The sequence below is a fragment of the Dermacentor andersoni genome, chromosome 4, assembly GCF_023375885.2.
Source record: "Dermacentor andersoni chromosome 4, qqDerAnde1_hic_scaffold, whole genome shotgun sequence".
Lineage (NCBI taxonomy): Eukaryota > Metazoa > Arthropoda > Arachnida > Ixodida > Ixodidae > Dermacentor > Dermacentor andersoni.
Window position 1 is genome coordinate 150,101,437 of NC_092817.1, and position 72,089 is coordinate 150,173,525.

The following is a 72,089-nucleotide window of genomic DNA, read 5'->3' on the forward strand; positions in this document are numbered from 1 at the left end:
CTGAGCTAGTCAGTGCGGCTCTCCACTGCGCCTCTAGTTCATCCGGGGGGACTGCAATTCCCCTCTGAACTATTTCACAATCCCAGAGTATATGCTCTAGGGTGGCTCCTCTATTATCATATAATTTACATTTGGCATCAGGGTATAATTTCGGAAACATGGTAAAGATGTACCGGGTTCGTGTAAGTTCTGGTTTGGAGGCGCCTCCTGTCAAACACCCGAGACCTGTCCAATTTTGGGCTAGCAGGTGGATATATACACCTCGACTTTATATAGAATTGGGTAATGCCACTGAATGAGAAGGGTTTATCCCTATCCTTTCGTTCCATCTCTTCCTCAGAGAGAGCGCCCCCCCCCCCCCCCCTCAATTGAGCGCGGTTAAAGAGTCCTCGCGCAACACGATGGGCAGACACATTAAGGTTGGGGATGGTGGTGGAATCACACTCTGCATAGGCTGGGAACCAGATGATTTCTTTGTTGTTAAATTCCTCAGATGGTATGACTTTGGCTTTACTGTTTATAATTCTTGCAGCCTCAACTGATATCCGTCCTCTGACGTAATTTTGTATAGCCAATTGAGAGTCGCTAATAATATATCTATACTTGGGAGAAACGATAGCCAGAGCTGTGGCAACCTCCGCCGTAACCTCAGATACCCTGGTTTTGATTGAATACGCGTGCACGCTTTCTTGCTTTGTATTAATTGCTACTGCTGTAAACGCTTGGTGACGAATAATCCGCGACGTCCACGAATAGCACTTTCTCGTAATTGCCATAGTGTATGAGTAGAGCTTTAGCTCTGCTCATTCTCCTGCCCTGATTGAATTCCGCGTGCATATTTTTGGGTAAATTTGGGATTTGAATCCTGCTCCTAATCTCTCTGGGCAACGCAACCTCGGGTCCATGCTGGTTATGGTAATTTATTCACAATTTATCAAGTATACTTCTGCCAGTCCAGGTGTCGGCTAGTCTTTCCAACGGAACTATGTGCTGAGTTTCCTTCAGTTCTTCTAAGGTGTTATCCATGCCCAGCTGCAATAATCTCTCTGCACTTGTGCCTTCGGGCAAGCCTATGGCCTGCTTAGAAGCTTTCCTTATGAGTGTATTGTCTTTTTCTGCCTTGTGTAATGAAGCAGACGCGCCTCGTGTTTCCGACACATCTCGCCCATCTGCATGACATTCCCACCTGTCTCACTTCAGCTGGCCTACAGCTCAACCTCAAGAAGTGCCGTTTCGCTGCCCAAAAATGAACTGTCTTGGGCCACGTTGTCTCGAAAGGCGGCATCCTTCCTGAACCCGACAAGCTTCGCGCAGTCGCTGAGTTTCCGAGGCCCACATCAAGGCCCTGCGAAGTTTCATAGACCTGTGCTCTTATTTTCGACGCTTCATGCGGAACTTCGCCTTTATTATTGCACCCTTGACGAAGTTGCTTACCGCAAGCAAAGGCATCTCCGCGTGGTCATCAGCATGCGATGAAGCCTTTAACAAGGTACACTAGTTGCTGACTTACCGCCGATTCTTCGCCATTACGACCCAACTGTGCCAACAGAGATTCACACCGACGTCGGTGGTGTCGGCCTTGGTGCAGTCTTGGCCCAACGAAAAGCCACGAATGAAGAATACGTCGTGGCTTATGCCAGCCGAACCCTTCAAAAAGCTGACATGAATTACACCATTACAGAGAAGGAATGCTTAGCCATCATTTGGGCATTGGGCAAGTTTCGTCCTTATCTCTACAGCCATCCTTTCAGCATCATCCCTGACCATCACGCCCTTTGTTGGCTCTCCTGCCAACCAGTTAAGGTACCAGTTAAGATACGCAGCTACATGAATGATGTGGCTTATAGGAAAAGAGTGAATGAGCCTAACAATGCTAGCCTCCTTCATTCCCTGATACTTCTTCATGATTCTCCTGATCAACCTAATGGCGTTAGTGCTCTTGGTAACGAGCTTTCTTAGAGTTTCGCTGTTGGTTCCCTTCGACTCAATGTTGAGTTCCAGGACCCTATTATGTTTGACGATGGGGATGGGGCCGCCATTCTTTGTACCGAATCTGTATCTACTCGTACTCTCTCTCCTTGATGTACCCCTTGGGAGCAGGGGCGTAGCGGGGGGTACTGAAAAAGTTCTGAAAAATTTGGATTTACTGAAAAATTGAATTTCTCAATAATGTGGAAAGTTGGGCGAGTTGGTGATTAACCATCATACCTTGGTGGTGAAGCAGTGCACTGACAAGGACAAGGCGAAGACACAGAAGTGTCGTGCAGCGAGTGTCGTGTATTGGTGTGTATCTTCACCTTGTCCTTGTCAGTGCGCTGCTTCCCCACCAAGGTATGATGCATTTCTCAAATTAAAACACGTGGAAGAATTGTAAACTACGACTTACAAGTAACCTCGAGAGATGATAGCTCACGGATTGTAATTTGACTAAATGAGAAAACATAAGTCTCTTACACGAAAACTTAAAGAAACCCCTTTTTTAGCTTTTCTACAATTCACAGACGGGCCACGGCGTTTGCCATTTCCATGCGCCGGCGTGCGGGTGTCTTAGCTGTCTTGGAGGTCATGAAGCGGTGCGCCGGGTTCCTTGCAGTACCTCCAACAGGCGTTCGCCTCCGCCGTATCGCGGTGCACGCAAGAAGCCGCGTTTCTATCACAAAGCCCGCCTTCGTGCATAGCGGTCGCAGCCAGCGTTTCCCAGTAAACATTACGGTCACATACGCTCCAGTTGCTGGTAAGTGTGAGAACCTGGCAGGGATCTTTGGATGCTATTGCGTTGCACTCTTAAAAGCAAAACTTAAGCGTCCTCCAAAATTTTTCTCGGGTTGCCCCGACCACCGCGCGATGTACTTCAGTGCGGGTTCGTTTTTCTCTGACCTAGTGGGTTTTCGCCTGGCAGTTTTGGACACTTTCCGGCTAGCAGACAAGAAAAAGAAACAATGGTTGCTTGCCACCATCATTGTGGGGACTCGACGAATGGCGACGCTTTCGCTTGAGCGCAGCCTCTCTGGAAAGTCTTGTCTCGCCGGTGTAGGATACCGAGCAGTATGCATATGGTTCTCTGTGGACCAAGTGTCTCACGTTTTCTCCCATATTCCTTCAGTAGCCACATTAGGTGCCCAAAGTAGGCATTCGATTGTGGCCAACATGCTTTCATTTAAGTCTTTTTTTTCATTTCGATGCCCCCAACCCACAAAAGAAAGACATTGTTGCGGTGCAGAGAATTGTCAGATGGTGAAAGTTCGATTTTGTTACTTCTTTTGCGAAAAGTAATGGGCCATGGGATGCTTCAGTTATCGGATACTATTGTATTATTCCGGAAGCAATTACTTCTGCGAAAAGTAATGGGCCATGGGATGCTTCAGTTATCGGATACTATTGTATTATTCCGGAAGCAATTATATGTACACTCCAGGCGCATTCCTGCCGTCACCCTCATGTTCCATATAAAGTCCAAGGGCGATAACATCGTGACCGTGCGCCGCATGCTGTATGCGCGAGTGAAAGCGCAGGGTGGGGAGGGCGGGTGGCATGGGTGAGCCGATGATGGTAGCTCAGTCTTGTGTGCGTAAGGGAGAAAAGCGGGGAGAAAGCGCGCCACCTTTCGTCGCGCACGATACGTACATCAAGGGAATGTAAGGAGGAAGGCGGGCCTTGGGATTCTGTGGTCTGTGAACATGTGATTGCGTAATACATTTATTTGCCTTGTTTCGCGCACAATATACCTGACTTTTTCTTAGATACGTAGATTTATTGGAGACTTATACCTATATTGAAATATCTTGTTGCGATTTTTTTGCGTATACGTACACTGAAATTTGTTTCCAGTTACCCTTTTTTGCCCTTTATCAAGCTTTTAATATTCCATTGTATCTTCGCATTTCTAATGTACCAGGGCGAGTCAAATGAAAGTTAGCCAACCCACCCCGCGCAATAACGGTTCGGGTCATTATCTGCGAGGCATGCGCGTAGCACACAGACATTTCTCATTTACAAAAGTGATATGCAGGTGTGAGGCTAAATGTTCTTTAATGCTCTCATACACTGGGTTGAACATGGTTACGTGACAAAATGGACGCTGCAAAAGTTGAACAGCGTAGTGTCGTGAGGGTTCTGACAGCTGAAGGTGTTTCCCAAAAAGAAATTAGTCGCCGTATGGCTGCCATGTATGTTGAACATTGTGTTTCATTGGCCACTGTGAAGCGTTGGAGCAAATTGTTCAGAGAAGGATGTGATAGCTGCAAAGACGATCCAAAACCCGGCCAAAGGCACCGTGCAATCATCCCCAACGCAATTGCAATGGTTGATGAGCTGACTAGACAAGAACGGAGGATAAGCATCGACGAACTGAGAGAGCGTGTGAAGATGAGTCATGGTTCGGTTCACACCATAATCATGAACATCTCGTTTATTGGCTCGTGTGTGCAATGGCTGACCAAGATTTTGAACCACCGCCAGAAGACGGAGATGTCCGGTGCTGCCTTTACTTATCTGATGCGGTACCACAATGAGGGCGAGAACTTCCTGTCTGCAGTTGTGACCGGGGACGAGTCACAGTGCCGCTACTACGAGCCTGAAATACGACGGCAAAGCTCACAGCGGAACCATTCGAATTCACCGCCACCTAATAAAGCAGAAGCTGTCATTTCCACCGCAAAGGTGTTATTGACTTTTTTTTTCGATCGTAAGGTGCCATTACTTATCGAATTTGCTAAACCTGGAGAGACTATCAATCGTTTCCGATACTGTGAAACGCTGGATCGGTTGCATTTCGCAATAAGGAACAAACGACATGGAAAATTGATGAATGGGGTCATCTTGCTCCACGACAATGCCAGTCTCCACGTCGCTGATGTGGCTAACACAAAACTGGCAAAGTTTAAGTGGGAAATGCTGCAACATCCGCCATAAGGCCCAGACCTGTTGCCCTGCGACTTCCACATTTTTGAGGCAATTGAAAAAAACAGCTCAAGGCAACCAGATTCTTGTTGGGCGATGACGTGAGAGTCTGTTACAGATTTTCTGAAGCAGCAACCCAAGGAGTTTTATGAAAAGGGAATCAGGTGACTCGTTAGTCAGTGGGGCAAATATCTATATATATGCTCATGGAGACTACCTTTAAATAAAGTACCACAATTGTCATACAGTATTCGTACTGGCTCAATTTCATTTGACTTGCCCTCATATATTTTGCAGAACTCCTTCTCTATATACGTGCTCTCTGTTGAGACTATAATTTCGGTGCAGTTACAACACACGACCGGCCGTAGCTGCTCATGCGCAATACGTTGGAACAAAGGACAGCATCATTGAGTTTTTTCCCTGGCCGTTGCATATGTACAAAAATGTCAACAAGGTTCTTGAATGACAAAGCTTCTATAAAATATTTGTCCTCAATTTGTTCATTTCAGGGCCTTTGCATTTTTCATATCAGCGGCATGTATTGCTTTGCTGGTTTCGAACTGATATAGTTCTAAAGTCCGTGTGATATTTTCCTTACTTATTAAATCAAGAAAAAACATGGAAATTTTGATATCAGTTATGTAGGGCACAATTTTTGGGGCATACGAGTATATTCTTTTATGAAAAAAATACATATTTGACTTGTCTTGGCAGTGTGTAGCGCTCAAAAATTCGTTTTCAGCATCTTTGGCAATGGCTATGCAGTTATTATTCATGTATTTGATTTCTTGACAGATTCCATAAGGAGGAGGCTGATCTATAATTCTATGATCGCTGCCAAGGTCTTCGAAGGTGTTTCTCCATTTGACCTTTGCGACCTTGTTTACAATTGCAAGATTCAGTGTGGTATCTCTGTTGAGCTCGGCCCCTATACGTCTAGGGGAGTCTGGCTTATTTAGGAGCATTAGCTCTATATCTTGAACGTCATGCCATAGCATTTTTCCCTTCACTCACGAATAACCATACCCCCGGGCACTATACCGAGCCTTGAAGGCTCTTCCTATGATTACAGGACTAGTAGCTGCCATCACCACAGCCTTTCTAAAGAGAGCTATGAAGCACTGCCTTTTGAGGGTTGGATTACTATATAAGTTTAGAATAAATATACATGAGGATTTCCTCCATCTGGGGAAGAGCTCTATAAGCACGTGCTCAATATCAGATTTGGGTATTGTGACGAATCACCACCAGTAGAATGCTGCACCCAAAGCTTCTTGCCAACGCGTTTGCGAAACAATTTGACTGCATAACCATTGTTATGCCGCATTTGACACAAGGAGTACCTGCGTGCAATTACGAATAAAGATAAGCATTTTTTATTCAGCCATGCATAGAAAAAAACTTTCACAAGAGACGTCTGCTTCCTCGCAATATTTTCTCAATTTAAGAATACTGCAAATATCTTCTGAAACACTGACATGCTGTGCCATATATAACAATGACAAATGCTTTGCACAGAGTAGTTTCTTACTTCACATGACAAAAAAAAATGACAGAACACTTTTCCTACAAGCTATTCAACCCAAGGCACTCATCTTTGCAGTTACGCACACATTGAAACGGCTTTCTTTGAATTTTGGTGAATTCAAGAAACCGTCAAACCAAGGACGAACTACCTTAATGTGTCACTTACCCGGACGTCACACTCAAGCTTTTATTTTCGTCGAAGGATCAAGCCACCCGCCAAAGCGGTTCTCGATTTCCCTGGCGACTGCCAGGCATAGCCTGTCGTTTCCCCTCTTCGCCACCACCTGCACGCACAGGGGCAATCCCTGCGTAGACAGCATTACGGGGCACACTGTGGCGGGCACCTTGAACTGATTGAAAAGAGCCAACAGGCAAGACAAACCGAACAACAACAAGTCCTGGTTCTGGAATGGGGCAGCACTCACTGCCGCGGGCAGAATGAGCACTCCATCATCCCCTAGTGTCTCCTCGAGCCTGTCGCGGGCGCTGTCTAAGGAGGCCATGTAGGCGTAAGCCTGCTGTTTCGTACGGAAGCGGAAAAGTTTCGTAATGGTGCATGCGGCCAATGCTGCCAGGGTGTGCCGGCCAGCTCCCACCAGGTAGCGAAGCAGTTCGACTAGCGCATTGAAGCCACCGGGTCTGAACATTTCGGCCAGCGGCTTGTCCTCCAACCCGCCGTTCACTTTGTACCACATGTATAGGTTGAACTGCAGTTCGGGCAAGTGTAGTTGCTGCGCTTCGAGTCCATGCGCCGCCTTGAGGCACTGGGTGACCTGTGCGTGTAGATTGTAGGGATGAGAAATGTCGTAAAATGTAGTTTTGTCTATTTCCATAAGTACAGAAACAAAATTGATGAGGCAACAAGAGACAGAAAAAAATTTATATAGGCAAAATTTTAAAATGTGGGCAAATCTCACAGACTGAGGGGAATATGCAAAGCACTTTGTAGGTTGCTGGTTACGTAGCATCGTCTGTTGGTTCCCCATAGTGTTGCAAGATGCCTGTTTAAATCGAACAATTGCGGGTGTATGTGCATGTGCATGCCTGTGTGACAACAATAAGGCAGAGGCCTTATTATTATTATGGCACTGGTGCAGACGACTGTATGACGACTGATTCGTCTTATACTTTGGCAATAAATCATTAGATTCTCTTCCGTTACGACCTGGACCGGTACCTAATGTAGTGCATTTGCTAATTGTCCGTAAAGGTCCTCACTGAAATAAATATACGCATTCACGAGCATGATTCCTCGATTTAGGCCAGTTATTCTTAGCCTTCCTTGCCGTAGGCTGGCTCGTCTGCTCAGGTTGCTTTCTCAAGTTAGCTGAGCCTATTCCGCCGACGGTATGATACTAAACTAGGCCAATACCGGAAATGGTGTAATGAAAACGGGGCCAATCCCGGATATCTTCACTCGAAGAGCACACGGTACGGCATACCTTGGCTACTGGGCGTAATGGTTACAAGACTACTCGTCTTACATACTAATCAGGCAGTACACATTCCAACTGTATGTCCCGTCAACCGACTTACCAGCCTGATCCTATCAACAACAGCACCAATTTCGGCATACGGTCCATTACGGACTTTCTGCACGTCCCCGTTGAACAGCGTTACGATTCATCTTTAAGGTCTATCATCAATAGCCTCACCACTCCACACCCAGATCCTACATTCCGTCTGTTCATTTTGTTACAAAATCTGTTGTACTGGCACAACTTGCACCCTGATGCGCCGAACTTCTTGACGTCATTCCCGACATATACACCCTGAGGTGCCCCTACAGCATCAGGACACCCCCCATGCTCTCCACTTCGACGTCGCTCGCACTCGCCATCGCGTCCGTCGACTCTTCTTCTGATCTGGCTTTCACCGTTCTGCTTTTCAACGATACGTTGCAACCTGTTACCACTGCCGACACCACAAGAAACTTTCGTTGCTTCCAGCTGGATTACTGCCGCTTACCCACATTTCCAACGACCCATTTTTCCGCATGGGGCTGTACCTTCATGTGCCTCTCCCTACGTTAACTTTAGGCAACTATTGGATTTCCGTCGTCACTGATTATGCGACTCACTTCGCTATCACGCGGTCGCTTCTGCCACGAGCTGCACCACCGATGTAACAGTTGTTCTTCGCGACTTTATCCTCTCATCACGATGCTCCTCGTCAGCTCCTCACAGATCACGGCCACCGCTTTGTCGCAAAGGTCATTGCCATTCTCCTCCGTTCCTCCTCCAATCATCACAAGTTCATGACAGCTTATCATTTACAAAGAAACGGACTTCTTCTGGTATCTAAATCTAACCAAAAAACACTTTATGATCGCTATCCCCGAAACGCCCACGTCAACCCTGGATCCCAGGTCCTTTTTTGACCCACCCCCCTTTCTCGAATAGGTGGGTCTCTGAGAAAAAGCTGATGTCTCGTTATGTTGGCCTCTATCGTGTCGTGCGCCATTGGTTGCCCCATATGTGTATACATCTGCCAGAGTTACTGAACTTGTACGCATCTCCAGGCTCAAGCCCTATCACTCGAACTCGCACGCTGTGCTTCACAGCACCGGCACGGCGGTCTTACAGCGGGGGGCTTGTGTCCCGGTGTGCTATCTGCCGGGACGCCGAAGCGAAGAAAACGCCGACCAAAAGGGCTATGAATCGTGCACTCCTTGCTGTGGACCTTCTGCCGCAGTGTTTATTTATATGCCAGCATAGCTTGCATACACTCTAATATTATCACTGCGATTTTTGCAACGTGACCTTTGGACGTCAGCCACTGATTCGAGATGAATGTACCACGCATGTGTTCTAGTGATGCGTATGGGATAAATGAAGGGACAAACAATTCTGTAGCAGCAAGAAGGGGAGTGAGAATAAGAGGTAAGAGACAGAGAGAGAGAGAGAGAGCGTGTATGTGTGTGGGGCTGTACAATTGGTGTATGGGATCTTTCGGCATAGGCAATGGCTCCGTATACTACACCGTACTCCCATCAAAACACTGGTCATTTAGTTTCTAGTTAAATGTTTAAGGGAAGGGGGAGGTATCTGTGGAGCTTTTATGAATATGCATACATACCCGTCTAACTACTTGACGAGCCTCGGTAGTCACACGGCTGATATAGAGGCTTCCTTCCGTGTCCATGTAATACAGCTTCAGCGCCTTCATGTTTACCTGAAGAAAAAGATTGTTTAAATTTTTTTCGGATAGAGATCCTTCACTTAAAGAAACAGTGTAGGCAAAAATATTGAGAAAATATTTGTTGTTTTTTGGCGCAACTTGAAATCCGCGGCCTTTTTTGAACAAGAATCAATCGTTCATTTGTCTCAGTGCAGCTTTTTTCACCAAAAAATGACATATTCTGAAACCTATACAGTGGCCCACCACACCCCCTTTCCTAGCCTTCTGCCGAATGCATCCGTGGACAGCTCAAAATTCTCCGAAACAGCGGAGCCAAATATTTTTACAGATTTAGCGGGAATAAAACACATCATCTGACACAAGACTGCGGAAACTGAAGAAAGAAAGCAAAGGCATCATGCTTTCTGACACCCGCCATGGTTGCTCAGTGGCTATGGTGTTGGGCTGCTGAATACGAGGTCGCGGGATCGAATCCCGGCCACGGTGGCCGCATTTCGATGGGGGCGAAATGCGAAAACACCCGTGTACTTAGATTTAGGTGCACGTTAAAGAACCTCAGGTAGTCGAAATTTCCGGAGTCCTCCACTACGGCGTGCCTCATAATCAGAAAGCGGTTTTGGCACGTAAAACCCCATAATCTAATCTAAGCTTTCTGACGGGAAATGCATATCTGGCCGGGGACGTCTGAGCGGTGCCTTCATTGACAAGCTCCAGAACTACTATGGTTTGGCCATTATAAGAAATACAGGCAGTTTAGAGGACATGCGAAAGGCTGTCTGGGCCACATATTTTCACATAGCATCAACGGATAACAATCCATCCCATGGCCTTTGCCTGAAAGACGCTGACACCTGGTGTAAATTCCACAAAGCCCAATTGAGTGGTGAACCATATGTTCATAAGGAAGGCCTTCCAGCAGCAGTTCTTGAGGCTGTGAAGCCAATTTATCAGCAGCTAGCTAAGCCCAAGCTACTTACGAAATGCCTCCAAGGGAAAACGCGAAGCCCCAACGAGTCTTTCAGTAATGCTGTGTGGGAAGGCGTTCCAAGAAAATGTTTTCCTTGAACATCAAACACTGAAGATATCCACACCTGATGCTGTGCTAACATTTAATGATGGCAGTATAGCCCAAGTCAATGTGCTGAACCCATTTAGAATTTTACCAGGGCGCTACACAGTGCAGGGGCTACGCGACATTGACCTGCGTCGACAGTACTTCGCTGATAGGGTTGCACAGCAGATGACAAAAGAGGCTCTGAATGCAAGACGTCCCACCACAAAAAAAAAAAGTGATTGTGGTGACGAGTATCTGACTGGTGCCGATTGAAACGGTTCGTCAATTTGCTGTTCTTTCACTGTACTTTTCTAATAAGGCCACTTTTCCACCTTAAACACAATTATCGCAAAACTCTTTCTTTAAATGCATTTGTTCCTTCATCTCAGCGACCGCAGGTGCTAAGAAGATAATTTTCAACCAGTATTTAGACCAGAGACTGGGGAATATACTTTAGCAGAATTATTGTTGTTAATACATACTTTTGTTCCACACAAAATGTAATGCCTAGTGCTGAGTTAGGTACCTGCAGTAAAAAAATGACAAAAAAGTGCATGGCAATATTGTGACAAATCTGCTACAGGAAGAAGAAGAAAAGCTTCTGATCACAATGATATAAGAATTGTTGTAACTTCTACGGTTATGGAGAGAAAGGTGGATAAAAATTGCCTAAAATACATGGCAGGTATAGGTCCCATCCTGTTCCCTTAATAACTCATGCGCCCTCGCTGACGTGATATTGCGTCCCTATATAAAAACTACAGGGTCGGCCAGAAAAATATCGGACCTTATTTATTTTAGCGAAAGCTACAGGACTCAAGTTGGCCACATTGTGACGCAGGAGGAGAGCCCATGATGCATTTAGCGTACAGGTAGTTTCACTTTCACTTGCATCTGCTGCTGTGCAGGATCAATCGTTTTGAGTGTTGTCATCTCGCCTCAGCGCGATTTTAAGTCAGCGTAAAGGACGGTGCAAATGGAACAAAGGTGCTGCATAACATTCTGTGAAAAAATTAGTTATAGCCAAGCAGAATCGTTACAGAAGATTTAAACAGCGTTTGGAGATGACGCTATGGACACGAAGCAGATAAATGTGTGCTACTACCGCCTCAGGGAAGGTGAAACATCTGTGGAGAGTGAACTATGCTTTTGGGAGGCCATCAACAAGTCATGATGAAGCAATTGTTTAAAATATATGTAACTTGTAAATACGTGGCCTTAGGTCAATTTTGAAGAAAGTTCACCTAGTGGACAGCGACAGAATTCTGTGAATGCCATTTTCAATGCGATTCGGGTATGCAGCAGTTGCCACCAAAATTTGTGCCTAGAGGGGTTCAAAGGCTAGGCAGCGGCACTATTCGTTTGGGCTGCTTACTTGATTTAGTGTTTTTTGATAAAGCGCAGCATTCTGTTGGTCCATCAAGTTCCTCAATGCGCGGACATGTCCACATGCAAGTTTTGGCTGTTCCCAAAAATCAATAAAGCAATTGATAGGAAAATAATTTAATACCGGAAGAAACCAAGTGCAAAGCGACGGCTGCCCTAACATCGTTTCCGTGAAGGTATTTCAGCACTGTTTCGGGAATAGGAAAAGCTGTGGGACACACTGTGTGTTGAAGGAGAAGGAAACTATTTTTAATAGTATTAGGATGACAAAAATGCCAGAGACGCTTCTTTTCTCGTGGTAGCAAGGTTGATCACTTTTCATACATGTCTTGTATGTGTCTCAGTGGTGTTATTAATTTCATCTCGTCTTCTCGTCTTGACGTCTTGAAATTGAGGGGCTGAACTTTCCTACAATTCCTAAAGAAAGAAAGCAAGCTGCATTAATTTCCTACCCATTCCCCGGCTTAGATGAAGCTCATTTAGTGGGTTTTTCATAAAATGGGTGTTTTATTTTTCAATACGCAGTTTTACCGTCTTTATTTAGTTGCCTTCAATAGAAGAAGAACGACTGCAAGCAGAAATTATTGTTTCCTCTACATTGATCCTCACGCGTTAACAGCAGTTTTTCAAAGTTTTGAAATAGCCTGCTGTATCCTAAGCTCATTCCGATTCTGCACTTGCCCTGCAAAGATCAATAATCATTCCAAACAGGGAGGAAAAAAAGCTGTTTTTGTTCTATCGTCTACTCGCTCCATCAGGGCTTTTTTTGTCAAATCTTTGAAGAGCTGTGACGTTTGGTAGCATAGGCTCTCCACATGAAATATTTTTTTATTCCTCAGCACAAACAGCGCAAAATTTTGGGCATAAAGTGACCCTCTGTACTTTTTGTCTTATTTGCTCACTGTTGTCTTAATTAGGTCCACAACAGCGACGGCTCGTTCACTCACTTTACGACAGCACCCCCATAGAATCGTACGCACCTGTTCATTTAGTCGAAGCATGTTGGTTGCACTTCCTGCCAGAACGTTGAGCATCAGCGGCAAATCCTCCGCGAACCTGGCCATGGGGCCCACGCAGTTGAACTGCACCAGGTTTTCCCCGACATCTGGCAGCAGGCCAGTGTTGGGCACCACTCCTGAGGGTAGCATAGAAAGGCACAAAAATGGTAGCACCATCATCGCCGCCATCTAAACCCATTTTTTGTAAATGCAATATTTCTCGATCCTTTAACATGGAAAGGGTGAATGGAGCTAGCTCATGCCTCTATTGCGAGTAGAGGAGCCATAAATATTTATGGGAGGCGAGGCATACGAAATTATTTGTGTATTGATAATGTTCCACGTAAATGGAGTTTTTCGCTAATAGGGGCGATATATTTGGCAATTCCACTTTAACCGTGATTCCCTGGGGCTCCAAATGCATCACCAAATCGGAGCACAAGGGCTCTCGCGTCACAAGCCCTGTCGAAATGGTGCAGATGATCGAGGTCTGGAACCACCTAACATGCCACGAACACAACTCCATACTGCTTAACCACCACGGTGGGTAGAAGAAGAGAGAACTAAGTTACTAAATCGAAAAACAAAATATGTGGGAAGAAAGAAAGGTGTTGGCATTACGTCGCACTTCTTTGAGGTCCAGAATCCACGATTTAAACCGCATTCACCTCATTGCAAAGTGTTGTTTAGGAAGCTCACTCGAAACACGACTGCCGTCAAGGAGCCGACCACCCTCATTTGCACTATATATATATATATATATACGCACACACACACTCTTCTGAGCTCTCCCATCCGCTCTCTACCCCTATACCACATGACTGGCTTCCCAGGCTTCGCAGAGAAACTTTTCTCCCATTTGACACTTCTAATGCTAACGCAGTAAAAAAGGCACTCAATATGCAGTGATCACCGGCTGTTGGCTTGTGGCCGAAGATACCGCAGTAGGCGGCTGGTGATCGCACACTTCCCCCGATGTCTGTTCCTAGGCCAATCAGGGAGCCAGCCGCTGCCAGGAGGCTTCCCTCTCCACCTACGGTTTGTGAAAAGACGACCGGTGAACCATGGGCAGGGGCTCATTGGATATGACAAGCTTCGATACACTCGATAGCATATACAGGGCGTCCCAACTATCAAGCACCAAGGTTTCAAAATATGCAAATGCCACGTAGGCAGACAGAACCAAGGTATTGTTGTCTGCCGTCGCTTGGAGATATTAATTGTTGTTCTAATTTACTTATTTCGCTAACCTCGAAAGAAAGGAGACTTTGCATCTATTCAACTTAAGCTCAGCCAAAGATATTCCCGATTTATTGATGAAATATGGCCAGCACGGCTTGATATAAGCTTGAAGACAGGGGGCACGGCGGCAGCTATAAGTGTGGAACCTCCAGCAGGCAATAGCTTCTTGGACGTGTGAGAAGACATCCTAGGGGGACGCCCTCACTGGTTAATACTGGTGTCTGGAATCTAAGTGCCGCCACTGCTACAATGCGGAACAAATTCAAAAAACAATATTTCCATGGTCGAAATAAATATTAGAAACGGAAATGTTTAGTACAACAAAACAATAGTGACTACAACGATAAGTGGGGGGCATGTTATCGTTAAATGCTCAGACTTCAACATTGGTCAACAGCAGCGGTAGCATCGTTTTTACCTGCGTGAAGTGCTAGCAAAATCTTGTTATTACTACGCAAGTCATGCATGCGGTAGCTGGCAAAACTGTATTCGCCAATGGACACACTAGCTTGCAGAAATTATCACGATGAGACATGTGGAGCTACTTCGTCCTAGAGCATCACAATGTTACAAAAAAACATATTCTGACAGTTTGAACATTCTTTGAATTGAAGGTGATGAAATCTCGTTTTCTTATATGTCTTTAAATACAATCGTACACAGCGGACTTATCAAGTAACAAATTATTAGAATACTAATCCTCAGTAACCTGTCTTTCTGCAAAAAAAAAGACATCAGGGCGCCGTTCGAGTCCCGCACCTCATGAGGGACAAAACGGTCCAGTTGTTCACACAAGCGACTCGCAAGCTTTCCAAATCATCAAAATCAAGCGCAAGAAAGAAGTAGTGTCACATCTGAGTTGAAAGAGAAGACAATTCCGAATGTCCGCCCTTCTCCCTACAGTGATTGTCTGCAAACATTCCGTACTTACCCAAATCTAGGCCGACTCAGATTCTAAGCGGACGCCCCGAACGTTCGAAGCCAGGAAAAATAAAAGAAACTTGCCGAATTTACTTGCGTAATGATCACACCTTATTGTCAAAACAAATTGACGCAAATTCAGGCGGCTACCGCTGTATGCCGGACACCAAAACAAAAATGGTGGCAAGTGGAGCAAGCCGAATGCGATTTTTGTTCTTCTTGCGAGTACGCTACGTGCATTGAAACAGTTTATTCCGTATCAGTAATGAATAACACCGTTAATATTGGCAATCCTGCGGCAATAACGTAGCCGTGTCCACTTTGAGGGGACAGAAACAGAGATGGGCGCGCTTAGCTGCCAGTGACGCGGAAACACATGGCAGGCATGCTGCGAAAACTGCGGCATTTGTCTTCACTGCTATCCTAATACGGAATGTTCCCGCTAAGGGTGGGCCAATATCTTAGCTGTGTTACAAGCGTTGCCGTATGAATAGAGTACACTTCCAACGTAGCAGTGTAAACGTGGCCACTATTGTTGACGCTCGCGATTTGTTGCGTGCCCACAACTGCAGATGAGAGGAATCGAAAGGCGCCTTTTTGGTTGTTGTTGACAACAACCATTATAAAGCGTACAAATAATAAAGCCAAGGCAAGTTTGGTTGTAACTTTTTTTTTCAATGAAGTGCGGGAAGTGACGAAGAGAATGAAATGGGGCATCTGCTTAAGAATGTTTTGTTCATGCAGATCGCTTGGTATGTCTTGAAGATTTGTTCGCGTAGCGTTCGACAGCATTCGACAGATGGTAAGTGCGATCATCATTAGCTAGACTTGGCACACGACATATCGCCACGGCAAGTTCAGGGTGTTACCATTACACGGAAAAAAAATCTAATTTTGAAGACAAAATTCTGGGGTGCAATCATTACGCGAGTGTGAATATTATGGAAGTAAATACGGTACCTCGAATGTAGGCCGAACAAAAAAGTGAGGACAGCGTTCACAAAATGAAACCAGCATTTATTTAATATGAATATTCCGGGCTCACTCTACGTTATCGCTGCTAGCCTCGTAACTATAGCCCAGACCACACGCACAGTTGCGGACGAGCGCAAGCTCGCGTTCGCACACCGATGCGTGTGCAGACAGTACAGCACGGCTCACAAGCATCAAAACATGGCGCGATCTCGATGAATAGCTCCTCTCTGTTATTGTGCGCTTATTTTCCTTACCGCTGTCATCTCCTCAGTGTGGCACACGCAAAAAGTGTCGCCCGTTGCCCCCTCCAATGACGGAAGTTTTTCCCATCGATGCTGAAGTCCCACCTGGCTTGGAACGTTTGACGATGCCTTTGCGGCTGGCACAACTTTTCACTTGAAAGCGGCACTATAGTGGCATCGCCTGTTTGGTGCCATGACGAGAATGTCACACTATGCGCCACGCTGCACGCCGATACGACACAGGCCAGAATAGCGGCATCACTCGTGTACTTCAATGGGCTACTGGCGCAGCCAATTGCAGCTGCGATACTGACTTTTCTAGATGGCGCTAGCTATGCACCATATTTCTGATTTTAAATGACAACCTGGCACATTTTTCAAAATCCTCGAATTTAAGCAGACCCTAGAGTTTGGCATATGACTATTCTAGAAAAAAAAAAAAGCTATCGGCCTAGATTCGAGTAAATACGGTATGTCAGCTTTCGCGCACAATCCTTGTTCGTGCGTTGCACTGTTCCGTTGATCCTGATCGTTTCTTTAATATATGAGAAAACAGATATTCACTGTGTATGCATAAAGTACGCATGCATCTTACACTGTTAAGTACGTGCAATAAGATGATGATTAAATGATAATGAAAATGACTGTTTTGACGGCCACACGCGATGGAGTACGTGCAATAATATGATGATTAAATGATAATAAAAATGACTATTCCGTCGCCACACGTGATGGAGTCCTACACCATGCCTCCAGCGTCACTACCCCTACTGCCGAGACGGCTGAAGAAGTGGCCATCGCCCTGGCCACTCTAGATCCCACCTGTCACATCATCGTGTGTGACTCTCGCTCAGCCGTCACTAACTTCAGCAAAGGACGTATTTCTCCCCAAGCTCTTCGCATCCTCTGCCAGGCATCACACTCTAAAGACAGCATAATCTCCCTAACATGGATCCCGGCCCATGCGGGCCCTGTCCACCCACACCTCCCCAATCTCAACGAGGTCACCCACTCCATTGCGCGAGGCCTAGTCAACCACGCCGAAGTCACTGTAGATGAGTTGGACACCAGGGACAATCTGACAACTTATAACGATCTCCTTAAGGCCTTTTACCTCAGTCGCCGAACCTTCCCCCTGCCTCACCCCAACTTCAGCCGGGCGCAGGCTACCACCCTGCGTCTGCTACAAACAAACACGTATCCTTCACGCGCCCGCCTCCACCTCATATTTCCAGACGTCTACACTACCCCCAACTGCCGGTGCTGTGGCATTCACCCGGCTACGCTTCCGCATATGCTGTGGGAGTGCCCAGCACAGTACACACAGACTAACACCACGACTCTCTCGTCGAGGTTGCATGAGGCTCTGCGGAGTTCCGCCCTCGACGACCAAACCTGGGCGACCCAGCACGCCCGTGAGGCGGCGGCGAGGCAAGCCCTCGACGTCCCTTCATGGGAAGCTTAGGCCCGGCCATCATAAAGTGCTGGTTGTACAACAAAAGTTTATTCCTCCTCCTCCTCCTTCTGACGGCTGTCGAACAATGCGTGAGATGTTTTCTAGACGCATTCTAGCGCACTTCCACACTTCAGTTTGGACAACCCAAGGATGCCAGGCAGTGTCTACAACCTCACTTCGCTAATTTTCATTGCCTCACACCACACATCATAGCTTATTGCACATGGCGCGGTGCGAATAGTAGCATGCAAGGTACCGGAAAAAATGTATAGCATGCGCATTCCAAATATGCAATAATATGTGTGTGTTTTCTTTAACTTAGTCGTTACGTGCCTCATGCCCGCGAGTGTTCAGTTAGATTAAGGTAGGCTGGGTAGGGCTTTTACATCTTTATAAGTGCGGGAGAGAGAATTGGGACGTCGACTTGAATCTGCAGTGCCTCGACGTGTTTTATTAACACAAATACTTCACAACACTGTCCTTTCGAGAGATGTGTTTAGGCTGTACAGAGACTACCACAATTTACTTTGGAGCAACCGTTGAGACAGCCTTATATCCAGCAAGCACGTACACTTCTAATATTTTTGTGAACAACGCATTTCTTCAATGCAACGGCATAAAGAAGAATAACCGTAGATTGTGGCGCATTACAAATGACGGCAGAGACCTGTAGAAGACATAATCGAACCACACACCACTGCTTCCACCGGGGCTTCGGCGCGTGTCGTGCGGGTTCCGCGTGCAGCCGTCGACCAGGTTCAGCGCATTGTCCCACATGCACATCTCGCACACGTTGGTCAGCGCCAGTGGGATGGCGCCGGCTGCCCGGAGCAACGCCACGCTCGGGGCGTCCTCCTCGGCGCGCCGCCCGTGCCAGAACGTCGAGCCTGCATCCTGTCGTAAACCTGCGAAGCGAACACGGCTCCGCAGATAAAATCCGGGTGTCAGAAATGGCGCGACGGCGAACAGTGGTAAAGCCAGTCATCTTTGCATGACCATAATGGAAATGCAGGAGCAGGTACTGGTGAGCACGTATGGTACACTATGCCGCTTCTATCACCCCACAGATGCGTACAGTTAGTGTAATGCCAGACTCAAGGCCACCATGCAAAGAAATTTGCTAAATTGAGAACGGAATGGATTCAATGGCTGTTAAAGAGAATGAGGCTGTTATTTTTCTTCCAAAATACTTCCCCGCTCAATTTGCTACAAAGCGCAAAGGGGGCATGGTAGGGCAGCTTTCCGGATGCAAATGCAGAACACTAGAACGTGCGTAACAGTCCTTGTGACAGTGGCAGGTCTTTATGTCGTACCGATGTCAGAGCACTAACCCTGGTTTCCGTCCTCATTTTTAAATGCCTTGGACATAGATGGGACATGCGGTAGCGGCTTGACAGGTTTTCCACCATGAAGTTCAGAAATCGGCTTTTGAGGAAGGGATTATTTGCCACTACATTCATAGGCGACTCCGGGCATGTAACGGTTGTTTCGTGCACAACAGTGAAAACAGGAACAAGAAGAGTTTTAGTTCGTTACTTTGTTTTCACACAGCAACAATAAATTAAAAAACGTGCCGATCTTACTCATTCATACGCTTGACTGCCACGCTTCAGTTTAGAGGCAGTAACGCAATATGAAAGAATTAAGAAGACGTCCAAGCGGCTATCACTGTTTCGCACCAGAGATCTCGCGGTTTCCTAGCCCACCTTTCTGACAACTATGGTCATGACCACTCCTCTATGCACGTAGTGCCAAAATTTGCTCGCTTGAACAGAAATAGCGGTGGTTGTCTGTGAAGACCAGCGTATAAAAAAAATTACATATTGAAGAAAACTCAAAGCAACTGCTCTTTGTGATTTATTTGTTACATCCCACCTTTCCCATGCTGTTTCTTGCCATGACGGATCACCAACTTAACCAAAATTCTAATTTAGTTGCCAGTAGCTATTACATGCAGCGAGAAACGGTTTCAAGTTGTCCATTTCTTGGCATTGTGTAACGTTACGTCGTGTGCCCTCTTGCAAGTGTTGTCCAACTGAAAAAGTTGGACATTACTGGCCAGTGTCAGTACTCTTCTACTTGCCCATCGGTATTCTTGCTGTGAAGCCTCTGAATTTCTGGATCTTCCTGGGATCATGCTTTGCAATGCTCGTGAGTTTTTCTGCAGATGGTCCATAGGACGGCCCAGAAACATATGAATGCAGAAGGGACTCATGGGTTCTCGAAGGTCTTAGCGTGGATGCTAGCGTGGCCTTTTAAAGGTCATCTGCCTTTCATTTCTTCCTTTCTAGCTTAACAAGCCTCGAATGACGGAAAGATTGATGGTACCCCCGGATGTCTAATGAACAAGTTTGTTCCAAGCTAACGTATCTTTTCACAGATTTCTTTAAGGGGACTAACTGATCTTTATAGACCTAGTTTTTTTATAGCGCAACGAAAAGCTCATTCCTGGAAGTGTTTCTACCTACAGTGGTTAAGTGCTTCCACCCTCCCAAATTTTCTGCGCCCAGCTATCCCTCCTGCGGCCAAGTGCATGTACTTCACGAGAAATATTCCTGGCTACACAACTAAACCGCGATGTTTCCACGGAGGACTGCACACAAACCGACAACCCAGATTTTGAAAGACACCATCAATGCAAGCCGTCACGCGAAGGCAGCGCCACTTTTCTACTTGCAACAATCAAAGAGCTGTGCTTGGTAATTAATGAAAAAAGGCATAATTTAAAATATCCATTGCACTCCAAAATTTCAAGAAAGGCGCACAATCCGCGTACAATAATAGATCGTCGCGTGTCAGGGCATCCTATTTGCTGTAATGTTCTAGCCGCGTGGCAAAGTCATTGTTCCCGACTGGTTGTCAAAAATTAAAAACAGAAATCCTCGTTTAATGAGAAAAACAGTGTTCGTTTCAATCAAAACGAGACAACCTTTCCATGAGCGGGACTAACCAGATTGACATTATGAACGGTTGTATGTCCCTTTAAGAATGAATATTGCCGGAGTAGCATGCCAGGAACAAATAAATAACCTTTGATAGCAATGCTGTTCTTGGCAGTGAACGGCAGCCCCAGCAACGGCTTTTCCTTGCTTATTTGGCTGGCGCTCAAGGTCCCCGATGCCACCAGTCTGTCGACCTCCTTGGCATCTTCGAGCGCTTCCTCAAACCTTTCCTCAACAACAGCATTGATGATGGGCTGCACCTCCCGGATGCGCTCAATGTAGGCAGAGACGAGGTCGACGCTTTTGACCTGCAAGAATGAGGATCCCGTCTTAGACTTAGTTTGACTAAGGCAGCAAAATAAATAAAATTCTAACTTGGCAGCACACGAAACTGCATAATAAGAAAAACATGCCCATTCACCTAATGATGCACTTATCTTTCTGTCGAAATCTATAAATGCACTAGCGAATGGGAATTAGACCCTTGTAGCGCTCCCTATCATGCGCCCTGATGGCATCCCCTCTGCAATTGTAAAAGCTTATGGCAGTAGTATATTTGGCCTAGTAGTGACATCTATATTTATTAACTGTTTGAATACTTCCACTAGCCCTCAGATGTGAACAATTGCTTGTGTTTTGCCTGCATTTAAGTCTGAGCTCTAAAACCGACGTCTCGAATTATCGCTCGACTTCTCTTTGTACCACACCTAAAACTTCTTTAGACGGGTCTTCACAAAATATTGCCTCTTGCTGCTGAGAACTCAATTCCAAATGAGCACCAATTTCTCCGTGGCTGCTCCACTATCAAAAATATTGGAAGTTTCATAATGCAGATCTCTGTGCCAGTTCTTCAGGGCAGGAAAGCTGACACCATTTACTGTGACCTCATCAAACTTCTTGATGTAGTGAGCTATTCACTGCTTATAGTCAAGCTTACGCATTTTGGCGTTCAACTGTCAATCTCTTGAGCCATTATCTTGATATGTCATGTTCCGTTAACGTGAGGGTCCAAACGCTTTCCTTTTACAAGGCAGCTAGCCAAGCATCCGTAATAGGATCACACTTCTTTTTAATCTTTATTAATGACACTTCTTCCATCTGTTCAAAATACTTCTTTCCTTCTATGTGCCAAAGACTTGATGACATCAATATATTTAAGGAAATTCATACTGTTAATCATTGCTGCATCCTGCAGTCTGACTTGTTTTCTCTTTCCAACTTCTACAAAGATCCAAGGGACGTTCGGAAAGTAAGTTTTGCATTTATTTTCACAAGGAAAATTTATTTCCAAAATATAGCCAAAATATAGACCACGGAATCGTAAACTATACACCTTGCACTATTTTTCCGCATAGTCGCCACCGACACTGAGACATTTGTTGTAGCCTACAATCAGATTAAGAAGCCACTGTGGTAAAACTCCGTGCCTGGCGATGCAAGGAATTGTTGCCAGCCTGCTCCACCTGAGTATCGTTTTGGAAGTGACATCCCAAAAGGGGGGCATTGAAAGAAGGGAACAGATGCCAATTTATGCCTGATAACAGCACGCACTTCCATTGGCGACCACATTTTCAGCAGACGTCTGTCTGCCATCGTGATTTGAACTCTAATAACCTCAGGCAGATCGGTCTGCTGCTACTCTCTTCTTCGTTGCTCTGCACATGCGTCATTCCTCCTTTGCTTGCGCTCCTTCCGTCGTTGAACCAGCACTGGGCGTTGATTCTTATGGCGGTTGTTTGTTTCACCTGGTGTACCATCTTCTCTTTGAGAAAAAAAGGCATTGGATTGTGGCCAACATGCTCTCCTTTGCCCTTCTTCTTAAATTTCGGTGCCCCCACCACACAAAAGGAAAAGAAAAAGATACATTGTTGCGGCGCAGCGAATTGTCGCATAGTGACAGTTTGTTACTTCTTTTGCGGAAAGTAATCGGCCACGGCACGCTTCGGTTGCCGGATACTATTATTATATTATTGTGATAGCAATTATATTATTACGATATCATCGAGTGATGCTCAAGCGACGAGCCCCCGCGAGAACGACAAAGAAGTTGGTCGGTGCCCTTGGCACGAGCGAGTGTCAGCCTGGCTGCCTGGCTCCAGTGTAAATAGCGTGTAAATAGCATCTTTCGCCTGTGTCTTTCCACACGTAACATTCTGGTGGAGGTCAGCGATCCCCGTCCTCACCACGGAACTCCGAAGTGGTCGGCACACCGAGCTTGTCACCATGCCTCCCGGCGACGAGCCCGCCTCTGCAACAGCCTCGGCTTGTCCGACTGCTCCAATCGTCACGGTTGCCCCACATCGTGACCCAGGTGTGTTCTCTGGCCTGGAGGGACAGGATGTCGACGACTGGATCAAGCTCTAGGAACACGCCAGTGCTAATAACAGGTGGGACCCAACGATTATGCTCGCCAATGTCATCTTTTATCTCGGCGGCACCCCACGCGTGTGGCACCAAAGGCATAATGACGAAATAACAAGTTGGGACGGTTTCAAAGAAAAGCTACGGGAACTGTTCGGCGACCCCTTTGGGCGCAAGGCTGCCGCGAGAAAGGCTCTTGCGTCTCGTGTTCAGTCAGCTACAGAGCCATACGTTTCCTACATCCTTGACGTCTTGGCTCTATGCCGTAAAGCTGACGATAATATGTCAGAAGCAGATAAAGTGGCACATGTTCTAAAAGGCGTCGCCGACAACGCTTTCAATTTGCTTGTTTTCGGCAACGTCTCGACTATCGACGCGATTATAAAAGAATGCCGTCGCCTTGAACAGGCTAAGAGCCGCCGTATCTCACACCACATTGCGCGGCTACCCAACACTGCTGCTACGTCGACATGTGAGCGTCGACCGCGTCAGACCACCACCTGTGACGACGTCACCCGTATTGTTCGCCGCGAACTCGAGGCCGCCTGTTCGCCAGCCTTCTCCACGACGCCTCCCGATCCGCCCGCAACCACCATTGCGATGATTCAGGCCGTCGTCAGACAGGAATTGAAAACATGGGTCTAAACACCGTGTGTACCACATCTCGACCCAACGTTCCCCAGTTATCTAGCGGCCCTCCTCGTCCCCGGCAGTCCTTTTCTGCCACATCTCACCGCAACCCGTCCAAATGGCGTACCCCTGATGACAGGCCGATCTGCTTCCACTGCTGTCGCATCGGCCACGTCGCCCGTCACTGCCGCAACCGATGGCCACCACCTCCTCGGACACGCCGCCACTTATTCCCGCACCTTTGGACCTTCTGTACCCTATGCCATCCGCCATGAACCCACTACCGCTGATGCCCCTGCTCCGAACCTTCGCTGCAGCCGCTCGCCCTCACCTCGTCGCCACCAGTCTCGTTTGCCCCAACCCCACTGCTTCTCTTCGCCGCCTGTCGCCTCCCGGACACAGCCGGAAAACTAGGCACTGCAGCTTCTGGAGGTGAAGCTGCGTTGTCGACCCTGCCCTCAATTCCTCTGCTCACGTTACCTACTAACCGAAACCTTCGTGACGTTGACGGCTATCCTGTCACGGCACTCATTGATACAGGAGCACATCTTTCTATTATGAGTGCTGCCTTCCGACAACGACTGAACAAGCTCCTCACCCCAGCGTCGGCACGCGTCGTCCGCGTTGCGGATGGCGGTACTGTGCCTATCATCGGCATGTGTACGGCACGTGTCAGCATCGCCGGCCACCACGCTCCTGTCCTCTTCGCCGTAATTGCTCATTGCCCCCACGACCTCATTCTCGGCCTTGATTTTCTCTCCGCCCATTCTGCTCTTATTGACTGCTCTTCCAGTACTCTTCGCCTTGAGTTGCCGATGCTCGCAGAACCTTCTGACGCACCCCACTGCCGCTTACGCCCCACCGGCTTTCTTCGCCTGCCGCCAAAGTCCATAGCCTACATTGAACTGTTGTCTTTCCCACCAGTTCCTGATGGCGAGTACCTCGTCACTCCTCTGCCCGACATCCCAATACAGTATGACGTCACCCTGCCTCACAATATACTTACTATTACTGCGAACCACACTCGCATGCCTGTCTGCAAGTTTGGATTGGCAAAACAAATTCTACCGCAAGGTATTTACCTTGCGAGCATTGATTGTCTCGGCGACCAATACGTGGCAGCGTTATCGACCGATGGTTCTCGCTTAGGATGCCCCTCGCGCCAGCCTCGGGCGTCGATCCCAACATAAAGAAAATGGTTGCGACGGACCTGTCCTCTGCGCAGGCTGAAGACCTTTGTGAAGTATTATCGTTCAACCGCGATATTTTCGACTTCAATGATAGCCCTTTAGGCCAAACGCTCGCGGCCAAGCATCGGATTCTTACTGGCGATGCTGCGCCTATTCACCGATGACCGTATCAAGTTTCTGCGTCGGAACGCAGAGTAATTCAAGATGAAGTGAACAAAATGCTCGATAAAAACATTATTGAGCCTTCATCGAGTCCCTGGGCGTCACCTGTGGTGTTGGTTAAGAAGAAGGACGGCACATGGCGCTTCTGTGTAGACTACCGTCACCTGAACAGCATTACGAAAAAGGACGTCTACCCGCTCCCACGTATAGACGACGCCCTTCACTGCCTCCACGGCTCCAGCTATTTCTCGTCGATTTATCTTCGTTCGGGATATTGGCAGATTGCTGTTGACGATATGGACAGAGAATAAACCGCGTTCATCACACCTGATGGCCTATACCAAGTTAAAGTAATGCCGTTTGGATTACGACCTTTGAGCGTATGATGGACTCCTTGCTCCAAGGTTTCAAATGGTCCACATGCCTCTGCTACCTCGACGACGTCATCGTCTTCTCGCCAACGTTCAACACTCACCTTGAGCGTCTCACAACTATACTTGATGTATTTCGAAAGGCGAAGCTGCAACTTAACTCGTCCAAATGTCGCTTTGGCCACCGACAAATCACTGTTCTAGGCCGTCTCGTTGACGCTTCCGGAGTACAGCCTGATCCCGACAAAACTCGCGCTGTCCGAGAGTTTCCGGTTCCGAAGACAGCCGCAGACGTTCGAAGTTTTGTAGGGCTGTGCTCGTACTTTCGTCGTTTTGTTCCAGATTTTGCGACAATTGCTAGACCCCTAACTAATATTTTGACGAAAGACGTACAATTCTCATGGGGTACTGCAGAAGCCGCTGCCTTCTCTCGTCTCGTCACTCTTCTAACCTCACCACCTATTCTCGCCCACTTCGACCGTGATGCCCCTAGAGAATTACGTACAACGCCAGCGGTCATGGCGAAGGTGCCGTCTTAGCCCAGCGTCAGCGTGGCAAGGATCGCGTTATTGCTTATGCGAGCCGCCTCCTAGCACCATCGGAGCGCAACTATTCCATTACGGAACGCGAATGCCTTGCTGTTGTCTGGGCGGTTGCGAAGTTCCGTCCTTACTTTTACGGTCGCCCTTTTTCTGTCGTCACTGACCATCATGCTCTCTGCTGGCTCTCATCGCTAAAAGATCCTACAGGCCGGCTTGGTCGATGGGCTTTGAGGCTACAGGAATTTTCATATTCCATGGTGTACAAGTCTGGCCGCCTGCACCAAGACGCTGACAGTTTGTCGCGTTACCCCCTGTAGACGACTCTGACTCCTCCAATATTGCCAGTGCTTCTTGCGTATTCTCTGTATCTCAGCTGCTTAATTTCGCCGATGAGCAAGGCCGTGACGCCTACATCAGAGCACTCATCGACCGTTTTGAAGACTCTCCGGCCGATGCTGCTCTACGCCTGTTCGTCCTCCGCGACGGTACTCTGTACCGTCGTAACCTTCATCCGGACGGCTCTGAGTTCCTACTTGTAATACCTAAACACCTCCGCTCCACCGTTCTAGAAGAGTTTCACGACGCACCAACGGCAGGACACCTCGGCGTATCTCGAACCTATGACCGTGTACGTCGCCGTTTTTTCTGGCCGGGCCTTGCCTGTTCCGTACGACGTTACGTCGCCGCTTGTGAATTTTGCCAACGACGCAAGAAGCCTTCCCAGCTCCCCAATGGTTACCTGTAGCCACTCGACATCCCTGCCGAGCCCTTCCATCGTGTCGGCTTGGACCTTCTAGGCCCATTTCCGGGATCCACATCAGGAAACAAGTGGGTTGCAGTCGCGGCGGACTACGCGACCCGCTACGCCGTAACCCGTGCTCTTCCGACCAGTTGCGCAACTGATGTTGCGGACTTCCTCTTACATGATATCATTTTGATGCATGGTGCTCCGTGTCAACTACTTACAGACCGCGGCCGCACCTTCTTGGCCAAAGTCATTGACGACATCATGCGTGCCTGCTCAATACAGCATAAATTTACCACCTCCTACCACCCCCGAACCAACGGCCTCACTGAGCGTTTGAACCGCACCCTTAGAGACATGCTATCCAAATACGTTTCAGACGACCACCGTGACTGGGACCTGGCTCTACCTTACATTACCTTTGCATACAACTCTTCCCGTCTCGAAACTGCTGGCGTTTCCCCGTTTTACCTCTTGTATGGCCGCGAACCGACGCTACCACTGGACACTGTGCTTCCGTCTGCCACAGCTTCAACTAGCGATTATGCCCGTGATGCAATCGCCCATGCTGACCATGCTCGCCAACTTGCGCGCGCTCATCTACAAGTGTCTCAAGACAAGCAGAAACAACGCTACGAGCTCCGTCACCGTGATGCCCATTTTGTGCCTGGCACCCTCGTGTTGCTTTGGTCACCATCGCGTAAAGTCGGCCTATGTGAAAAACCGCTTTCCTGTTACACAGGTCCATATCGCGTGCTCCGCAAAGTGACCGATGTCACCTATGAAATCGTTCTAGCCACGCCCACTGCGTCCTCCGCTGTGACAACCAGTGACATTGTCCACGTTGCCCGACTCAAGCCCTACAACTCTCCGTGCACCATGGATATTTAACAGCACCGTGACGGTGCTTTTGCCGCCGGGGGGTAATATTACGATATCATGGTGGTGAAAAAACATTTATTGCTCTCAGACGAGAAGCACATGGGGGCACGCACATGGGCCGGTCCTTAAGGGCCCGGCCCTTAAAATACTGGGTGGAATCCCTAGTACGGGACCCCAGTGGCGTCGGCCGCTGCCCGGGCGCGCTCGACCAAGGCCCTTTGGGCCTGCAGGTCATAGCAGCCGAGCAGGGTTGCCTCCCAGTCCTCCCGAGTGGGGTTGGGGTGAGGGGCAATAGCTGGGTTAGATGGGCAGGCCCACACCATGTGGTAGATGTCCGAAGACTTCTCCGCACAGTGCGGACAACTGCCCGTGAAAGAACGATCAAAATGTTTGAGTGCTGCCGGGCACAGCAGAGTGTTCGTATAGAGACGGAGTAGAAGCCGCTCCTCCGTTTTAGATAGCCCTTTACTCGGGCGAGGGTAAAGGCTATGGCCAGATTGATAATGCAGGACAATGTCTTTAAAAGAATACGCGGGATTGAATTCGAAATCCTGATCTAGGGGGTCGAGAAAGGAAGCCCGGAGAGAGAGCGCGCGGGCGGCGGCATCGGCTGCCTCATTCCCCTCGAGACCCATATGAGCAGGAGCCCATACTATGTTCCGGTGAGCGGGGTTCCCGGTGTAGGTGCAACTTTGAAGTAGTCGGTAGGCTAAGTATGGAGCCCAGCCTTGCTCGACGTTCCGACAGGCCCCTCGCGAGTCGGAGATAATTGTTTTGGAATCAGAGTGGGTAGCAGCCAGTGAAATGGCGACCTCCTCCGCATGAGTTATGTCGCGGGCGCGAAATGTAAGCCCGTTAACTGTTTTGGACTGGTGGACGACTGCGGCCGTGTACCATCCCCCATGGTGAGGGCCAGAGGCGTCCACGTAATAAGTGCCGGGTTTCGACCCATAATGGCGGCCCAGGGCTTCCGCCCGCGCCAGGCGCCGACCATTATGGTCCTCACGTGTCATGTTGTTAGGAAGAGGGCGTACGTGGAGGGCGCATCTCCACTCGAAAGGGAGTCGCACACGCTCTTCCATAAGGGTGGTGTGTTGGATGTGGAGTCGGGCAAGGAGGCGGCGACCCGACAGTGTCTTAGAGAGGCGTGTGTATTGGTTAGTTAAGTGAGCCTCTCGGAGCTCCCGGAACGTGTTCACCATGCCTAGACCCAGGAGTCGCTGGTTGGAGGTGTTCACGGGGAGATCGAGGGCTCGCTTAATAATTTTGCGGAGGATGACTTCGAGTGCATCCTCGTCTTGTTTCCGAAGGTGGAGGTAAGGAGTCGAATATAAGATTCGACTGGTCACGAATGCATGCGCCAGCCGCAAGGCGTCTTTGCTCCGCAACCCCCCGCGTTTGTTGGAAACCCGGCGGACCATGCGGCCCACCTGGTCCCCCACCTTACGGAGCTGGGCCAGGGTAGTGTTTGACCGTCTATGTTGATCAATGAAAAGCCCCAGTACCCGGACTTCTGTGTGCTCAGGAACTGGTCCTGTCTCCAGAAAGAGCTCAATTTTGGCTGTACACTTTGGTGAGGGGCGTATGTGTACAAATTCAGACTTTTGAGGGGAGCATTGCAGGCCACAGTGGCGAGCATAACGGTCCACTATGGTCGCCGCTTGTTGCAGGTTGGCCTCAATGTCTCCGAGTGAGCCCTGCGTGGCCCACAGGGTGATGTCGTCGGCATACAGCGCATGCTGCACACCAGCGACCGCACCCAATTGGGCCGGCAGGTGCATCATAGCCAGATTGAATAGGAGAGGAGACAGCACTGCACCCTGTGGTGTTCCTCTGGTTCCAAGTCGGAAGGGACCGTGTTCAGTGTCCTGGATTTTAATGTAGGAGTCACGATCTGTCAAAAATTGTCGAATGTATCTGAACGCGTTGCGTCCGCAGCCGGTTTGTGAAAGATGGGTGAGTATTACCTCGTGAGTAACGTTGTCGAAGGCCCCCTTCAAGTCTAAGGCGAGTACGACCTTATCGTTGTGGGGGCATTCGACCGGGTCAAGGATGTCCCGATTGAGTTGTAGCAGAATATCCTGTGCGGACCTGTGCGGGCGAAATCCGAACATGGAGTCTGCGAAGATGTGTTGATTTTCCATGAACTCGGTCAACCTGTCACGCACCATCGTCTCCATTAGCTTGCCCACACACGAGGTGAGAGAGATGGGGCGAAGGTTGTCCGTGTTGATGGCCTTGCCAGGTTTGGGAATGAAAGTGACCAGAGCGGTTTTCCAATCGTTGGGGAGTGGCGCGTCCCCGAGCCAGATTGAATTGATGTAATCCAATAATGACTGGTAGGCCGGGTCGGGTAAGTTAGCGAGTAATTTGACTGTAATTTTGTCCCGACCCGGGGCTGTGCCACGTTTCATTTTCGCCAGGGCTGCCCGCAAATCGTGGAGCTGGAACGGCTGATCCAGCTCAGCGTTCTCCGAACCTGCATAAGAGTACGCCGATCCGCAGGGGTCCTGGGTAGTGCACAAGTATTGGTCCCGTAACTTGTGCGCTAGCTGAGTTGTGTTGCCGTGAAAACTGTGTATGGCACGTTGTAGATGTTTATGAGTTTCTGTGCGTGTCTGCGTTGGGTCGATAAGGGCGCGGAAGAGCCGCCAGGTATTCCTGCTGGACATCTGCCGCGCCGCCGTGTTGCAACGATCCACCCAGTTGGCGTCTGCGAGCTGGGCCGCATACTCGGCCGCCCGCTGAGTGAGCTCGGCAATTCGAGCCTTAAGCTTGCGGTTATGCTTTTGTCGGCGCCACCGGCGGACGAGGCAATGCCGCGCTTCCCAGAGGTGGAGGAGGTGGTTATCCACGTCCGATACCGCCTCGGAAAGCTGAATTTTGGTTTCGGTGGAGCGAAGGCTAGAAACCAATTGTTGGGACCATGACTGGTAGCCTTGCTCGAGTATAGATGTCGCTGTGTTGTAATTTTGCCTAAACTTGGACCAATCTGGGAGTCGGGCCTGTGTTGTGGGTTTTGCTAATGGCTTGGTCCGAATTGTAGTGTTTAGGATGCAGTGGTCGCTACCGAGGGTTTCCTCTGTGTTGACCCAGTCTGCATACTGAATGTTGCGGGTAAAGGTCAAATCCGGACACGTATCCCGTGTCACGGAATTGCCTATACGGGTTGGGTGGACGGGGTCCGTGTGAAGAGTGAGGCCCAACGTTGACGCAAGCTCCGCCAACTTGCGTCCCCGTTTCTCTTCACGCCGGTACCCCCAGACTCGACTGGGGGCGTTGAAATCGCCAACAATCAAGAGGGGGTCCCGACCCGCAACTCTTAGCGCACGGCTAAAAAGGTCGGAGAATGACACATTCGGCAATTTGGGTGTGCAGTAGACATTTAGAATGTGCATTGGTGAGTCCTGTTTGCGGAGGGGGAGGAGAGTCACCATTACATGGGAAAAGTCAAGGTGGAGGTCTAAGTCGACCATATTTGCGGTATAATTTTTATGAACGCATATACAAGACGAGGGGTCCTGCTGAAACGTCGTATAGTTTGTTAAGGTGGCGCCCCTTCCTGGCTCTTGAAGGGCCACCACGGCGGGCATATGCTCAAAAGTTGAAAGGAAAAGCCGAAGGTTGGCCCGCTTAGTACGAGACCGTAGTCCTCGGCAGTTCCATTGAGTTACAGTGACAGGATATGCCAATTTAGATAAGGGGGAACGCCTACACCGAGGTTGTCCCGCCATCTTCGGATTTAGGGGTTAGAGAAGGGAAGGTAGGTGTCCCGGAGCCAGCAACCAGGGGCTGAAATTCAGCTCCTGATAGGGGGCAACTGTCCTCATCATCTTCCAGATCAATTGCTCGACGCGACGATTTGGAGGGCCGGCCGGATACATCTTTAAGAGAACCGGCCCGGCGAGACGTGCGGGGGAGATTCGCGACATGTTGGGCAATCATGGTAGGAAGGGCCTCCATAACCTTGGCAATGATGCGTTCCATTGCCGTCCCGATAAGGGTCTCGAATTTGGCGTTAAGACGGGCTTCAAGATTGGCCACAAAGGCGTCCGACGTTACCGGCGCCGCCGCGTCGCTCTCCATGGCTTCTGCTAGGGGTGGGGATTGGGGGGGAGCAGCGGTTTTAGCTTCTAAGGCTTCAATTTTGGCAAGCAGCATCTCGTTTTGGACCCGGAGAGATGCTACCAAGTTGTGAAGCTCGGCGTCGGTCGCCGAGCTAGGGGAAGGAGAACGTGGTTGGGAGGAGGAGGCAACCCTACCCGAGCCGCTCACCTGCTTTCCCTTTTTGACCGCAGTTGCCCAGGCACCGGTCTCGCCTTGGTAGTGGGCTTGCTTCCCCGATCCGCCGTGTGGGGGCGGTGGTGGCGCTTGGTCGCCCTTAGCGTCACGCCCGCTTGGGGGCGCATCCTTCTTGGAGTTGGTGACGTCACCGCGGGGAGCTGAGTCACCGCCGGTGGCGCGATGCTGCTGACGTGGCTTCTTCCTCGTCGCGCCAGGTTTTCCGCCCTTTTGGCCGGCCATCTTGGTGTCGAGGCGGTACTTCGCGGTACAGTCCCTGGAGTTTGTGGCATGGCCGCCACCACAAACAGCACATTTCGGATTGCACTCATGAGGGGCCCGCAACCCTTCCACGAAAGGAGCCTGCAGTCCACACAGGCCGCACTTGTCTTGCATTGGATTTGGGCATGAATCTGCTCTATGGCCCACGGTGCCACACACACCACAGGCAGGGATAGTGCGTAGGTAGGGCTGCACTTGGACAATCTCCGAGTTGTAGTTCACTGTCCGGGGCCTCACTTTTCCGGCAAAAGTCAGGCGAGCCTTATTGGAGGTTCCAAATTTACGAATTTCTAAGATGGTGCCATGCCTCCACTGGATACCATCTTTCAGAGTTTCCCCTGTTTCTTGATTTGCCACAGTGATGACGCCGTAGCAAATTTCTTCGCCATTTTGCTTGAGATGGCCCCGCAGTGGCACGTCTCCCTGAGCCGATTTGATCACGAAATCACCAAGCAGGCGGTCCGCCACGTAGGCGTTCTTGGTGCTCGCAATGAGTATATTTTGCTCGCGGGAAAAGACGAAGTTGAGTTCCGCCGCCATTTGCGCGCCGAGGTAGGCACGCAAAGCCAGGTCCAGCTCACCATATTGGAAGGCACTCCCGATGGCCACAGCGGCTCGGGGCTTGATGATCACGACGAAATCGTCGGGTTGGAACTTGGGGAGAGGTTTGGGCCTCCATGTTGATTTAAGTTGGCGGTCCTTGGCCACACGCGAGACGGGACCGTGCTGAGGTGAGGTCGACTTGCCGGTTGTCGTTGTGGCGTCTGCCGTCATTTTGGCGTTCCGGCGCTGAGAGCGGCTCTCAACGAGACGCAGGAGATTTTCGTTCCGGAGCTGGTCCGATGTTGCCAAATTGGGTTCCTTGGCTTGAGGAATAGTCGACCAGGCCATGGCCTCCGGGTCGTAGCCGCGTTGAGGTGGGGAGTTCGCCATGTTGGTACGGAGAGCGGCGGCTTCGACGCCGGGTGCCGGTGCAGCCGTCAGGCTTAGCGGCGGCGCCGCCAAGCACGAGTGAAAGTCCGCTCTAAATTGGCGAAAAATTTGGCCCACCTGGATGAAAGTGATGTCCCTGTGTGTCGGGCAACTTGCTGCGTCCGTTGGATGCAAAATTGGCAGGGTTCGACGAATTGGTCCGTGGCTCCTGTCGAAAAATGACGGAGCCGAGGTGACATGCGTCCGAACGCTTCCGCATCTACCCGGCGCGTCTCCCTACGATATCATCGAGCGATGCTCAAGCGACGAGCCGTCGCGAGAACGACGAAGAAGTTGGTCGGTGCCCTTGGCACGAGCGAGTGTCAGCCTGGCTCCAGTGTAAATAGCGTGTAAATAGCATCTTTCGCCTGTGTCTTTCCACCCGTAACAATATGAAGACTCCAGGTGCATTCCTGCTGTCGCCGTCGCCCTAATGTTTCGTATGAAGTCTCAGGGCAATAATGTCGTGACCGCGCGCCGCATGCTGTATGTGCGAGTGAAAGAGTAGGGGGGGTGGGGGGGGGGGTGGAATGGGTGAGCAGACGATGGTGGCTCAGTCTTGCATGCGCGAAGGAGAAAAGAGGGGAGCAAGCGCGCCGCCTTCCATCGTACGCGATACATCGGATGGAGTGGATGGAATGGGGGCGGGATCTAGGATTCTGTGAATCTGCGATTGCGCTACAGGTTTATTTGCCTTGTTTGACGCATTATACACAGTGAATTTTTCTTCGATACGTAGGTTTACTGGAGACTTATACGTATATTTAAATATCTTGTTGCGAGGTTTTGTGTATACGTGCAGTGAAGTTTATTTTCAGAGACACTTTTTGCCTTTTATCAAGCATTTGTATATTCCATTGCATCTTTGCATTTCTAATGAACGAGGGCGAGTTAAATGAAAGTGAGCCTACCCTCCCCGCGCAATAATGGTTCGGTTCATTATCTGCGAGGCATGCACGTAGCACACAGGTATCTTTCATTTACATTTTTCACCATCTTTCAACATTTTTCAGGCATCTTTCATTTGCAGTGTGATTCCAATTTCAAGAGCGACACGCAGATGTGAGGGTAAATGTTCTTTAATGGTCTCGTACACTGGATTGAACATGGTTGCGTGACGTAATGGACACTTCAGAAGTTGAGCAGCGGAGTGCCGTGAATGTTTTGACAGCTGAAGGTGTTTCCCAAAAGGAAATTATTCGCCTTATGGCTGCCGTGTACGTTGAACATTGCATTTCATTGGCCACTGTGAAGCGTTGGAGCAAACGGTTGAAAAAGGACGTGAAAGTTACAAAGACGATAAAAGACTGGGCGAAAGCCATCGTGCAATCACTCCCAACACAAGTGCAAAAGTTGATGAGCTGATGGGACAAGAACGGAGGATAAACATCGATGAACTGGCAGAGCGTGTGAACATCAGTTGCGATTCGGTTCACATAATTCATGAACATCTCGGTCATCGGCTCTTCTGTGCGCAATGGATGCCCAAGATTTTGAACCACCACCAGAAGAAGGTTCTGCGCTGCCTTGACTCATCTGATCCGGTATCACAATGACGGTGACGACTTCTTGTCTGCAGTTGTGATCGGGGACGAACCATGGTGCCACTACTACGAGCCTGAAACACGACGGCAAAGCTTACAGTGGAAACATTCGAATTCACCGCCCCCAAAGAAAGCAAAGGCCGTCATTTCCGCTGGAAAGGTGTTGTTTACTATTCTTTTTTCGATCCTCAGGGGCCGTTACTGATAGAATTTTCTAAAGCCGGAGAGACTATCAATTGTTTCCGATATTGTGAAACGCCGGATCAGCTGCGTGTCGCAATCAAGAACAAACGGCGTGGAAAATTGACGAATGGGGTCATCTTGTTCCACGACCTGTCTATCACATTTCGATGGGGGCGAAATGTGAAAGCACCCGTGTACTTAAATTTAGGTGCACGTTAAAGAACCTCAGGTGGTCGAAATTTCCGGAGTCCTCCACTACGGCGTGCCTCGTAATCAGAAAGTGATTTTGACACGTAAAACCCCATGATTTAATTTTTAATTTTTCCACAATTCCCGTCCCCACGTCGCTGATGTGGTTAATACAAAACTGGCAAAGTTCAAGTGGGAAACGCTGCACCATTCGCCATACAGCTAAGACCTGTCGCCTTGCGACTTCCACATTCTGGGGCAAATGAAAAAAAAAAAAAGAAAGACAGCTTAAGGGAAACAGATTCGTGTCGGACGATGACGTGAAAGAGTCAGTTGCAGATTTGTTGAAGCAGCAACCTAAGGAGTTTTATGAGACGGGAATCACTCGACTCGTTAGTGAATGGGATAAATGTCTAAATGCTCATGGAGACTACTTTTAAATTAAGTACTTCGCTTGTCATATATTTGGATTGGCTCACTTTCATTTGACTCGACCTCATATATTTTGCAGAACGGCTTTATATAGGTGCTCTCTGTTGGGACATTAATTTCGGTGCAATTACTCACGATACACGACCGGTGACAGCTGCTCCTGCGTAATACATTGGAATAAATGACAGCGTCATTGAGATTTTTAACTGGCCGTGGCAAATGTACAAAAATGTAAACAAGGTTGTTGAATGACAAAGTTTCATTAACATATTTGTGCTCAACTTGTTCATTTCATGGTCTACATTTTTCATATCAGTGGCATGCACTGCTTTGCTGGTTTCGAACTGATATAGTTCTAAGGATCATGTGATATTTTCTTTACTTACTAAATAGACAAAAACATGCAAGCATTGATATCAGTTATTTTGAGCACAATTTCTGGCACATGCGAGTATATCTTTTTATTAACAAATACATATATTACTTGTTTTGACAGTGCGTAGCGTTCAAGAATTCGTTTGCAGTATCTTTGGCAATGGCAATGCAGTTATTATTCATGTATTTGATCTCTCGACAAATTGTTTAAGAGGAAGCTTTAGCTCGGGCCCAACTCCGACGCGGCCTATTCAAATAAATGTAAAACGCAGAAACGCTTTTCTGAGATAACCCCTGGATCACTTTTTATGGAATTTGTTGAATTTGAGAAAGTTAACGTCTAGTATCTGTTGGAAGCTGAAGTTCGATTTAGGGCCTGAATTTTGCTGAACGTATTTTGAAAAATTTGTAAGTGCGAAAAAAATACAAGCACGACGTTTACGAGAAAAAACTTCATCAAAAACAGATATCGCGGTTCTTCAAACGGCATCTATTATAAGAGTCAAAGCGGACAAATCAGGTATGTCAATTCGCATCTTACGTGAATTAGTTACGTGGTGCACAAGGGTTCTGCAAAAGCCGTATTTCGATAATGCTAAATTGTCTGAGATAATTTGTAACATATCAATTTTGTCCGCTGTAGATGTACTGTTAATGCGATTCACAGAATTGTTATACTATTTTTCATTGTTGAGTTACAGAGCTTTAAACGTGATAGTTTCGTTTTCTGAAAATGTGAGATTTGTGCCAATATTTAGAAAAAATTGACAACCTGAATGGAAAATTAGAAACCAGAAGAATGTAGAATTTAAGTTTCTATTTTTCAATGCAACAAACCTCATAAAATTTTGTGCAGTGGTTGCCGAGGAAAACTAATCCACATTATACATGTATTTAGATAGGAGCATCCGAGATAAAGCTTCCTCTTAAGGAGGAGGCCAAGCTACAACGTGAGCCCCCCCCGGAACAACATTTCTGGCTACGCCACTGGAACAGAGAGTAAAGTGTGTAGAGAACGGGCGGCGTCTGAGGAGCAGGAGTGCTTTAAGGAGTGCCAGATGTCCTTCCTCCATGCAGACGCAACCCGATACTTCGTCTGCTCAAAGTTCAAAAAGGAGGAGGGCTGCCACAACGGTGGGGGCGGATGTTTCAGAAGAAGCGCGCGGCCAGAGTACAATACTACTCGTACGGGATGGTGGCGCCATCTCTTGATCCTTCTTATAACAGCGTAAACTGCACTGCTGCAGTCGCACCTGACATAGCTGTGGCCACGGTGGTAGAATAGGAAAGGTGTGTGTCCAAACGGAGCGCGGCAAGCGCGTCGCCGCATCTCTCGAGTTTCTACAGCAGTCGCCAGGTGGCGAAAGGACTTTAAGGACTCAAAGACGCGTATCGCGAGCTTTCGCTGTGCTGTGAAAGGTCGGTCATTCTCGTAGTTTTTCTCGCTTTAAAACTCTGTTTACGATTTTAATAGTTCGTAGAGGCTGTCTCTTGGCCTTGCCCACAAAAATATGCGTGTCAAGCGCTATGGAGTCTAAAAATTTCTAATCGGCGCGGGTAACCTCGACAAGACCTGACACGGAACGCCTATCGCAAGGAACGCGCACGTATCTTTCTGGAAGCGTGAAAATTCTTACCGGAATGTGTACAGCGTAAAAAATTATTTGGTTTTCACGTCATTATGGTTAGCATTGGCTTATGGACGTAGTTTATTTATGATAGCCTGGCTGTAACTAAATTTCACTGTGCGCTCACCAATTGTTTAATTATTGTTCAGCTCCTTAAGAACAGAAAAAAAAGTCTGCAAAATAAAAGTAACAAAACATTTTATTAGCATTTAACTTGTGAATACAATTGCGCTATGCTAGAAACTGAATACTTTGCTACGCCACTGGTTGCAGTGCACAATTAAATCAATGCACCACGGCGCAGCACAATTGAGCGCAGGAAAGTACACGAACACTAAATCTACGCCTTTTGTTGCGAAGCACTAGTTCGAACCAGTTTTGATAGCTTCCTTAGTTTTTTTTTAGTCATGTCCTGAGCTTTTCGATTTTTTTTCTTTTGCATACTGGCGTTTTCTTTTGCATTCTCTTTGATACATAGTAGTGCAGCAAATGATCCACAATCGTTTCCTTGTGATCAGAGAAAGCAAACGCAAACGTATAGGTAATTCTGTATATTGGTTAACACGACAACAGTACTTTTGGTAAAACAGTAAATACTCTTTCTGCATAGTCACACATGCTAATAAAGCATGTTTTAGTAATATTGTAGTAAGGAAAAAGAGACAGAGGTACTTTATTAATCGTGAACATATCAAAAGATATTCGTTTCAAACGTGATTCATTTGACAATGACGCATTAGTCACCGCATAGTTCTCAGACAGAATCTGTATCCAGCAAAATAAAGAAATTAATACAATCAAATAAATAAGGAATAAACGACGAGTCTGATGACGCGTGAATCCGCGCGAGAAGTCCGTTTTAAGCGACCGTAAATATTCAGTGCGATTGACGATCTGTCTGCAACGAGCTCTGAAGCGATGCAGAGCTCTTTCTCAAACGTCAGAGACGTAAAAATACAGTTGGAATGCCCGCAACGTCGGCCGGCTACGTATACAGTTCCTTAACACGGCGGAGCGGAGAAATGGGTCCAGACTACCCATGCTGCCACCTGACGCAAAGCGCCGCCAACTCGAAAGCCATCGCGTATTGCGCGGCGCATTGGCGATGCGGCGCCGTTTGGCCACATCTATTCTACCGCCCTGGCTTACCTGCGCTTGTTAGAAGCCATCCCTCGGCGCTACCCAGTGCGAAAGTACATAACAAGGTAAAGGAAAAAAAGCGTAGTTTTCTGTCCCTTTGCTTGTATGTTTTTCAGAATTCCTACGTGCTTACATAAGGGTAAAGCCGCGGCAAAAAACTTCTGCATGTTTCTGCGCTTGCCGACGCTCACTTAGGCGCGAGCAGCGAGTGATCTGCTAAAAGCCTAGTGCCAACAGCAGGCGCAAACCAATCTGTGCTCAGAAATGCCAGCGCGAGCACGTAGCGAGCCGCGCCAATCACATGCAGAAGACAGAGAAAGAGGGGGAATGCGGCGTTGGCGGCGTCGCCAACTTGGCTAAGCGTTACCGGTTACTTCACCTTGCCATTTCTGATGTCCGCCGCAAGTGATGTAGCAGAACGGAGCAGAAGCTTGTCAGTGGCAGCTGGCAGTGGTACAGGCTTTTTCCAGAAGAACCACAAGGCAAACACCAGCCTGACCACGATACACCACAAGTATACGCCCAACTCCACTAGCAGCTCGCGACAGCTTCGTAGGATGGAAGCCATTGCACGAAGAACGATGTGTCTTACACCGTGTCTGTGTCCGACGCCGCCAACGTATACAAACCACCCGGCAAGCGGTGAGAGTGAAGCAAAAAACGCTGATATTTGCGGCGGCGCTGCCATCGCCTTCTGAGGTTTTGGCCAATCCGGTGCCTCGGCGGAACCGCACCTACCGGCGTCGCGGAGCTGTCGTCTGCTCGACGCGCCGTCGGCGCAGTCTTCGACACACCGTCATGCTGGTGTGTTTTTCTTTTTTTGTTGTTTTTTTTGCACCTAGTATGTACGAAAGAAAAAAGAATACAATAAAATTATTGCTCTGCCACGAATTTAGGTTCCTCGCTTCCGTCAAACGATGCCGTCTGCACGATCAACGCCTCCTTTAAAAAGATGCCTGCCGCGTGCGCCGAAAACCTGCTGCCCTTACCTTTCTCCTTTTCTTCCTTTCCACTTTAGGCGGTAGCTAGCGATCCTTGCGGTGGTCGCTTGCAACACATGCGCGCATGCGCACATCACCGCATGGCAGCGCGGCCGGCGCGGCTGTGAGCGCGCGCCGTAGCAGACGACGTCTCTACGGAAGACGACGCCTTCCACATGTTTTCAACCGTTTACGCAGACGAAAACAAAAGCGCACAATGCTTAAGGTAAAAAGTCCCAAATAAAGTGATTTGAGTCTTTCATAAGTACTTATCTAATGAAGTTTGAATATTTTATTAAAATTGTGTTGGCAGATCTACTAGCAGAAGAACGGCTTATAACGTATATCTGCCTGACTGCCGCCGCTCCCTGCTTGCAAATTGCAACTGCTTCGTTCTTTTCGCGCTTCAGCACTAGTTTTATTTGTTCTGTGTGTTTCGTAAAGCGCGATGCGCTATTGCTGCGTCCCACGCTGCACCTCAAGCGAACGACGAAAGGAGCCCGGAGTGTCCTTCCATGAGCTACCATCCGACAGTGCTACGCGGAGGCGATGGATGAGTGCAATAGCGCGAGAGGTTTCGGTACCTAACACAACATCTTATTACACTGTTGTGTGCAGCCTGCACTTCAAACCATCTGATTTCCGAGACGACTGCAAACGACGTCTAGTGAAGCCAGGCGCAGTGCCCAGTGTGTTCAGTGCCCGAACGCCGCGCACGGAGAAATGCGGCGCTCCGGCGAAACCCGAAGATCGAGGAACCGGAAAACGCAAGCGCGAGCCTTCGCCAAGTGTGACTTGCGTGTCAGTGAGTGGAGACGAGCAACACGAAGATGTGGTCGCAGAAAGCTAGGCAGCACCTTCAACTGAACAACCTGCCGAGCTGGCGACATCACGAAGTGCTGCTGGAGAAACCAGCGGGCAATTCCCAGATGGTAGAAGCAGCGCACTCGGCTTTGAACATGGCGCGATTGCACCGATCGGCGCATCGCATGAGCCTGCAGAAAATAGCGAACAGGTCACAATTGTTGCCACAGCTTTGAGGAACAAGAAACGAAAAACCAAAGCCCATGCTAAACGGTCATTCGCCACACAGACAGCGCCAACACCGCATTCTTCAACTTCTTTTGTCCAGCGAAAGCGATGGCGACAAAAAGAACGCGCCCTGAGAGTGAAAATTGATATACTAAGCAGAACAGTGAACGTGTACAAGCAAGAGCAGCAGAAGCTTAAGGAAAGCTGCTTAGTGAGTGCATTTTTAGAAGTTGCGGCCGATGCAGAAGACGGAAGTGCGAAAGCAGTGCTGCTTCGAGACCAAGTTAAGAATTACAAGACGAAGAAACCACAGTGGTCTGAAATCACCATCATACATTGCATCGTTATTCGACACCTGTCGACAAAGGCCTACGAGCACATCAGATCTGAGGGGCTCCTCCGACTACCATGTCGAAGCACTCTACAGAAATATATTGGAACAGTCGCCGGAGAAGTCGGGTTTAACGACCTGGTACGTTGCCGCCTGGAAGCAGAACTTCAAAATCTGCACACACCTCAGTCCAAGGTGTGCGGTCTCGTGGTAGACGAGATGAGGATTCGGGAGAAGCTGATTTACAACAAGCAAAGAGATGCATTTGTAGGTGATGTTGACATGGGCCCTGAACTCCAAGATATTGTTCCCAGCTCAGAAGACGAAGTCCTAGCCAACTCTCTTTTGTGCTTTTTACTGTGCGGTCTGCACGCGAGGTTTAAGGTACCTGTAGGGTATTGTTTTACCAAGGGCTGCACGGGAGAACAGCTGGCAGTAGTTGTACGCCACGTGCTCAAGAAGACGACCGATATAGGGTTCGACATCGTCCGGCTGGTGACCCACAACCACAAGGTGAATGTGGCAGCAATGGATATTCTGTGCGGAGGCAAGGCGAGCATACAGGCGTCGCACCCTGCCGATCCCTCTAAGGAGATTTTTCTTTCTTTCGACCAAAGCCATATCATCAAAAATGTGAGGTCACAGTTTCTGGCGAAGGACTTCGGCAAAGAAAAGCAGATCACATCAAGGTATGTGAAAAGTCTGTATAAAATGCAGAAAAACTCGACAGTGAGGCCAGTAAGGTTCCTGACCAGAAAACACCTGTATCCAACAAACATCGAAAAAATGAACGTCAGGTCAGCGGTTCAGTTGTTTTCAGTTCCCGTAACTGCCGCACTTTGCTACCTCAAAGATCAGGCCGGCCACACATGTGATCTGGACTTCGCTTCAGCAGGACCCACAATTGAATTCATGCAAATGATACAGAGGTGGTTTTCAATAATGGACATCAGCAACTGCCAACAACACATCCATTGCAACAACGCCGACGCCCGCCAGTTTACGGATGCTGATGATCCTAGATTAGAGTGGCTCGAGATTGTTTTTCTTGCTTACATCGAAGACCTCAGGAAGGAAAGTGCAGCTGGCAGCTTTTTAAGCAAGGAAACATACCACGCTCTTGTCTTTGCGACCACGTCAAATGTGCAGTGCATTCGTCACTTGCTGACTGTGAAGAAGTTCCGGTTTGTGCTCACACGCAAGATGTCGAGTGACCCGATAGAATCCATGTTTGGCTTTCTGCGCCGAAGTTCCGGTAGCAATGATATACTTGACGTGAAGAGCGCGATATGCGGGCTGGAAAAAATGCTGAAGACAGGCATCGTTGCTGCCTCCGACCAGAGCAACGTTCAGAGCTCGACATCATTCGTCGCAAGGCAGCTGCTTCCAATTCAACACAGCCCCACCATGCCTGCCACCGGTAACAAGTTTCTCGACCAGGCAGTGAATGACTTAAAGAACCACCTCACAACGTTGACAGCATGCATAACAGGTCCGGACGAAGCCAGCGTCGCCATGGTTGGAGGCTTCATAGTGAGGGCTGCAAGTGAAAGCATTGTCTGCTCGAACTGCATCGCCCTATTGCAGGGTCAGAAAGGCAACACACCTCTCCTTGGCCTCATTGCCCACCAAGATCGGGGCGGGCTCTTCTACCCGAGCCAGGAACTCGCAAAACTGTTGATTGGTCTTCGGAAGCTTGTAGACCACGTGCTTCCCCACAGAAAACATCTCACAAAGCCCTTGGAGGTTTGCGTTGAGAGAAGTGTGGCAGCGCTCATGTTCTCAGCTGTGGCAACACAGACAGCGACCATCGCAAGGTTCTCCTGCAGCTCATCACTAAGAAGTTTATGAAGCCGCTGTTCACCAACTATGCCGTCAGCGCTAGCGACAGGAATGCGGTTGTTAAGTTCCTTGACCGCAAACCTCTGTCCCGCAAGGTGCTTAAACTGTAATTAAGGGAATGTGACCGCGGCGGCCTCATTTCAATGAAGACGATAAGCAAAAAGGTCCGTGTGCTTGCGTTGTAGTGCACGTTAAAGAACCCCTAGGTGGTCAAAACTAATCCGGAGCCCTCCACTAGCTACGGCGTGCCTCATAATCAGAGCTGGTTTTGGCACGTAAAACCCCAGGAAGAAGAAGATGGACCTTTCATTACGCACACACCAAGTTCAAGTGAATAGCTTTCATGTTGTCGTTGAACTTGCCTTGAGTACACCACAATTTTCAGCAGAATTACGTGAGACTAATAATGCTGCGCGAAGCGACATGCAAGGTTGAGAGCGTGTACGTGTGAAACGAACTGCTGCGGGCTTCTTGTTACGTTACTCGTGAACGCTACTTAGACTTAGTGAACCAATTGCGATAACTGCAAGAAACTAAAATTTCGTCGAAAGTCGCCAGAGCACAACCAGTTTATTCAAGTACAAGTGAACGGATGTGTTGCGATGTCTCCCTGTGTCGCCGCGCTTTCCAAGCAGCCGCCGCCGCTACCGCCGCCGCTACCGCCGCGCGCCGCGACACAGCACCGCCCCAGCCCCCCTTGGCGGAGATAGGGATGTAGGTGGCGCCATCTCTTGACAACCGACCGCAACTCAAGGCGCGACGGCTACAATGGGTAAGCGAGCGACGCCGCAGGCATCTTTCTAGAGGAGGCGTTGGCACGATGTATACGCGCGCAGAGGGCTCGCGCATATGTCTATGGTTTGTCTGGTAACTCGGCGACTTGGCAGGCTGTTCGAAGGATGAGAGGGTAAGCACACCTCGGTGAAAGAACAACTGTTGTGTAGTGGGTTGCAAAACCGCATACAGTAGATTGAAAGGTCAGGCCAAGCTCTCGCTCTTCGGAGTCCCTAAAGATGAACAAAGGCGACGCGTGCGGGAGCTCAATCTTCACCGCACCGATCGGGCCTTTGGAAGTCGCGGACTCCATTGTGAGCTACACTTTGATACAAAGTACATACTGACGCACCATGTGCATATCATTGAAGGTCAAAAAGTATCTACACAGCGTGGAAAGCCTGCGTTTCGGTCTTACGCGCTACTCACAATATTTTGCCGTATCTTCTGGAGTATGATGACCGAAAGCATCAAGGATAAGATTCTCCGTCTTCGATTGGCAGGTTACCCTACACATGTACTTATTAGCGTTGCTGAGGGTCTGCTCAAGTCGAAGCTATCAAATAATCCCGCCAGCGTGCCTCGTGTAGATAAGAGGAGCGTTGCTGTCATCCCATATATCCACGGCTTATCGCACCGTTTAAAGAAAATAGGCCAACGTGCGAATGTTAGGGTTGTGTTTTCAGCTTCCACAAAACTACAATGCCTGTGCAGACTAACCAGACCAGGCCTCTCTGATAAGCGCACGTGCAAAAAGAAACACCAGGAACCGTTTGTTGAATGTGTGGAAGAAGTTGTTTACAACCTTCCTTTAAAGTGTGGGAAGAACTACGTGGGGCAAAGCGGAAGGTGCCTCAACGTGTGTTTAAAGGAACACCGGTACAATGTAGCAGAAAAGCGGAGTGGGTTCCTTGACGCCCACTGCAGGCATTGCAGCTACACTGTCGCCGGGGTGGATGATGGTGACCACTCGACGTGTGCTCCAGCATAGAGACTGCTCCATTGTGGGAAAAGCCCGAGGTAGGATAACTCGCGAAATTATAGAAGCAGAAATGATTGATAGGCTTGGCAATAACTGTGTGTCTAAACCATCAATTGCCCTTTCCCGCAAAGAGTTATCGTACCTGCGCAATAGTGTGTAAGAGGTTTTTTGCAAACAGCGCATGTATGATGTACGCGAAAAAGTTGTATATATGTATGGGTCCCTTGCTCGAAATAACAATTGTTGCAAGTTAGCGCCTGTGTGTGTCACGTCTCACTTTCGTCCTTGTCTTTTTAACGCGCTATAAGCCTCACGATTCTGGAGTATCTCTACGAGTAGCCCACACGCGAGCAGCCCACGCAAAAGAGAACTGCCTCACATGCAAGAGATTAAGGCCGGTCATCGAAGAGAAGGCCCCGCTGTCAGTTGAACCTTCATTGACATTGGAGACATGTGACAATGAAAACCTGCGCGGGCTCAAAGACAAACAACCTATAACATGCTTCCTGATTCAAGCAAATATAACAATTTGATCCACTACAGGCCGCTGCAGCGATAGGAACCATGATTTCTTTTTTTCTTTTTTGACAGCGACACAGATGGGCCACTTACAGAGTAATAGCATTTCTTATCATTTCGAGTGCCTCGATGATCTCCCTAGTGACTTGATCTGGGTTCCTAGATATCACTTTTGATTTGTCAAACAAAGGTTTACAGCCACAACGCGAGCAGTGCGCGGCCAGATGACTAGTCGTTACCAGATTATTAACATTGTTCGAATGTTCCCGTAAGTGATCATTGAGGAACCTTCGCATGTGACCAATGGTTAGCTGTCGATCCTTCTACAGTATTCCTTCCCGCAGTTTAAACAAATACGGTGCACCACTCCTTCCATGCACGAAACAAACGCTTCTCGGTGCTTTTTATTGCAATCGTGGCAAGTCTTTGAAATATTTTTTACTTTCGCGCACAAACTAGACAAACTGAAAGGGGCTGAAAGGACGACGTCAACGCCAACAGGGGTCCAAACTTTCTTCATGTTATGGCAGGTTTGGTGCAAGTACGGAATCACAACCACTTTTCTGCTTCAGCTCTGTTGGGCAGCGGATTCCGGGTGATCACGCTTTCTTAACATGCTGCCAGCCAGTGCTGTCAGCACTTGCAAGGGGTAGCCAGCTGCGCTTAGGCACGAAACCTGGTTTTCAAAGCTTTTGTGTGCCAGGTGATGGCAGGATTTTAGAAGAGCGTACTTTAAAACTAAGATTAATGATGCCTCGCTTAACTAGTTTGGAATGCGCTCATGAATACGGTAGAATGGCTTTCTTCCCTCGGTGCTCATAGCACCAACACACATGACTGCTTCAGAAAACAAGCGCGAGATCTAAAAACCTAATGGAACTGTTAGCAGGCTCTTCACATGAAAAAATAAGTCGTTGGAGGCGTTTGCGAAAAACTGGTCAAAGAGCAGACGTGGCCGAAGCCAAGCACCCGTTGTCACGTTGTCAAAATACTAATCATTGACACACCTAAAATTTTCTACAACCTTTGATCCTTTCAGCATAGTACACATAATCCTCTCGTAATGAGCGATAAATAGGTCGCTTAATAGAGGCGCGAGACAGGATCCAATGCATGCACTTTCTCTCTGTACAAACGTTGAGTCACCCCAAGCAACGAACGTCAAAGACAAGCAAAATTTTAAAGTTCTAAAAACTGGTTAGCTGTTAGAACGACTTCATTCTGGAAGCCCACTATGCCGCAGTTGTCAATGGCGCCTTCCATGCATTGATGTAGGACTTTTTGATGTAATGAGTAAAACAAATCTTAATTAGTGTCTAGAGAGAAGTCAGAGAAGCTCACGTGAGTGTTCACTATTAAAAATTATATCGCTTGCTCAGAGCTGCTGATTCTAAAAGGGTCGTCGAGAGCTAAAACTTTGAGCAATGCCTTGAGCAACGAACTAGTTTGACTGCATGATTATCGACATCGCGGATTTCACAAAAGGGACACCTGTGAGTAGTTAAGCCTAAAAGGTTGCAATTTCTTTTGTTTATACTTGTATTATACGGATGCCAGTCGAGCCAGCTCAGACACTTTCAGCATAGTCTCTACATGCAACAACAACATAACAACGGCATCCTTCAAAACCTCCTCGGCATGCGTGGCAGAGGCTGCAGCCATCGCCTTGGCCATTCAGGACGCCGAGCGCCAAACCAATTCGGCTGTCATATTAACCGATTCACAAGCGGCCTGCCGCCTGTTTTTACAAGGAACGGCACCCAAATCAATAATCAAAATTTTAGGCACTCAACTAGAGGGGCACCACACTATCGTCTGGTGTCCGGCACACGAGCGACTGGCAGGAAACGCTAGGGCAGACGTACCGTATTGCTCGAGGTTTGAACGTCCGAGCAACGGCATGGCCTAGCGACGTCATTCCACCGAATTCTCGTGACATCCTCCTACAGCAAAGGCAGGAGCGGAGACGTTTTGGACATCCTCACTCCGATTTAAACAGCGAACAGGAGAGGGACTGGCGTCGTATTCAGACGAATACATACCCCAACCTGCACCACCTACACAGAATACACCCCACGAGGTTCACTGACGAGTGTCCGTGGTGCACAGACACACCCACACTAAAACACATCACATGGGAGTGCCCCAGGAGGCCGCCGCACATAGACAGTCCCATATTACACCAACATCCACTAATGAGGAATAGGCAGTGGGAGGCATGGCTTGCGGACGAGGGTCGGGAGAGCCAGTTGGCTCTTCTGGACCAAGCCCAGCGAGCCGCTCGTGCCAGTGGGGCCCTGGAATAGGGGCTCCAACCATCGTGGCTTATTTTATTTAGATTGAATAAAGTTTTACTCTCTCTCCTGTAAAACAAACCGCTAGAAATAGTCTTTCTGTGCAGTGGTTTAAAATAATAAACAATAGAAAATCTTTTTATACGCGGACGTGATGCATCATTTTTTTTAATGGCACATGCTTCTTACGGCCTATGTTTTCATTCTCCAAGATTATAAATGTGCAACATATTTTGAACACGTACAACCTATTGCATCTGAGGCACTCATCTCCTTTCCGATTGCGCACACCTGGAAACAGCTTCCTTGCAATTCTGGCCACCTTAAAAAGCCCTCACAAGACGGGTCAGCTATGATCAAGTGTCATTTGCCGAGACGTCAGACTCGCCCTTGCGGTTTCGATGAAAGATCAAATCTACCAAAGCGGTTCTCGATCTCCCTGGCGACAGCCAGGCATAGCCTGTCGTTTCCCCTCTTCGCCACCACCTGGACACACAATGGCAACTTCTCCGCTGACAGCATTACAGGGCACACCGAGACGGGCACCTTGAACAAGCTAAACAGTGCCGTCATGCCAGGCGAATCAAGGAATAGCAAGTCCTGATTCTGGAACGGGGCAGCGCTGGTGGCCGCGGGCAGGACAAGCACTCCATTGTCCCCCAGCGTCTCCTCGAACCGATCGCGGGCGATTTCGAAGGAGGTGATGTAGTCCGCAGCTTTCTGCTTCGAACTCAAGCGACAAAGCGGCGCCATGCTGGACGCGGCCAACGCTGCAAGTGTGTGCCGGCCAGCTCCCGCTAGATGGCGGAGCAGTTCGATTAACGTGTTGAAGCCACCGGGACGGAACATCTCGGGCATAGGCTTGGGCTGCATGACGCCGGCCACCTTGAACCACATAAACATGCCAAGTCGCATTTCGGGCAGGTGCAGCCGATGCGCTTCGAGTCCATGCGCCCCCCTCAGGTACTGGGTCACCTGTGTAGAGTACAGAGACAAGAAATGTTGCAAAAATAATGTCACCTATCTTGATTATTACAAACACAAACGAGAAGATTGAAGACAAGATAGACGCAGGGTTGGGGTACACTTTGTCTAATGTCGTCGAAACAACGGTAACATCACACTTGACGCAGCACAGTGGTCCCAACCTGACGCGCGCGGCGAAGGTTATGGCGACGTGTTTGTTTGGGGTCATTTCGGTGTCTGCCACGATGCACTGCCACCACCTCCACTCACGTAATCGAGCTGCTGCGTCGCCAACCGCTGAGTCGACGACATCGATCACGGAACGACGTTGTCCGGTGCGAGACCATCATGTTTTCCGTTCTTTTCACGCGCGTTGGGAGCCGCGGCGGAAAATTGCTCACATCACCGAGGCAGCTGTTACCTCATCAACGGCACCCCAACATGAAAAGTTATTAGAAGAATACAAGAGTCACTGTACTACCTGTGCATTAGTGGAACCGGGAGGCACTCCTAGCCTCAAGCACATACTGTCCTACCTGCGGTGAGCGTGTAAGTACAAAATAATCGCCAAAATGTCCCAGCATCTGGAGTAATTGAACGAAGCCACGCACGACGCAGAGAGGCTGTCTCCAGTTGTGCCGTCGCTCTGCGCGGTAGCCGAAAAAATTCGAAAGCGTTGAGAACAAAATTTGGAGGACGCTTAAGCTTTCGCGATAGCTTAACGCGATAGCATTCAAAGATCGCTGACTGCTTCTCACGCTTCCTGGCAACTGGAGCGTATGCAACTGTAATGTCTACCGGGAAACGTTGGCCGCGAACGCTATGCACGAAGGCGGGCTTTGTGGTAGAAACGCGGCCTCTTGCGTGGGCTGCGATGCGATGGACGCTAGCGCCAGCTGGAGGCATTGCAAAGAAGCGGGCGCACCGCTCCGTGGTCCCCAGGACACCCGCGCGCCGGCGCACGCAAATGACGGACGCCGTGGCTGGTCCTTGAATGGTATAATTCTGTAAAAAGGGTTTCTTTGAGGTTTGGCGTAACATAACTATTTTTTCTTATGTAGTCAAATTACAATCCGAGAGCGATCATGTCTGCAGGTTGTGTGTAAGTAATAGTTTTCGATTTTTTGACGTATCTGACTTGAGAAATTCAATTAGTTCAGTAAATTCCTTGCGTCACATGGATGGAGTGGGTATGGGTGGTTCGAAAATCTTGCCAAAACGACGCCGGATTTTCTGCGACACCCGCTCGTTAACGCTCTTGCGTTCAAATGTCTAAGAACGTATCGAGACCGTCAAGAGTCCTGTGAAAGGGGGGAGTTGTCGCGCAGAGTTGGAGGATGGCGCTAGTTTTCGTTAATGCGGAAGCGTCAGAGTAACTGAAATACTCTCTCTCAAGCGTTATTGCGTTGGTAGCGTCTGCAAGGATACATGCAAGAGCTTCTCCGCTAGGCCGTGTGTTGACACTAGTAGTACCAGCGCACTTCAGGCACTTTTCATAACCTATGTCTCAGTGTCTCTAATCATTTCCCCGCCAACTGCGTCACTGGTTATATGCAACTATTCAACAAACCTAGGGGGAAGAAGACGAAGTGATCCTTTGATAGAACGCTTGTACTGTTGTCTCCCCTTTTTCTCTTTGTTTCCCTGCAATTTTGGGAGCTGCCGCTCCCTTCTTGCCACAATGCATGAAGAAATCTCCGAGGACTTTCCTGGTGCGCAGCCGTCAGGTCGGATAGCGTCAAGGAAACGTGGAAGTGCGTTAAGCGATACAGACAGCGAGGCCACTGAGTTATATTCGGACAGCTACGACTCGTCGGTCGATGACTTTGAGGTCGTGATGAGTAGATTAGCAAAAAGAAGACTGCTACAGGCATCTTCGTCGCCATGTGCTTCTACCGTGAAGAGTGCACCGCTGCGCTGGCCACACACTGTGCTCTTTATGCCCGTGGACCAATTTGCGGCTCCTCAACAGGCAGGTCCTCTCTTCGTTACTCGAGAGAATCGCACCAAATGAGATTAAAGACGCGCGAATAAACTCGCGGAAAAATGTCCTGGCAGTTGATGCGCTACATCGCAGCGCCCTTGAAGGCCCACGTAATATAACTGAGATCGACAATGTAAAGGTGCGATCAATGATCCCTACAGGCGGCGATGGTACTGCGGGCGTCGTTTATGACGTCGATGTTGCCATCCCGAATGACGACTTGTCAATACCGATCAAACCAATGACAGAAGGTACTTTCATTAGAAGGATTTTCAGACTGGGAAACACACGCTGTGTGAAGATTTTGTTTGAAGGAGACAGCCTTCCTCCCACGTCAAGCTACGACATGTCCGTCATCCAGTACGACCATTCGTACCGAAGCCACCATAGTGTTTCAAGTGTCGCAAGATTAGCCACGTAAAGGGTGTCTGCGTGAACAACGTCGTGTGCCCGCGGTGCTCTGGGTCCCATTCAGAAGACGCCTGCAGCACAGATGTTCTGAAGTACCCTAACTGCAGTGGTCGTCACATGGCCTCATCAAAGGATTGCCCGCGGATGCGGAAGGAATTCGCGATCCTAAAACGAACGGGGCGGGACAATTCAACGCATCGAGAGGCTGCCGCTGTTCGGCGACGTCGGCATCGACACCGAAAACGCTCACGAAATTCTGCAACTGCAGATAAGAACACGCCATCTTCCGTCAGAAGGATTGTCACATCAACGTATAGTGCAACCAAGACAGACACAAGGAAAGCAAACAAAGCGGAAAGACTCGCCCGTCCTGAACAATGGCCTGAGCTACCGAGGGCACAACTCCCTGCTAAGTTACCTCAAAACGCACCAGCTTCGACGGCTTCGGCAACTGTTCAAGCGACGCTGGCTTATGATCTCCAGGTCATCAACATTCTTAGGTCGCTCATGACTGCCATTCGCGTTATACTTACCAACATGAAATCTTCGTCTACGCAAAGCGCGATACAGTTACTGGACACTTTGAGTCCAGTACTTGCAGCTCTTGGTTGAAATCATGGCTCTCCAGAAGCCGTCGTTTCGTGACGAAGTTCGGAACGCGTCGATATTTCAGTGGAACGCCAGACGACTTAAGTCATGCATGTCGGACTTTCGACAGTTTGTGTTCATGAACAAGTTCCCCATCATCGTCATCTGCGAGCCCCTATCAGATAACATCAGACTGTCCAGGTACGACTGTTTCATGTCCGCCATCCACAGAGAATGCAGTCAGATCATCGTATTCATACGACGCGATCTTACGCATGTTCATCATCTGGTGCCACCTGACCAAGAAAGCCAGTACGTATGTCTGACAGTGAAGAAAGGCAAGCTTACTTTCACAGTAGTTGGAGCCTACATATCACCCTCAAGTCGGCTTGGCTGCGAGCGGTTACGACGAATTCCGACAGCGACTCCGCAGATTTTGGTGATGACGAGATTTCAATGCCCACCACAATCCCTGAGGAAGTTCTAAGATAAACTCGAGAGGCGGAAGATTAGTGTCATTTGCCTCGGAGCAAGAACTGTGCTTGTTAAATGATGGAAGCCCCACCTTTCTGCGTGGAACTTCCTACTGCAGTTGCCTGGACTTCACCTTTGTTTCGCACTCCTTCACTAGAAAAATCAGGTGGTTTCCGGATATTGAAACGTGGGAAAGTGACCACCTACCCACTTAGGACTGAAGAGTTGACGGGTTACAAGTGAGCCGGCGTCACGCAATGTATCGACTGGCCAATGTACGAATCAATTGTCGAAGACGGCTGTCGTGATGACTTGTCCTCTAGCCTAGATGACATCATAAAGGGTGCCCTAGAGGCTGCCACACATTCGCTTCCGAGAACGTACACAAGCGCCGAATACGACGTTGAGCTGGAGAAGCGTCGTGCAATTCGTCGCCATGCACAGTGAAGATACAGGCGCGCGAAGTCTGTACATGACTTGAGGTTGGCCAAAAGAACTGAAAAGAAAATTCAGCGTCGCATGGACAAACTAGCATCGCAAAGGTGGATGTCATTCTGCGAGTCTTTAGATCCACGAAAACCTTTGTCTCACGTATGGAGAACTGTTCGTGGTCTCCGTGAAACCCCTCAGCAGGGCCACCCTTTTAAGCCTTTGGCCCTTCACCAACAATGCAGCGACATTGACGTTGCTAAAGATTTCGGCAGGAGGATTGCTGGCGAAACTAGTTCCGCTGGAACATCGACGCTCCACCGCTCACCAATTTCACGCGACCCTCGCATGGACATTCCTTTCTCTATGGACGAATTCGAAGCAGCACTTGCCTTGTGCAAGCGTTCATCTTCACCAGGACGCGACAGTATAACCTACCGTGCGCTATGTAATCTTGGCGAAAAGGCTCGGAGAGCGCTCCTGCTCTTGTTCAATAGCTCCTGGCAGACAGGTACGGTTCCCCAGGAATGGAAAACCAGTCGCCTGATTCCGCTGCTCAAGCCTGGCATGTCGCCTTTAGATATTGCATCATACCGACCAATTGCGCTTGCCAGTTGCATCGGAAACTAATGGAGATGATGGTTCTAGCACGGCTAGAATGGTACCTCGAACATTGCCACAGGGCTATATTCAGATGCAGTGGCTGGTTTCAGGCGTGGCTGTTCTTCCATAGAAAACGTTGTCGACTTGGTGACGTACGTCGACCACCAGAAGTCCTGCAAAAAATTATTTGCTGCCCTGTTCCTGGATGTTAAAGGAGCGTACGATAACGTAACGGACGAAGTGATTTTCAACGCGGGAAGGCCTATTTCTGGATAAGTAGCTATCTACATAAGAGGTCCTTTTTCGTACTTACCCAGGATGGCCCGACCACCCAGTATTACAGTAACCGTGGGGCGCCTCATTGGCCTCGCCGACATACTGCCATGCACCGTTAGGCTCTCCATCTATGCCGACAACATTTGCATTTGGACGTCGGGTGTGACGCGACTGCAGCTTCGCGCGCGGCTTCAGAAGGCCGCCACTTTGACATCATCCTACCTTCGAGAACAAGGACTTCATCTAATATGTGAAAAGTGTGCAGCGGTTGCATTTACCAGGAAATCAATGGCTGTCGACGGACAGCTGATGTCACATGTTTTTGGGGGCGGTCATTGACAGAAATCTCTCCTGGACCCCGAATTATGTGAGAAAACACCTGGCAGGAATTTGCCGTATGTTTAAGTTCCTAGCAGGAAAGACCTGGGGAGTGCCAATATAATGTATACTGCAACTGTACAGGGCTAATTGTATTCCTGCGGTGCAGCCTACCGGTCATGTCCAACACCTGCAGAGCTAACTTGAACATAATCCAAAGCATCCAAGCCCAAGCCCTAATGATATGCCTTGGTCTACCGCGCAGTGCGTCAACGACTGAAGTTTTTGCAGTTGCTCAAGATTCCGCTCTTAGAACACCATTGAAACAATGCGTGTGCACATGAGACACTCCGCACAAGACTTCGCGAGACAAGGCGCACAAGACTGCACAGACTAAACCCGTCACTGCAACTCAGACCTCCGGCCGGTCTGCACCCACACGAAGCGTCTCTTCTGTGTCGGTAGTGGCTTGGAGTTGCCTTCACGAATGCCTACTCAGCACCTATTGGAATGGCTGATAGTCCTGCATGTGCTTGCAGATGCGAGGAGAACATTGACCACTTATTGTGCCATTGTTCTCAATTTTAAGCAGAAAGACAGTCTTTGTCCAATACATTGAAGGCACCTTTGCGCTTTCTCAGAGCGTCTGATTTGCTCGAGCGGCTTTAACTCAAGTACTGTCCATACACGCCTCTACACCGTCTCGCTCCCTTTTCTCTTTTCCCTTTCTCCCTTCCCCCAGCGTAGGGTAGCCAACGAGACCCTTGACTGGTTAACATCCCTGCCTTCCTATGTTCCTCTCTCTCTCTTTCTCTCTCTCTCAAAGAACTTATCTTGCACCAACGTATGTCACTCAGCATGTGGCACTGGATATGTGACTAATCAGTGAGTCAGTGACGCCAACATCTCATACGTTAGGTGCCACTCCTCAATGTGACACCAAGGTATGTCACGGGTCATGTGGCACTGGATATAAAATGGATGAAAATGGATGAGATCACCGGGTATGTGCCTTCAACGAACCTCTCTGACACCGACGTATGTCTGTGGGCATGTGGCTGGATATTGCGACACCATCATCAATGAGTCATCATTGACTAATCAATTAGTCATTGACGCCAACATGGGGCACTGGTTATGTGCAACTCTTCAACGAACCTATCTGACACCAAACTATGTCACTGGTCATGTGGCACTGGTATGTGACACTAGGTATGTATGTGCCGCTCATCAACGAGTCATTGACGCCAACATGGAGCACTGGTTACATGCCGCTCTTCAACGAACCTATCGGACACCAAACTATGTCACTGGTCATGTGGCACTGGTATGTGACACTAGGTATGTATGTGCCGCTCATCAACGAGTCATTGACGCCACCATGGAGCACTGGTTACATGCCACTCTTCAACGAACCTATCGGACACCAAAGTATGTCACTGGTCATGTGGCACTGGATATGTCACACTAGGTTTGTGTCGCTCATCAATCAGTCATTGACACCGACATGGGCCACAGGCTATGTGCCGCTCTTCAAGGAAAAAACAAAACATTCTTTAAAATTTATCCGGTGCTAGGCCGAATCGAATCCACGCCATAAGCAAACAGACAAACTTATCTGAATATATATGTACATAGACGCCACCCACTAACATCGCGGCGCAGCTGCTAAATTTCGCATGCAGCGTGTCCATACGGAAGTGCGAGAGATGAGCCTAGCTGCATACACCCCGCATAGATGACGCTTTTCGGTAGTGGCAATACGGTGTGTCGCTACATTGCGTCAATGCTAACTGCATTCACCTCAATATGCAGCTTGAGATGAGCCCTACCATAAATTTTTACTTCGTTCCGCCGGCGTTCTCATTGAGCTGCACATGTCAACGAGGCTCGCGGATTCACTGAGCAAATGCAGAGTGCGATACGCCAAGATTCCTGATACTCCTCGTAGAATTCTCGCCAACCGGGCGTGTCCTGCATGTATTGTTTGCCAATGAATGGCCGTGCTTAAGGTAGTCGTTTGCTTCTAAGTCCGTTCTTTAGATGCGGGGAACTCTTTAAGTTGCCCAGAATTTTTCACGATTTAATCCAGTACCACTTCATTTTCTCAGTTTTCCGCATGAGCAGGTAAGAACTTCTCACGATCGCTCGGTAGTCTCAATATTTATCGAAAAATAAGGAAGAGGAGGGGGGGCTATTACCACGTAAAAACAGTCTTTAGACGGTATGCACCCCGTACGCACACACCCAAACACGTAGTGGTTGGCATACATCGCAAGGCACCAACCACACTATGCGTGGTTCAGTCGATCTCTGCCAGGGGGCTATTGCCCATGATCTCGCGACAAATACTCATATCAACAGTACACTCCTGCCTTTTATTTTGTAACGACATGTTTAAAGTGACATAGTGGAGATTTTATGAAAGCACTGACCCGTCTAACTGCTCGGCGAGCCTCAGTGGTCACACGGCTGATGTAAAGGCTTCCTTCTGTATCCATGTAATACAGCTTCAGCGTCTTTAGATTTGCCTGAAGAGAAAAAATATTGTTTGCATTTATTCGGTGCAGAGATCTATCATTTATTATGCAAGCTACCTCGGTGACACAATATTGCATTCGCATGTAAAATCTATGTACGTCAATTTCATCAGTAGTCATTAGGAAATCTTAGGATTGCACTGCGATTGATTTAACAAGTTCTCAGCCTACGTGTCCTCCTCTTCTTTAAATCGTGGGCTTAACTTTTTTACCATGACTTATGATTTGCATCTTGAAGGCTGTTTCTGCAAGTTGACTTAAACGAAAAATTTGGGTATATTAGGTGCCGGGAGGAAAAAAGCTAACTACGCTAACATCTTAGTAATTTCCCGACTTATAGAATAAAGCACTTCTGGCCGGTTATTCATGAAATAAGTTTTTTTTCAATATGCAAACTTACCTTTCTTTGTCCCCTCTTAATAAATGTCTGTACTCGGTCAGCACTTTTCATAAAGCTTTGAGTAGACGGCTATAGATTTACAGAAATTACCTTGCTTAAAGAAAACAATATATACATTGTTTTCTTGCTCATCGTAGTTTTGAAGAGTTACTGATATGGAAAGCGTTTTTTTTATCCAAAACCTTAGCTCGTTTGCGTTCGGCACTCATGCCACCAATGACAATGAATTCAAGCAAAAATATTGTTCTTCACTCAGCTGGATGTTCTATCAGAGCTCTTTCATTGGTTTGGAGTTGCAGGCTTATGTTATGGTAGACTCTACAATAAGTATTTTTATACCTTAACACACTGACAACCGCGTGACGCTGTGTATTTTTCGCATTGCTAACCGTTGTGTCCATTATGTGCACAATAACTGACTAGTTGATTCGCTCTACAACAGCACCCCATGGAATCGTACACACCTGTTCATTTAGTTTAAGCTCGTTGGTCGCACTTCCCGCCAGTACATTGAGCATCAGCGGCAAGTCCTCCACGAACCTGGCCAAGGGGCCCACACAGTTGAACTGCCCCAGATCTTCTCCAACATCTGGCAGCAAGCCAGTGTTGGGTACCACTCCTGAGGTTAGCGTGAGAAAGGGCAGATGTAAGCACAACAACGGTACCGCCATCATCACCTCCATTAAACCTTATTTTGGCAAATGTAAAGTGTTCCCTCTGACAGTGAAAGCGTGATTGCAGGAAGCTCTGGGCTGAATTGCGAGCACGAAAAAACATTGATTAATTTGCAAGGGAGAGAGAAGTGGTGCCGAATGAAGTGGTGGATTTATGGTGTCTTATGACGGTAATAATCAACCCCTTGACTCACGAAAGATGTATTCGCATTCGGGCTCACCTTAACTGAAACTCGCTTGGGTCACAAACGTTTGCTGAAATCTATACACACTGGTTTTCTTGACGGACCCCGTCAAAATGTCGCAGGTTAGGTGTGGAATTTAACATACCACTTTACGCTCATGAGGACGGTGTCATAGTCCATTTACTATCATGGTGGGCCGAAGAAAAGAGATTACTGAGTTCATAAATTCGGAAAGCTCGATGTATAGTTTTCACCGGCTGTTGGCTTGTGGCTGAAGACCCCGCAGTAGGCAGCTGGTATCCGCACGCTTCCAGCGATGTCTGTGCCTAGGCCAATCAGTGAGCCAGCTGCAGCCAGGAGGCTTCCCTCTCCACCTGTCGTGAGTGGGAAGAAAACTTTTTTTTGTAAATAGGGTATAGGCCGTGTATCAGGGACGCAGCCACAGTGGGGTGCGTGAAACGTCTTCTGCGTGCTGAAGAGAGTGTATGGGGGCTATACATTGTGCAGAAATGACGTAACCATGTAAACACGCTACATTCTTACGCATTAAAATGTTTACATGCTTGTGCTGCAGCTAGTAAGGGCCTTACAATCTAATTTTGCAATCGCGCTCGCACCCTATACGTAGTGGGCCCGTTTGTTTTGCAAAGGGTGTTTGGGCAATAGGGTCGAACGCAGCGGTGTCACAACGGAGCAAGCACGAAATATCTGCAATTGAAGGCCTTTTAACTCCTTATTAGCAGTGGTTTGAGTTTGATGGATTATACTAATATGGCAGAGGAAGCTCCCTAAAACGCGACCGCTCCCCGCTCGAATAGGCAAACCTACTGCCGAGTTACGCCTCTGTGAGAACCGCCCAACAGGCTAAATTTAGCTTGGATTCCTCAATATGCGGTTCTACAACGGCACTGCCGGCGCACGCGGGACATGCATTGTACAGTAATAGCTTCTGACGTAATAGTCCTGCGCAAACCCACAAGGTGGAGAGGAGTAATTAATTAAGCGAAAATGAGACATCCACCCAATTGTGGCGGTTGTTACAAAGGAAACCCATACGGGTTCCTCGAAAGAAAAGATTCACAGTTGAAGAAAAATTCGTCCTGGTCCGGGACTCGAACCCGAGACCACCCCCTTTCTGGGGCAGCCGCTCTGCCATCTGAGTTAACCAGGCGATTATCACATGGCAGGGCGAAGTCGAATTTGTCAACAACTCGAAGCAAAGGCAAGAGTTTGACGTCATAGCTATGCGGAAACCCGCAATGTGGATAGAAGTAATTAAGGGAAAATGAGACATCCACCAAATTGTAGCAGTTGCTACAAAAAAAAAAAAAACCTGTACGGGTTCCTCGAAAGAAAAGCTTCGCAGTTGAAGAAAAATTTGTCCTAGTCCGGGACTCGAACCCGGGACCCCCATTTTTCCCGGGCAGCCGCTCTACCATCTGATGTAACCAGGCGGCTAGCAGATGGTAGAGCGAAGTTGAATTTGTCAACAACTGGAAGCAAAGGCAAACATTTGACGTAACAGAACTGTGCAAACCCGCAAGGTGGAGAAAAGTAATTAATTAATGGAAAATGAGCAATTGCTACGATTTGGCGGATGTTTCATCTTTGTTTCAGCTCTTACATTACAGGATTTTTGATTTTGCGCAACAACGTTAAAGACCTTACTACACACAAAGAGTGAGTGAATATGATGGCTCTGGGTAGGTTAGTTTTCCTGATACATCTAACAGCCGACATTATTGCGTATGCCTCAGCGGAAAAGATACTTGTTTCTGGGTGAAACACATCAGATTCTGCGAATGATGGACCAACTGCTGCAAAAGACACGCCAGCATGGGACTTTGATGCGAGAGTATAAAATTCTGGGCATCAGTACTTTAAATGGAGTTCTAGAAGATGCATTCGCATGTGTTCCTCTGGAGCGTGCTTTGTGACATGAATAAACGACGTGTCGCATTTCATAAGATTCGATTTTCACGGCAGTAAGAGCTTTGCCGGGGCCTTTAGACGGAGTTCTAAAAGTGGGACACCCATTCCATCATTGAGCTTCCTCAAACGCAATGAAAAGGGCTCCTTTGATGTGGGTCAGTTGCGAAGCAGTGTGGTGCATGTCATATGATTTTTAGTAGCGTAACACGGATGTTCAGGGTTTGCGCGTACCTTCAGAAAATATGTAAAGCTAGAGTATGAGCTTTGCAAGTTTAGTGACCCCTCGTTAGATACCGTGTAGAGGCGTTGCACAAGACTTGTCCTGAGCACACCTGCGGCCAGGCGGATACCCAAATAGTGAATCGGATCCAGCATCTTCAACACGCATGGTGCGGCCAGAGTGGCACACCACGGCACCATAGTCCAAACGTGTACGCATAAGGCTCTTGTACAGGTCCCAATAGGCACTTTCTGTCGCTACCTCATGTGGTGTGCGGCAGAAGTTTAGGAGGTTCATGGTCTTCATGCATTTCGTCCTGCGATACTTGACATGGGGTATAAGCATTAGTTTTGAATCCAAGATAATGTCTCAGAATTTATGTCCACTGCTGACAGTGAGCTCATCTCCATTGATAAAAATACTACGGATTGGTGTTGCGCATCTTCTTGGAGAAGAGCATGCAAGGGCTTGTTCAAAGCAAGCTGGAATTGGCGTTCGCAGAAAGCAATATTGTACGATTTGAAACCTATTTGCACATAGTCGACATATACAGAATAAAACATGATGCCTAGAATGACTGTATGAAGTGAATTCATTTTCACGACAAATAGTGTGCAATTGAGCACGCTTCCCTGCGGCACAACGGTCTCTTGGGTAAATGTTCAAGACAAACTGTTGCCCACTTGTACACAAAAGATGCGATGAGAGAGATAGCTGTCGATTGTGTTAAGCATGGTGCCACATATACCCATTACGAAAAGGTACCGAAGAATACAGAAACGCCATGTCGTATCGTACGCCTTCTCAATATGTCGTTTACACTGCGCTGTAGCTACCTTGACGAACCTTCATGTCTGTCATGAAGACCAGGTTGACCTGCCTACGACGACATCTAGAAAGCGCTGACGGATGAATTAAGCAGAATGTGATTAACATGCATGGAATGATCTGGCCAACGGAAACGTACACGCGCCATTGCCGTAGTTAAGTAAGATTACTGCTAGTGGTTCACACAAAACGTCAACCTTGTTGTGCTCGGGCCCTGAGAAAATACTTAATCATTGGATTATTACAGCATATCAGGAGAAGGCATGACACTATCTAAGTATTACTCAAAGCGGGAACTGCACTTTGACGGCGAAAACGCCGTCCGCTTTGTTCCTGACGGGTGCACGCAGGCTAAACGACGCAAGCACGCACCGCTGCTTCCACCGGGGCTTCGGCGCGTGTCGTGTGGGTTCCGCGTGCAGCCGTCCACCAGGTTCTGCGAGTCGCCCCACATGCACAGTTCGGGCACGTTGGTCAGCGCCAGCGGGAAGGCTCCGGCTGCCCGGAGCAACGCCACGCTTGGGGCGTCCTCCTCGGCCCGCCGTCCGCGCCAGAAAAGGGATCCCGCGTCCTGTCGCAAGCCTGCAAGGCGAAGACATTCCTACTTGTCAACTCCCGGTGCCACACAATTACCTAACAGGAAGCAGGTGTGCGCAAAAAAAAAATATCGGAGTTTCGCCCGGAGTGCGACGCACTATCAGCGATAGCCAGGTTCAGTGTTGCGCGTTGCGCTTGCACTGTACGCAGGTGCGCAAGAACTTCGGGCACCCTCACAACTTCTAACACGCCGTGAAGGGCAGGTAATGGCATCGCACATGCGCCACTTCACTGGCCGTAAAGTGTGGCTCTACTGAAATTAAAATCACTTTCATATTGTGAGCACTAATAATGTTTTTTCCACTTTTTAATAGAATTAGAACATGTAAAGTAAAAAGCACGGGCTGTGAACGAAATTTCTAATGACTTTTCTTCTTGTACAGCAATTTAAACGATTTTGCGAAATAATCAATGTTGCCATTTGAGCGTGTTTATTTTTTTTTTTAGCGACCGGTGGCTTCTCTTTAACGAAATGACACAACAATCGGCGACATGTTAGTTCAAAGTTGCTTCGAAAATAAACTCGTAGAACGGGCTTCATTATTTAAAAGTTCCATGTGAGGGGCCGAAATCGGTGGCTTGAAGCGTAGGCTCCGTAACCATGATGGAGAAATGGCTGACTTCATAGGAATCAAAGATGCGCTCACAAAATGCGTATTGTTGATTTTGTTTTTCATTCTCTGCGAAACCGATCTGAATCTGTCTTAACGCTCCTGGTTCTGCACTTTCGATAAGTTCGTTCAATTACCCGCCGTGGTGGGCAATAAGTGGCTTTGGCGTTGTGCTGCTAATTCCGATGGGGCAGGATCAAACCCTGGCCGCACAGGCTGCATATCGATGGGAGCGAAATGCAAGAAATGCATCTGTAGATATTACTTAAGGTTAGATGGTCTTGGAACACTACAATATACGCTTGCATGGCCTAAATCATTTGCACAAACGTCTCACGTATGTCTGGGCTCCCTGTGAATTTAGCAAATTAATGTTAATACGTTTGATTGGTGAACATATTAAAAGTTTATTAAAAGATGTAGCATGCGCATAATGCGATAGATCGTTTGTACAAACGTGTATAACACGGGAGTGGCTGGGCTGGTTCACGCGAGCCTGAACAAGCTGCTTTCTTATCGCATGGGTTCAGGACAATTCAGTAATGCGAAGAGGGTTCAGTTAGCCCAGGCGACGGAAACATAGTATTTGACCTGCACAAAGGTCACATAATTGTCATCATCCTATTGACATGCGAGGTCGTGCAGCAGAAGTGCCGAGAACAAGAAAGAAAAATCATGAGCCATTCCACTCTGTGAAGGTGGATGACCACCAAAGCTGTGCAGCACAGCACAAAGAGCTGACACAGAATTTTGAACAAAGGTGCAAGAACTTCATTATGATTATCGGGGGTCATCGTGACGGAAAGTACCCACATACATCTATTTTTTTTTTTTACATCCGTGTTCATACGTGTTACACATTCGTTCTACATGTCGTTATATACATACATATAATTCGACATATATCGAGGCAAAGAACTTGAGAGCAAATATCACCGCACCGACTGGTGCACTGGGCCAGTGCCGTCAGTGCCTTCGCAGAGGAAGGGGCAGTATTGAAACGCTAGCATGATGACCGGCATCGCAGTGAGCTGTGGAAGACGACGACGCCGAATGCGCAAGCAGGGGCACGAGCGCGTTCGCACGGTTACGCCGAAGGGCGCCAACGAGCCAGCTGTGGCAGAAGACGACGACGAACGTGTGAGCAGTGGTATGGTGGCAGCAGTGGCACCATACCATATATTTATTTTACTTTTTGTGTTAGTTATTTATTAACCAAATTCTTTTATTCATTCAATCATATTACCACCCGATTCGTGTCCTATCCCCCATAGTGGGTTTGTGCCATATATTGAGGATTCATCATCATCATCATCATCATCATCATCATTGGCACCAGTCATTGCTGACATGGCGTTTCTCACTATAGCACCTAGAGGGAAATCTGGCGCTGCTGTCTATAGGAGTTTCCTAAGGGACGCTGTGCCGCCATGGGATAGAGGTATGTGTGTCTGCGAGGCTTGTGTTGGGCTGGTGTTGTAAGAGGCTTCGTGCAAAGCGTGATATGGCTACAAAAATAACGCGTTCCTAAACTAAAATCTTCATAAAAGGTTTTTTTATTCACCCATATTGCATGTTCCAATGAAGTTTACTCGCTTGCAATACATAACCAAGCGAAGAAATGCAAGAACAGACGACAAACTGTTCAAAAGCCCGCTGAAACTTCTTACGTTTCATATAATTGTTCATGCAAAAAAACTCATAATTAAACAAAACATATTTTTGTGTTATACTAAAGCTAAAACAGCGTTTTACGTGCTATTTTAGTAGAAAATGAATAATTGTGACAGACGGAACGGTGCTTGCCAGGTGCGTCTTCAAGGTGTTTCTGATCTCCGAGAACGATGTCATTCCGAAGCTACAATATATCGTCATTCCCATGCTTGGATGGTTGGATGTGGATGGATGTTATGAGCGTCCCCTTTGGAACAGGTTGCGCCACCAAACTCTTGCTATTATACTGCCTTATGTCCTACCTAGGTATAAAAAAGGAAAAAAGAAAACGATGAACTCCCTCAGCCAAATTTTCTGACCCCCTATTGTCAACTTTGTTTTTGTACGCCTTCGTTGTTTCTCATTTCCCTATTTTTCTTCCACCAATCATCCAATTGCCTCTTACTTATTTCCATTTCGGACATGTATAATTTTCCCCTGTTCTCTCTGAACCCAAGGGCTTCAAGGAGGCCAGTGGTGCCTAAATCGACCGCTGAGCAGTTGTCTTCACATTCTAATAAAACATGCTCCATTGTTTCCCTAGCTTTATCGCAGCATGCACATGCTTCTTCTTCCTTCTTATATTTCGCTTTATAGGTGCGTGTTCTAAGGCATCCTCAGGGATCTCGCTTCGAGAAGTAATGAACTTCCCTTTGATTTATCATTAGTTGTTTCTTTCCTGATTTCGTTTTTTCCTTTTAAGTAATTACTCATGGCAGGTTTCTTTTCCATTGCCGCCACCCATGATATTATTTCAGCCCATCTGACTTTCCGCTTGACGTTCTTTGTTGCTGTGTTGCTCACCCTACAGGCCGCATACTTGCTGGTAAGCTTCCTAGTTCTTTTCCTCCACTGTGAATCAACGTTTTTCCTGTACCGATACCTCAACACTCTCTTAGCCCATCTACTTTCTTCCATATTCCTCAGTCGTTCTTCATAATAAATTTTACTGTGAGCTTCCCTCACTTCATGCATATCACAACGCAGCAGCGCCAGATTTCCCTGTAGGTAATATATTGAGAAACTATGATTGCTGATGATGGCCTTTGCTCACACAGATTTGTCGACGGACACGAAAAATGCACGGAACCCTAGCCATAAACAGCTTCGATTTCAAAATTGCGATGGATAATGTGAACCAAGTACCCAAGTGATCATGTGAACCAAGGCGGGACGTGAAAATTCATAACGACGAGCAGAACGAAAAGGTAAAAGCGTGCGCTAACGTTTCCACAAGAGAGAGAGAGAGAGAGCTCTTTAATGAAAGGCAGAGCTTTTAGGCGACGTAAGGACATTGCTGATATGCTACTCTGCGTGGATAAGGGAATTGGGGACAGAAAGAGAGGAGAGAGGCGCAAAAGAAAAGAAAGTAGAATTGATTTTTCGTGGCAACACATGCTTTCTTCGGCAAAGTATATGGGTAGGCTTTTTTCTAAAGGGGAGAGAGGGTTAAGCCAAGTGGGTGAGGAAACAATCAAAGGTGTGCTAGCGACGAGGGTGTAGAATTGAAAAGGAAGGAGTGCTATTGAGACGGCCGGTGACATGGCCATTTTAGCCGGCCGTGTGTTTTTTCGTTAAAGAGGCCTGGACGACGACGGGGCGAGATTATTTTATTCACCGGAGCTCAGTGAGCTATCGTGTCTCTCTGAAAGAGATTATAAAAGCGGCAGAGAGTGGAGCTCGTGGAATAAAAAAAGATTATTAAAATGCAATAAATATACAAATAAAGGAATAAAGAAAGCAAGGAAAGAAAAAGGAAAGGCTGAAAAATACACTGAGCAACCAAATGAAAGATAGCCAAGTGCTGTTGTATATAGTTTGAAATTTAGCATAGCGGATAGATTCTAAAGCTCCCTTGAAAAGTTTATGTTTCATAAACGTCTAACCTGAAGTAATAGTAATAGTTTCAAGTAACAGTAATAATAATAACAGTGATAACAATGGCAATAATAATAATAATAATAATAGTAGTAATACCTTGAATTAGTAGTAATAATACTGACCAGCGTCAGTATTGTTCTATTCGCCAATGAGCATTTTCTTGCTTATTTTATTTCCTTGCTGAGAAACGTTCGAATGTCCGCCTCCAAATGTCCCAGGGATGTGCCTTGCAATGCTTGTGTGTATCGTTACGCGTGGTCCACTGGATGTCCTGGGAACACACACGAAGTGGAAAGGGCAGCCAGTGGGCTTTCGAAGGTGTTAGCATGGGTGATAGCATAGCCTCTCAACGTAGCGATGCCACCGAGCTCTCATTCGTTTTTCCTAGCATGTCTAGCCTCGAATGAATAATATATTGATGGTACTCCCCGATCTCTTTATATGGTCTCTTAATGATTGAATGTTGCCGGTATAGACCAGAACACGCTAGCCTCGCACCCAGGCTAATCGAACGCATACTCTCGCACCCGGATTGCCCGGTCGACCAGCGCCATATTATTCTGGGCTGCCAAAGCGTGTTCGCCGGCGACCAGCAGACATGGCTAGCGCAAGCTCTAGGACTCCAAAGTGCGGAAATGTGCCCGTTCACGCGAATCCAAAGTACAAGAAGTCATCTGGGCATCGTTGCGTCGTGTTTGGATGCCAAAATAACCAGCGGAAAAGGAGCAGGTTGCTTAGCGCTGTTTGCGAAGAGCACAATACACGTAGGGAATCGTGCCGGGGCGGTGTTTTCAGCCTGCACCGATTTCCATCCGCAACGATGAATGACAAGCTGCGCCACCGGTGGATAGCTGCAGTGAATAGGAAGAACTACCAACCCAGTGAAAATGCACGAGTGAGTATTCGATCTGTGTATATTTTGGTGCCACGTTCAACTTTACGCCCTACGAACGTAATATGTGTAACACGCAGGTTTGCTCCGAGCACTTTCTGGACAAGCCCACAGAGCAGAATCCCGCGCCGGTGCTTCGCCTTGGCTATAACAAGAAGGCAAGCCTTTTCGTGTTTTCATTCAGGCAGAGCTCCCGACGGTTAAGCGGAACAGTTGAGTTTGCGGTTAGCGATACTTGCAGCTGCTGCACGGCATGACCATTAAGCGTGAACGACAAGTTGTAAACGATAGTATGTTGCCGTGCTGGTGAGCGTTATTGCTAATGAAAGTAAAACGAAGTCTGCTCGTCACGTAGCATGCGTCGACAAAAACGTAAACAACGACTGCTCGTCGCCGAAGGCGTTCTTGCAGCGCGCCTGTCTTTACGAGCTGGTGTTGCAGGTGTCATTCGTAACGAATTCATTTGAGCATCCTGAGCTCTAAACTGCGTGCGGGCTGTTATGCAGGGCAAATCGCAAAATTTTTCCGTTCATAAGGCGAGGAAAATAAGGTGCTTAATTATTGTTGTATTTTGTAACAAAATTTTGCTCGTTCTCACCAGTTTCTTTTACTGTTTTCTAAGGGAGCGCTAACAATCCGATATGGCCTCGCACAAGCGAAACAGGTCTGATACCAGGTAGCTGCAGTTGGTGGGGCTAATTTTTTGGAATGCAGGTGCGGTTGTTGTCTTGTACCAAAGGCTTCCCTGATGATGCAGCTTTAAGTAGGGATGGTAATTTTATGTGCCCTGTCATATTTTGTGCAACTGTACAAAACCTGCATCCGTCATGCTCGCCCTGTTATATGGGCTTTGACTGCACATGTAGTTGAACATTATAACTACTGTAGTTCCTCATTTTCCAATGAGTGCAGGTTTAGCATCACATGCTGCTTGTTCGAGCACTGTAGGCTTGTGTTCTTAATGTTGTACTCTTAAGGGGTTGCACGATACAATTGGCCTGGTGCATTTTCTATTCCATTTTAAGAGGACTTTATGTCTTCGCAACAGTGATGGCATGGGAAAGAACTACAGCCCTTCTTACTATAACATACATATATTGTTTTCAATGCGCAGGTGGTGAAGGGCAGGCGTCTGCTAATCAGGCAGTCAAACGACCTCGCCAGTTGGTTGCCAAACGCGGCCAACCCAGTAGTGACCATGACAAACAAGACCAAACTGAAAGTGCAGAGGACAATGTTCTGCGTGCTTTAATAAAATGTGGCACCAACACAGTGCTGTAAAATCCTTCACAGGTTACGTGCTTACGTGGTTACCCGATGTATTCGCTTCTGCAGTCTGCACCTCACTCAGTGTGGCCATTGCGGACTTGCATGAGGTCTTGAAGTTTGATTGAATCGAGACAGCGAAAATGACAGGCTAGAAAAAACGCGAAACACGCCTTCCGCCCAGCTAAAACGCCCAAGTTTCGCTTTCGCGCCGGGTCGCATCTCCCGGCGTGGCAGCCCAGGCCTGCTACTTCGCGGCGCTTGGGATAGATGGCGCGACGGGCGCTCATCAATATGGCGGCGCGCTTTGAATTCACGGTGTTCTGGTCAATAGCGTGCCAAGCAACCTATAAATAACCTTTGATGGCAATGCTGTTCTTGGCAGTGAACGGCAGCCCCAGCAACGGCTTTTCTTTGCTCATTTGGCTGACGCTCATTTTTCCCGATGCCACCAGTCGGTCGACCTCCTTGGCGTCTTCGAGCGCTTCCTCAAACCGCTCCTCGACGACAGCGTTGATGACGGGCTGCACCTCCCGGATGCGCCTGATGTAGGCCGAGACGAGGTCAACGCTTTTGACCTGCAAGAATATAGAAACGGTGTGTGAGACAATAGCTCCCACAGCTTGTTTGTTGGTTTGCTTTCATTTTTCACTCAGACGACAATAGCAAAAATAAATTTGTCTAGTCCACGAAGCTGTTTCAAAGACACGAATGCGACATTATGTATCAAATCCCTTTCCCATCCCCAATTTTTTATATATAGCTCAGAAAACAGAAGTGGTTGGATTAAAATTCACAATGAATTCGGGAGTCGGGGGGAATACAAGTACAAAAGCAATGACATGGGAAAGTACACAATGTAATTACTTGAAGATATATGCTTTTATCTATCTATTTCAAACGCGTAAACACCTACGTGTGCATACAATCAGTACAGAAAACTGCGACTTCAGATTTATTTCACTAAAGTTATGAAAAATAAACGAACATTCACAGGGTCTCTTACGCTATCCCTAAGACGACTTGAAGGGTAAAGCCCAGGTGCCGATGCATTAAAGACGGACTCATGACGTACACATCCCCTTAATTCGCTTAGTCTGCTTCGCGTAGTCATCCCTCTTAATTCGCTTACTCATCCTCTTAATTCGCCTTGTGTACTTCGCTTAGTTATCCCTCTTAGTTCTAAAGGTCGAGGGTTCGACTCTCACCCAAGGTCGTGGGTTCGAGTGCCTTAACTCTATATAGAGGGAACTACAGCACCAGAGATCTTTCTAGTATTTATCGTAGGAAATTATGATTCACACACGCACCCCTAACGGACTTTGGGGTGGCACCGCTAGATGGCGCAACGCGTCCATTGGGATAGCGTGCCTCGATGTCCTCCTCCCCCGCCGCTGCGCACAGGGTGGCGATATTCATTGGCCAAGGGCCGCGCCACGTCGCCTGCCTGCAAGAGGTGCGGGGACCCCGAGACTCTGGAGCACCTTCTCTGTGCTTGCCCATCCTTGGCGCAGGAACGCTCCACAGTGATCAACACCTACAGACGCCACGGCCTTCCAGCGGCCACAGAGACTGACCTACTGTTCCCAGTGTGTCCACAGCTCCCTACGCTGCGAAGCCTGCTGGAGTTTATAAGTTCCACGGGAATAGACACCATATAAGCGCCCGCTACAACGCTGGCAACTTTACTGAGGACTGCCACCTGTCGCGCATGGTGGAGTATATTAGGCCACATCCTCCCTCTTTCTCTATCATCTTTCACTTCCCTCTCCCTCTCCCCTGATGACGCTTCGCCGTGCTCCCTCACGGGTTGCAGAATCAAGCGTCCTTCCTTTCCTTAGATCACTATCATATTCATTGTTGGGTGCAGTGCCGTGCATTTCAAGGACGTCCGCCATTGAGATGCCCACACCTTCGCTCACGCGCGTGCCAAAGCAAGCTCGCACAGTCGGTCGGTCGCTGTGCTTCAAAAAAAGATGCCTGGATGTTGCGTGCCCCTGTGCACGAATCATTCTAGGAATGGTTGGATAATGTTTCCGTTTCCGAAAGAGCCAAAACGAAGACATCTCTGGATTCTCTGGGCCCGTTTAGGGCTTGTAGTATACGTAACAAACCAAAAATAGTAAATAGAGTGCACCTAAAGGTCATTATAGTTTATATAAATCCTACTACGCGGACGTCCTTGTTTGTTTTAGTTACACTTTCAACTAAATTATGTCCATGTGTGAAACGTTAGAAGCATGCGCGTGCGGCTCACTAGTTTAGGCGCACCTTTTATAGCACTCCGGGACTAATTACTTCTGATAGAAATAACACCTCGTTTTCGTCTGTACAGTAAGTAAGCTGACATATCCGAGTTAAACGATCATCTACCCTCCCCTCCCCTCCGCTATTTTTGTTTGTTTTGTTTCACCCGACATTATTTAGTAGCTAAAGTTTATCTGTGATTGGTTTAGCCACGGGCCTTTTGGTGACCGTAATCATCAATTATTTGTTATAAAGCAGGATGACCCGTCGAGTTTCTGGATGTGTTTATCTGCCATGAATAGAATAAAATATATTTTTCATTCGACTTGCAGGCTCACTTTGAAAAAAGCAGCTTTGAGCAGGCCAGAGCAGATTGGTGTAAAATGTTGAGGCCAGACGCTGTGACACAAATGTTCCCATTCGGAGGTAAGACAGCGGATTCCAGCATGCTCATTAAATGAGAGAGTGCACATACAATAAGGGACCATTTGAAAGTTTTAGGCTGACTGCCCTGCATGACTATTTCGCAAGCAGAAAGGTGTCGGTTTAAGGGATCTCCTCACAGGGAAAAAGGACGAGCACAAATACTTAAGGAGATACTTTGCGTCGAATTGAGACACACACAAGAAACAGACGAAGCATGGGCGGCTTGTAGTTTGTCAAGTCACGGTTTCCACTTGAGCGCGACAGTCTTCAAAAAGCACAAATGCTTTCTAATAAGTGTCCTGGAAATTCCAGAAATGTCTTGTCGCGGTTATCCATACATGTCCCCCCTACCACTTTGGGAGTGCCTCCATTGTTGCTTTTCAGTAGAATTTACCGCCGTCAAATAACCGCAGCATCGTCAGGTCAGAGTACAGCTAGGCTGTTTAATCGGAGCAATACATTGTTCTGTGAGTCAGTGGTGGATATTGGTTGGAAAAGTGCAGTGACGAAGTCAGAAACTTGTTTCGGGGGGTTGTGCACGCACTTGACCGTGGGCGAAGAGTACGCGGAGATGGAAGGGGAGGCAGGCCGTATGCTAAATAAAAAATTTCGAGGTGAAGGGTTGGGGGGCACGTGTCCGAAGTGCAACCCCCTCCCCCTCCGTCAGGCTACGCCACTGGACAAGCATCAGCTAGAATAGCGTAACATTTGTCCACATATACCGAAGACGCTTTTCTCGACACGGGTATGATGCACAAAATTTGGAGCGAATGGGTAGCCTTTGTGTTCTTGTAGGCTTTACTTTTCCAACATAAAGGTGATTAGAGAATATTTAGAATAATCCATTCGTTAGCCGTAACCACATAGATCCATATGTTCGCTCCTGTAAATGAGGCCGCTGCCAAAAAGACCGAACTATTTAGTCTCTAAAAATCTGAGCATAACAAATTCAACCTGAAAATATTAATGCCTTTGTTGTATAATAATAATACACACGAAGATATTTTGTCATTACGCCTCCTCATGCTTTTCCCACGTTTCATTTTCTACTTCTGCAGCTTTGCTGAAGCATCGAGAACCGCCGAAAGAAAGAAGTCCGCCTGATGTGCCATTTGCCGCTCCTGAAGTAGCCAAGCCGCTTGACCGACAGACCAACTCTTCTGCTACCACTGTCATACCTTCGAGAGAAGATCTAAAACAAGCATGATTGAGTGTCAGCGCGGGCCTTCTAGGCGAGGACACAACTTCGTTTAAATCTTATCATCGCCCCAAGACGTCCACTCCGCAAAGCTGTGAGCCCCACTCCTCTTGCAGAACCTGTGCAGAGTACAACTAGCAGCTAGCTGTCATCACACACAAAAAAAGTTACACTCAGCTTGAAGAAGAACACAAGGACTTGAAAAAGAAAGTTCAGAAGCTCGAAAACAGCTTGACAACTTTTAAGAAGAGTGTCAAGTTTCTGAACGAAAACCAGATACAACCCCTGTCAAGAAATAGCAACGACGGAGCCCCGTGGTCACCGGCAACTATAAAACAAGGTCTCCAGACTAAATTTGCTTGCGAAGCTTCTGGCTAGGAGATGTTGAGAAAACTAGGTTAGCCACTTTCATCCAACAGGACTTTGGAACGTCGCCTACGGTGTCTGAAGGTCCTGCCAGGAATCCTGACAGACGAAGTCAACCTCCTAAAAATCAAGGTCGGAAATATGGAGCCTATCGAGAGAGTGCGTATTATTCCTCGATGAGATGGAAATTGCTCAGAGTGTTTCGAGCTCGACCATGCTGAAGGTGTAGTGCGCGGGGAAAGACGCTGCCGTCGAAGCCTGGTGAATGGGCTAACCATGCTTTAGTGTTTATGGTAGGAGGCTTCAATCAAACGTGGAAGCATGTTATTGCCTGCCATTTCACTGGGAGTCGCCGAGAGCAGTCTCCTTAACGTCTACGAGTTAGAACTCGTGCGAGTATGCGCGAACATCTGTATGAAAGTTCATGTTGCAACTTCCGACATGGGAGCTTCCTACAGGACAATGTGGTGACTGCTTGGATTTTCCTGTCGTAGAAATTCGAACACAGTGTGTTCGACATCCCGGCCCTGCTTAGAAGGACGAGATCGTTTTTTCACTGCGGACGCTGTACATGCGCATAACTCTGTACGTTTTGTTCTTGTAAATTACAACCAA

At 48.0% G+C, this 72,089-nt stretch overlaps 2 protein-coding genes across 3 annotated transcripts in view; both read right to left on the reverse strand.

Annotated features, from left to right (window-relative positions):
* Positions 1-6,255: 6,255 nt before the first annotated feature.
* On the reverse strand, positions 6,256-39,634 carry LOC126537754 (fatty-acid amide hydrolase 2-A-like). Of its 2 annotated transcripts, none has more exons than XM_050184842.3 (7): positions 39,075-39,634; positions 20,875-21,094; positions 18,540-18,749; positions 13,922-14,041; positions 12,991-13,145; positions 9,508-9,603; positions 6,256-7,202 (listed from the first exon to the last, which is right to left on the reverse strand). In XM_050184842.3, exons 1-7 carry the CDS (start codon positions 39,381-39,383, stop codon positions 6,609-6,611), a joined length of 1,704 nt encoding a protein of 567 aa, XP_050040799.2. In that variant the 5' UTR covers positions 39,384-39,634; the 3' UTR covers positions 6,256-6,608. The 2 variants fall into 2 exon arrangements, with proteins under 2 accessions (XP_050040799.2, XP_054930505.1); XM_055074530.1 differs by lacking the exon at positions 39,075-39,634 and adding an exon at positions 22,970-23,026.
* A 7,824-nt stretch (positions 39,635-47,458) lies between these two features.
* LOC129380099 (fatty-acid amide hydrolase 2-A-like) overlaps positions 47,459-72,089 on the reverse strand; it is a 30,856-nt gene continuing 6,225 nt past the window's right edge. The window contains exons 2-7 of the mRNA XM_055074531.1: positions 67,596-67,815; positions 60,650-60,859; positions 57,552-57,671; positions 56,903-57,057; positions 55,934-56,029; positions 47,459-48,424 (exon numbers count right to left, since the gene is read on the reverse strand). Of these exons, the coding sequence (XP_054930506.1) occupies positions 47,828-48,424; positions 55,934-56,029; positions 56,903-57,057; positions 57,552-57,671; positions 60,650-60,859; positions 67,596-67,815 (1,398 nt within the window). The 3' untranslated portion in view covers positions 47,459-47,827. The remainder of the gene's footprint in view (positions 48,425-55,933; positions 56,030-56,902; positions 57,058-57,551; positions 57,672-60,649; positions 60,860-67,595; positions 67,816-72,089) is intronic.

Excerpts from the sequence above, each read along its gene's own strand:
- LOC126537754 (XM_050184842.3), bottom strand. The coding sequence starts at position 39,383 with ATGGCAGCGCCGCCGCAAATATCAGCGTTTTTTGCTTCACTCTCACCG. Across the intron at positions 14,042-18,539 it reads AAGCCCCGGTGGAAGCAGTG|GTGGAGAGGGAAGCCTCCTG; the intron begins GTGTGTGGTTCG and ends CACAAACCGTAG. Across the intron at positions 7,203-9,507 it reads CTCGTCAAGTAGTTAGACGG|GTCACCCAGTGCCTCAAGGC; the intron begins GTATGTATGCAT and ends CTACACGCACAG.